This window comes from Protopterus annectens, chromosome 1.part1 (assembly GCF_019279795.1).
Source record: "Protopterus annectens isolate FY-2018-M chromosome 1.part1, PAN1.0, whole genome shotgun sequence".
NCBI classification, from domain to species: Eukaryota; Metazoa; Chordata; order Ceratodontiformes; family Protopteridae; genus Protopterus; species Protopterus annectens.
In genome coordinates, this window is record NC_056726.1 from 540,614,779 (window position 1) to 540,686,867 (window position 72,089).

Sequence of the window (72,089 nt, forward strand, 5' to 3'; positions counted from 1 at the left end):
CACTCACATTGCCAAGGTGGCCAGGAAGACCTGCTATATTGCCCACCTTAATATGAAAGGATGCACATGTAGAGCTACAGAGGTCACTGTGCCCCCATACTCTTCCCTTATCAGGCCCATACTTGACAACAATGCCCCAGTTCGGATGTACCTTACCTTACACATGCAGCAGTCAGAAAGACCCCAAATGTACCCCACCAACAGGATAAAGGGTCCAAACATTGGACATCTGCAGCCTGGCTGAAGAAACCACAGCCCAATTCAGAAGCATACTGCACAGTCAGAGGTGATGTATGCCTGATGTACAAGGCCATGTCCAATCCAGAATGAATGGACATGCTCCACTGCAGAAACCCCAAATCCAGCAGACACACCACAGTGAGATATCTGAACCTCCACACATAGATTAATAGGATGTACTGGAGGGACAGATCCATAACCCAGGGGCTCCTGACACTCTGGAACAGAATCCCAGTCCATGATAGGCTGAGCTCCACACACAAACTCAACAAGAGAAATCCGGTGAAGTGCATGGGAGATAGTAGGTTTACACTGGGGGCCATCCCTGTGTCACATCTAGGAAAGTAAACCCTACATGGGCATAATATGCACATTGCAAGGGGTGTTGAGACCCACACACAGTCTGTCCGTGCTCAAACAAGGCCAGGGCAGATAGCCTAGTATGAACCTATGATGATACAAATTGTGCAGGACACAAAGGATTATCACACAGCTGTCCTGCCTGATGGTAGGAACCATGGTGATAATCCACAGATATGCTCTGCAGCACTCTAATATCACAAACAATACACCAAACCCACACACATTGCCAACAGCCTACCGAACAGATTCCTTCCAACCTCCCCACCAGCACCTAACTGCCAAATATTTATCCCAGGAGAGTGCTGGCCCCCTGACATTGCAGATGCTGAGGTAACAGCCAGCATCCACAAAGCACAGCACACAGCATCAATGGTACCAGATGGTGTCCTGGGTTGTGTCCAACAAGTACTGTAAGAAGAATGGAACAGCAAATAGCATTACTGCGCACTATCAGTCCTACCACAGGATATGTACCCAAAGAGCAGTGTACAGCAACAGTGGTCCCACACCACAAAGGGGGTGCCTGAATGGATACTGCAAACTATCACCCCTCAACCCAGACTATCTAGGTTGGCAAAGTAATGGAGAGGATGATCATGGATCCCATGAATAATGAGATTGGGTACCTACAGACATTGGACCCTACCCAGTGTGGCTGTCATAGGGCAGATCCTGCCCCTTACACATGTCTGACTCATGTGAAACGTGCACCAAGCCCATTGATGTGGGGAATGTTGATCACACAGCCTATCTGGACCTTGCTAAACCCTTCCATACAATACCCTAGTGGGCGGTACAGATAAGCTCACCAGCCTAACTATAAACTTCTATGCAAGTAGATGGGTTGCAAACCAGCTCAATGACAGAACTGACCTGGCAGACATGCTGTACCCATGGCAGACTGCAAACCAGGTACAACTGGCATCCCACAAGGCATGGTCCTGGGACCTCTCTTGTATGCTATGTATGTCACATAGGTACAGGCCAACATGGACGGACTCTGTCTGAACAGGTTTGCAGAGGACTACAAACTGGCCACCATATCGGACCCTCCAGCTGACACAAGCAACCTACAAAAGGCACACATAGAAACACACAAGTGGTGCCACAGCCATGTCAACAAGCTAAATGCAGAATAGTGTATAGTCAACCCCTGTGGAAACACAGTACATGGCCAGAAATTACCACATAGGTGTTAACCCAGTAAGTACATCAGGAGCAATAAGAGACCTGGGGACACAAGGTGATAGATATCCTGCATGTGACAACCATGTGTCTGTAGTGGTTACAGAAACATACCATATACCCACCTAATCATGAAGGTAAGCACAGCTTGGTTAGGGTAGGTCAATGTGCCTCTCCAGTCATCCATCAGCAGCCTCACAATTGTGTACAATGGCCCTTCAGGGATGTACAGTAGCAGACACCTGTAGCAACTGGAAAGACCACACAAATACCCCACCAGGAGGATCGCAGAGCTGTAACAGATGCCATGTGTCGCCTGAGTAAAGAAACTGCAGCTCCACACAGTGCCATACTGCCTGGCTGGAGGTGAACTGTGCCTGATGTATAGAGCCATGACCAACCTGGTATCAATGGACATTTGACACCATGTAAACACTGAATGCTGGTGACCTATGCAGCTGACAGGCCTGAACCCCAGCACAGACATAAACAGGACATGCTGTACCGATTGGTCCATAACCCAGAAGCTCACTCCACTCACGACTAAACTCCCACTACAGGATATCCAGGGAGTCCCTCAGTGACTGTCATCCAGAGGAATCATGATGACTGGATGGGAGATGGTAGGTGTACCCTGGATATCACCTGTATGTCACGGGTAGACAGAGGCACAGCACACTAACCGTGACATATGTCATGACAAACTCCAGTAAATGTGTATTGAAGGACAAACACTCTCTGACTAGCATTACAAATGGACTAGGGCACATGGCCATTGTTTGTCACTGTCCACACAAGTTGTGGAATACATTAACAATGTCGGACAATCATGTACTATGCTGTCCATATCTGAACAAAATGCAACATGGTCATATCTGCACAACTGGCCCTCAACCAGTCTGGTGTGCTCACTATAAATATTACAAGCAGTGATAGGACTGAAACCGATTATACTGTCCACCACAGTGAAAGTTCTGCACCAGTACACTATACGACAATACAACTGTTTGGTCAGCAGGAAAGGATGATGACAACTGTATGCAAACTATCCCATGGTGACCCTGCAGGTACAGCATAATGCTTGTTAGGTTCAGACACAAAGCAGTTAGGCAGTAAGAACACAACCTGATGTCCAACACTCAACTGTACATGTGATATATAGATGGCGTCCACACACAAACAGAAATGTGGTGGTCCATAGATCCCAACATAAGGAAAGGTCACACTGGGCATGCTCACACACTTAGATAAATGAGACGTGGCAGTCAAGAAGCCATACAAACTGCGAACTGGGCATGCTCACACACTTAGGCCATGTCACAGTTCAGCAGTTGCACACACATATCTGGCATTTCTATGTGTTAACACAGGAACCTCCCACAATACAGACATCTGCCCAGTGCACACAGTGAAGTTACAACAGAGACATAAGTAAAGTACTGGATCCCACTCATATGCAAACATCTCCCACAGTACACACGTTGTTTATAGAGATAGGGAAGGCTATGGCAATAAAGACCCACAAACAGTATATGAGCAACAGATACTTGCATCTGACAGGTAAACATATGGCCGTAGAGTGCAATACCTGACTGTTGTCCCTAGGGAATACAGAAGGCTATCCACAGTGTATTTGGCGTCTGCCTCCACAGTACAGTAGGCCACTGTGCCTGTGCAAAGTTAATGCATAGATATGCTCTCCCCTGTACTGATGGATAGTCACAGATGTACATACCTCTTCATCCATAATGATGTCAGCACACTATGCATATGTCAGGAAAAAAAATTATACCCAGTAATGTGAATAGCGCGCTCCACTACTGCATCTCTAACAAGTGTCATAACATAGTTAGGTAGGGGTTTGAATCCTGCAAGTGCTCAGTGTGTGTGTGAATGTGTGTGGGGGAGTAGTGTGTGCAATTCCATGTGTATGAGAAATGTCCCTTTTGGCAACTATTACTACACAACACATGCTGCATATTCCACTGTCTAAACACTGATGATGTCAGCACCCTATAAGTACAGCAGGAGAAAGCAATCCCCCCAGTAATGCAAATAGCTTGCTCTGCTAATGCGTCTTTCACAAGTGTCATAACATAGTTAGGTAGGGGTTTGAATCCTGCAAGTGCCCAGTGTGTGTGTGGGGGAGTAGTTTGTGCAATTCCATGTGTATGAGAAATGTCCCTTTTGGCAACTATTACTACACAACACATGCTGCATATTCCATTGTCTAAACACTGATGATGTCAGCACCCTATAAGTACAGCAGGAGAAAACAATCCCCCCAGTAATGCAAATAGCGCGCTCTGCTAATGCGTCTCTCACAAGTGTCATAACATAGTTAGGTAGGGGTTTGAATCCTGCAAGTGCTCAGTGTGTGTGTGTGGGGGAGTAGTGTGTGCAATTCCATGTGTATGAGAAATGTCCCTTTTGGCAACTATTACTACACAACGCATGCTGCATATTCCATTGTCTAAACACTGATGATGTCAGCACCCTATAAGTACAGCAGGAGAAAGCAATCCTCCCAGTAATGCAAATAGCATGCTCTGCTACTGCGGCTCTCACAAGTGATCTAACATAGTTAGGTAAGGGGTTTTATCCTACAAATGCCATGTGTATTTTTGTCACACAGTTTGTCCATGTGTGTGGGGTGTTGTTCCCAATATTGAAAGACATACATTATATCAGTAATGTCAATGCACACATGATGTATGTGTGTGCCACCTACACATATGTGCCTGTGAACTGGAAGAGTTCCCATGTCCGAAGCCTGCCTCATGTGAATACATGGAATATGCATCAGACAACTGTATGACTGTGGTGTTCTGTGCAGGGGCTGCATGTGGTATGTGACTATACAGTGTGGGTTGTAGATGGTGTCATCCCACCAGAAAGGGATACATGATTGGTCTGGAGCATATAGTCCACATGTTGGTGATGAACAGGTGCAGCATGTTGTCACCACTTGTGGGAGTGGTAACAAGTTGTTCCATAGCAATGCAGGGAATGAATGATAAGAGCCCTTCAGATAGGGTCTTGCAGCTAGAATAATGCTCACACTGTATGTTTGGGTAGTCGCAGTACAACCATATAATGGTGTGTGTAGAGACCATCATATTCCCAGTGTTGTCAGGAAGGCCAAGTGGGTTTCCTGGGTATGGGAGTGTGGTGTGTGCCAGGCTATGAACCTGAAGGCAGTCTAACCCACTGTGTGCTGCACATGGAGAGGCTCTGATGCTTTGTGCAGTGCCACCAACCTGGGGGTGTGTGTATCTGAGGTGCCTTTGGATACATCCCCCCTGTTCTGGTTTGGTGCATGTGTAGGGGATGACAAGCATGGTATCAGGAATGACCTGGCACTGATGGTGTGCACCTGGGAGCCTTGTACCAGGAGTCTGTTACTGCACGGATATTGCTGTACCCCATGCTAAGGACAGTTTCCACTGCATGCATCTTGAGGTTTACTCTGCTGCTGTTGAGTAGCATTGCTATTAGTGTCCTATCCCGTGTGATACCTGTGTAGGTGGCTATGTAATGTCAGCCTTGCATACAAAGGCACTATGTGTGTAGCAACAGCCTCTGCCAATATACAATGGCCCATGGGTGACAGGTGCAAGCTGTCCCAAGCAAAGCAATGTGGCTTGTCCAGCATGTAATCCCACACTGACAGGCATTGGATCCGCTTTGAATGTCACTGAAAGATACGTTAATTGCAGAAACTGATGATCCTGTCTACATATTGTGGCAGCATTCTTGGTGAGGGTGAGATGCTACTCAAGGCCAGGGTCATACCAGCTTGTGCCACAAGCTCAGAGAGTCCCTCTATGTCCCCTAACATGTAGTCCAGGGAGGTGCGTCAGAGGTCATACACACTGGCACAGACAATGACTGAGTCATACTTCTACATGCCTTGGAGTGACCGGTATGCTTGTGTTATGTGGTGGATCATAGTGCCCGACGGGCAGCTCAGCGTGACCGTCACCTTGTTCAGCCTGGGAGCAGGACCTCAGTGTAAGTGATGATAGAGGTACCTCATACAACTGTAGCAGGTGTGTTGTCAAGCCATATGGCCTGTGACTGTTTGGCACACAGGCTTTGTGAGCTATGTGTTGCATGTGCTCTGCTCTGGCTTAACGTTTGCTTGCGTGTCTGCTTTGCAGGTGTCAGCTGCTCAGGCAGGATGCTATTCTGAGAGCCCAATAATGTACATGTGTGTTTCCGTGTTTGGATTGCGGTCGTGGCAGGTCTATGGGAGACTGGTACTGTATTCACTATAGTATCCCACTCCACCTGACAGGGAATGCCAGTGCTATGTTAACAGAGCTTAGCTCCAAGTTTGGCTATGTGGTTGCATCTCTCACATGTGTTGTACGTGTATGGGAAGGGGAGAGGGTTGTCTGTGTACATGAGGCAGCTGTAACATTGCCACATGACTCACAGATTCACCAACTGGACCTGAGTGTAGATCGACAGGTGACCTTTGCACATGCTACCATAGCACTGTGACTCCCATACTAAGTAACAACACATAGGGCCAAAGGGGAACAAGGTACTCAAGGTGACTATGTGAGGGTGTAGTGCTCCTGATTTGTTAGTGCTGGCATATATGAATGCTGTCTTGAGCAAATGTGAGGTAAGTCATATGCAATGTGTTACAGGCAAGCTACATGCAAACAGGACAAACAGTGACGTTCTGTCAAGTGACACATGGACATCAGTACAGTAAGCAATATAGATGTCACTAGGGATCCACAGAGGCACTGTATATCTGCACTGCAGGTGGAATCAGTGTTTCAGGAACATAACAGGCAAACATGCATACAAACAAAGCTACAGTCAGCAGGCCTGTATGTAGACTATGCTACAACAAACAAGGTGTACAACTTCCAGTAGGTAAAAGTGCATATATGCAGGCACTAAAAGCCAGTACCCAGACATTCACAGGTCAGACGGGCTGGGTCCAGCCACACCCCACACAAGTGTATAGACCACGTACCTTCGTAATGTTGAATAACTGGCCTGATACCCAAGTGCTCATACCTGTAATAATACACATGTCAAATAACAGACATTGAGCCCTCACTCAGCAGTTCCAGCCTTAGTATGATGTATGATACCTGTCCTGGCACCACTCCTTGACATGTATGGACACTCTCCCTCCTGTCATAGTTAGTTCTGTGTTTTGGTGCTGTCATGCATGGTATGAGGTGTGACCTTGTAGTGCTAGTGTGCTCTTGTGAGCCTTGAACCTGTTGTGTAGTACTGCACAGATATCAACATCCTGAAACATCTGCATTGCAGAGTCGTGTGTGGACAGCATGCAACTCGCAGTTGACATGGCCATCATTGAGTATCAATATGTACATTGTTGTATCCCCTGTGCTACCTATGTAGGTGACCATCCCTTCACAGCCTCACCACCAGTATGCAAAGATGTGCAGACAGAACACTGTGGTAATTACTATGTGTGTACAAAACAACACAATGACATTCATACTGTAACTGCATCAGACATGCTGGTATATACCCACAATGCTATCATTACACTGTACTGTTGTCAACATCATACTATTACAATATGTCTATGTACTCACCCTGTGCATCAGCACCATGTTAACCTGTTCCTGCACCAATTTTACAGATTGCAGGAGGTGGCACAGTTTCATCATATGCACAGGGTGTGTACCTGGTATGCCTGAGTCTGCCACTGATACAACCAACTGACATGTCTGTGTGTGTGTGTTGGTGAGGGACAGCAGTACAAGATGGGGCAATGTTGATGCAGTGTGTGCGTGTATGCGGTAGCCCTAGGTGTTATCACTTTGCATGTGTGTATGAATGCACACAGTCCCACCTCATGGCTGCCATATACAGGTGTTTGTGGACAGCCACAGACTGTACCTGCCAGGTCATACAGATCACTGTCTGTGGCCACGGACACGGTACTTGTGCCTGGCATGGGTGCTACGGACCGTATCAGGTACTAAGCCAGACTGGGTACTGTCATCAGAAGCAGGTGGTTGGTGACTGGAGACAGGTCCCTGTTGGGACTGTCCAGTGCCACGTGCACGTGGTCTCCTGGGGTGGTCTGATGAAAGCACAGACCCAGCATTGCTGGGGCTGCTGCTGGCACTATGTGAGTGGCCGTGGGCCTGTTGTCATCCACGACGGCTGCCAGCTGCTGCTGTTGCTGGCATACGGCCACGTCGATGCCTCAACCGTCCACCATTGCCCTGGCTCATGGACATGTAGTTGTGGAACAGATCTAATGTGTCCCCCCAACGTCTGTCAATGACCTCATTGAAGCTGTGGATGGCAGCCGCAACATCATGCATACTGTCACTCATGGCTGTGCGACATGCTCTCAGCTCCCTCAGACCCTGTCTGGTGTACCATTCTATACGTGACTGTGCCTGCATTACAGCCCGAAACATAGCTGAGGTTGAACGACCTCTGTGGGCACATCTAACAGGGGTGGTACGCCCATGGATGCTCCCACGAGAACCCATGGATGTCTGCCTGTGTGGTACCGTGTCAGGACCCTGGCCATGGCTGCTGTGTGGGGATGCATGTGCCACCGGTACCACATTACCCTGGTCAATGCCTACTGTATCCTGTCCATCACCTAGGGACATTGGTGATAAAGGATGTATTGGCGGGATGACTGTGCGCATTGATGGGGTCGACAGCTGTGTAGTGTCAATTGGCTGACCAATGACAGACCCTGGCACACCTACCTGTGCCATTACACAGATATCATCATTATCACTATCCACAGCAGCTGATTCAGGTTCCCTGCTGCACGGCACCAGAGCAGCACCAGAACCTGTGGGAGTAAGACAGGAAACACAGTTTACAATGTGTACACAATGTCACCACTGATGCACACATGCACACATGCACACATGCACACATGCACACATGGGCACATGCACACATGGGCACATGCACACATGGGCACATGCACACATGCACACATGGGCACATGCACACATGGGCACATGCACACATGCACACATGGGCACATGCACACATGGGCACATGGGCACATGCACACATGGGCACATGGGCACATGCACACATGCACATGTGGGCACATGCACACATGCGCACATGGGCACATGCACACATGCACACATGGGCACATGCACACATGCAGACATGGGCACATGCACACATGCACACATGGGCACATGCACACATGCACACATGGGCACATGCACACATGGGCACATGCACACATGGGCACATGCACACATGGGCACATGCACACATGCACACATGGGCACATGCACACATGCACACATTGGCACATGCACACACCTCAGTATATGAGATATCAACCCACAGACACAAACACACCTGCAATCAAACACATAGCACTACTGCTTCAGCCTATTATTACTATTAGTATCAAGAGTATTGAAGGTAATGGTATTACACACTCACCAGCATGGATAGGCTGCCTTGCTGTTACACCAGAGGGACCTGCAGAAAAGAGACATTTATTGTCAGTGGGCACAACTGTGCCATTGATACTGTGGGCATGATACAGTTCAGTAGTGCAACAGTTAGCTTCCACAGGTGTACTGCAGATATTGAGGATATCACTCTTGCACAATAATTACCAAGATTACAGCTACAAAACGAGGACACACCTCACACATGCATAACCTAACAGTGTACAGAATGGTCAACTATACACATGGCATGTTACCTGCATGCTCCGTGTCCTGCTGCTGTGTGGCTCCAGCCTCCATCATTACACATGTATGCTGCTGCTGTTGCTGTTGTGCTGGAGCCACAACACTTAGGAGTAGTCCCTCCAGTCTGGTGAGGGGGGGGGATGTCTAGCCACCCCACCACCTGTGGCAAGTTGCTGCCTGTGGATATCCGACGCATGCTGATGGACATTTCTAATTAAATCACTGCAGTGATGGCGTACCTGCTCATATGTCCGGTTATGTGTGCCTATGTCATTTACCCAATGGACCAGGTCTTGCCACAGTGCAGCCTTCTCTTGCTGGTTCTGGCTGGTGCGGGAAAAGAGTACAGCGAAATCCCACACCAGGCTATGGTGTATCTCCTCCTCCTCTGCAGCGGAGTAGACAGGGTTCCGCTGGTGAATCATAGCCCTGAAAAGGAGAAGGAAAATATGTCAGCAATATCTGTCAGCAAACTATGGCACACATAATACACATAATACTCGACTGCAGTGATATAACTTAAGCACCATATATAGCATCTGTCTGTCTATTGGGGGATACACATGTAAATGACCAGATATTAGTGCTCATCCGACAACTGTGCAACAGTACCTGGCACACTCCATACGACCAACTAGTATACTGCAGCAGTCAACACACTGTTTCAGGTACAATACACAACCTCACACTGGGGGTTTGTATCAAGGTACAGTATGAGGAACATTATCAGCCCATGCACTGCACACAATGCACGTTACATATTTCACTGGTAATGCACACTACTCTTACTTGCCATAACCCTACCTACACCACAGTGACATACAGGGTCACACAGCACAACATATGGCAATGTAGTATGTGTTGATCGCAATACCTCACATACCTGTCTCTGGCCTCACACCAAGGACACACACTACCATGACAGACAGACAGTCATGGTGAGCAATCACACCAGTACACAACATGCACCCAGTCACTAGCACACTCATTCCACCTCACATATTCCGTTTGCAATGTGTTCATGGGTGTGCATTGTGTCTTAGGTAGGTAGTGTGCTTTTGGCCCTGGGCCTACAGCAACATACTGTTATGCTACCCTGCCCCTTGTGACACATGTGTTATGATCGTACCTGCTCCTTACAAACAGTTACACAGGGTGACTCATATGGCATATTACCTATCTGCATAACATTCAGCAGGGGTATGTCTGACATCTACTCATGGGGAGCCTTGCTTCTTAATTCTGTGTGGTCTACTACAGGGTATGTCGTATCTGTGGGTAGGGTCCTGTACCTCCACCATGTGCTCTATACTGCAGTGACAAGGACGACAGACATAGGTAATTTGTGTTGTGGATGTTGGAGGTGTTACCATGGTTGTTAGACAACTGTCATGGGTGTGACTGAACTATGTATATCCAGCACTGGTAACCTCTATGTAGGTAGTCTGTGTGCGCTCTGTGGTGTTTGAGTGCATTGACACAGTTACTTGCATATGTCTGTGTCCTTCTCCATATCTGTAGCTGTCATGGGAGGTACATACCATGTAGGACATTGTGGGGTGTGGAGGGGTACAGTGACCTACATGTCCATAGCTGACACACCATGTCCGCTGACACATTCCATGTACAGGTGTTACAGGACTAGTGTGCCACTGTGTATATCAATGTGGAGCCTATTGTACACTTGTTGCCCCTGTTCCCCCCTGACATGCAGTGGTGGGCAGGCATGTACATATGTGGTGGTTACTGGTGTCAGTGTTTTTGAATGGGGTATAGTACTCCAGTATCCACACTGGTGTTCACTCCATGCCTTTGACACCAGGCACCTGTTGCAAGACATCTGCACACATGTGCCTCACACAGTCTATCTATATATATATATATATATATATATATATATATATATATATATATATATATATTGATATATTTATATCTGTATATAGATATATATATGTTTGTATATATGTATATAAAATATGTATATATAGATGTAGATATATACATATAGATGTGGGGAGAGAGGGGAAGAGAGTGAGAGAGAGACACACAGGGAGAGTGAGAGTGTGAGGGGGTGGGACAGAGAGAGAGAGATAGTCATATACAGACATATCTGTTGTCAGTCAGATCTATCTGTATATGTATATGTCTCTACAGATATCTATATATGTATGTGTGTATTACATATATTTGTACGTACATATTCTACCAATCTCGATGTCTGTGCAGTAAGTGAGAACCTGGTTCAAGGCTCCTGAGAGCACACCAGGGGTACCAGGCTATACCCTATATCATGATTTTTGGCCCCAGGACTCGGGACAAAACAAAAAGGGAGGGGGTGTGTCCATATTCATGAAGGACACCCACAACTCCAGGTTAGTGGCAACACATGAAGCATCACAGACCATCCAGGTGCAGATAACCATAGGCAAACCTGCTATACAACTGGTAGCATGTAACAGACCACCATCCCAATCTCAGGAACCACAGTCAGCCTTCCTGAAGACATTGGAGGATATGAATGTCCCACCACACACCATCATATTGGGAGAATTCAACTACCCTAACATACACTGGGTGCATTATTCTACCCCAAACACCCTAGCCCAAAGGTTCCCGGAATTCACTAAGTCAAATGCAATGGAACAGCTAGTCACCTCTCCCACAACAGGAGATAATATACTAGACCTGATCATCACAAACATGGGGACAATGTGCTACACACCGGAAGTATACCCCTCACTAGTCACATCTGACCACAGACTAATCCCCCTGGATATACATATCCCACCTTCCCCACAACACAAAAGACTACAGTGGGAAACCTCTCACATGCCGACTTTACACTTCTTATAACTGAGTTGGTATCCTTAATGCCCACTGGGCCAGTGGAAACCACTTCCCACAATGCAGACACCTTCACATATGCTTTCTACGGACATCTCCAAGAATGCATGGATCATGCAATCACAAATAAAACCATGACCCTCTCCACCAAGGGCAGGCATCCTGTCTGGTGGACCCCAGCATTGAACAAATTGTATAACAACAGAAGGTAGCTACTGCACAGCAGATCATAATTCCATAGAGCTACGGCATCTCTGATCAGCAGTAGTAGAAAGATATGTTTTGTCGTACAAACATGCAAGGCCAACAATGAGAGGGACATCGCTATGGACACTACAGATAACCACAAGGCCTTCTTCTGCTATGTTACACACCTGGGTGGGAACCCTCAGATATGTTCACAGTTAGTTCACAGTGACAAACGCTACACTGAACACACAGATAATGCCAACATTCTGGCAGACAGGTTCAGTGCAGATTTCTCCCCTCCCTCACCCACACATGAGGAATTACTTATCCCAGCTGACTGTAACCTCCCTGTTATCTCAGATGTCCAGCTGGGAACCACCCTCATCAAAGCTGTAAACACAGCGTCAATGGGACCTGACGGTATTGCAGGTTGCATGCTACGTGAACTCCAAGAGGAGCTACACATGCACATTGAATGCTATTCAACTGTAGCCCTACTACAGCATATGTACCTGGACACTGGCATATAGCAACAGTAGTCCCACTCCACAAAGGAGGTACCTCTACAGACCCTGGTAACTACCGCCCCATAAGTTTAACCAGCCTGGTCTGCAACGCTATGGAAAGGATCATTATGGAACTCATACACAGAGACATTGGGGACTTAGACACCTGATCCCACCCGGTTTGGCTTTGTAGAGGGCAGATCCTGCCTTATGAACCTGGTTGACCTTTTCAAATCAGTCACTAGAGCCATTGACGAGGGCACAGCGGTCCATACAGCCTACCCGGACTTGCCTACGGCTTTCGACACAATACCGCACTCTGGCATCATAGACATGGTCAACAGCTGAAGTGTAAATCCATATGTCACAAGATGGGTTGCAAACCGGCTAATGGATAGAAACCCTACAGTCAAACTCACTGGTGCCATGTCAGACTCAGAGCCAGTCACAAGTGGTGTCCCACAGGGCTCTGTCCTGGGACCGCTCATGTTCGGCATATAATTCTCAGATGTGGAAGCAGACATGGGAGGGCAGTGGCTGACAATGTTCAAAGATGACTGCATACTAGGCGCCATAGTCGATACACCAGCTAACACATACATCCTACTGACAGGCCTCATGGACACCGACAACTGGTGCCGGAGTCATGGCCTTAAACTGCATGCTACGTAATGTATACTCATACCCTTTTGGACGGACAAAGTACCCACATATTATCACATAGACAGTAACCCACTGAGTACAGACAAAGTAATCGGAGACCTGGTGACACTGATCGATGCTGACCTCTCATTTGACACCCACGTTGCCAAAGTGGTTGGCTAGACTTCCTACCTTGCCCACCTTATCATGAAGGGATTCACATCCAGATCAAAAGGGGTCATTGTACCCCTATACTCCTCCCTTATCAGGCCCATGACTGTGTAATATGCCCCATTTGGTATGTACCTAACCTGACACTTGCAACAGCTAGGGGGACCCAATAAGTACATCACCAGGAGGATCAAGGGTCTCCAACAACTTTCATATGCTGCCAGACTAACGTAACTCATGCTCTATTCCATAGCATACTGCCTACGTAGGGGTGATCTGTGCCTGATGTAGTAGGCCATGTCCAATCAGGTATTGATGGACATGTTCCACCTCATACAATCCAAATCCATCAGAACCACAACAGCTACGGATTTAAACCTCAGCACACATATGAATAGGACATACTGTAGGGACAGATCCATCACTAAGAGGCTTCCCATACTGTGGAACAGGATCCCAGTTCATGTTAGGCAGAGACCCTCACTGACACTCTTCATGTGCATTCTTGATAAGTGGATGGGAGATCATAGGTTTACAGCAGGGGTCATCTCTGCGTCACTACTAGACAGAGGCACAGTAAACTAATGCTATTATGTAGGGGGGTCTTCACTGTGTCACTACTATACAGAGGTGCAAGTTTATAAATCTATTCTATACACTGTCTGCAGATAGCCTAGTACTAAACTATGACACTGTGAAACTATATATGTCTAAGTATTTCTACATCCCTCTCTATCTATGTATACACATATGCATATTATATATATATATATATATATATATATATATATATATATGTATATATATATATACATACATATCTCGATATACATACGTATACACATGTTTTATATATATATATATATACTCCTTTTTAGTTCCACATATGTATACACACAGTACCGTACTGCTGAACATCCATTACTGTACAACCTACTTGTACATTGCACTACAACCTACATTGCTATGTGCACATAGCTACCGCCACATACATATGTATGTGGAGCCTTCAGTGACAGTTGCAGTATGTCCCCGGCCCTATGCACATCTTCATATACATAGATACAGACCAATAACACATCTGGAGGGTTCACAGTATGTAGAGTATTATAGTAGTACTTTACATTACCTGTGTTTGTTGCAGCTGTTTGCGTAGGCTTGCAGTTACTTGGCCTGCTGTCAGCCTCTTTGTTTTGTTGTTACAGGTTTTTTTTTTTTTCTTTCTTTCTTTCTCTCTCTCTCTCTCTCTCTCTCTCTCTCTCTCTCTCTCTCTCCCTCCAGCGGGTGCAATGAAAGTATTGCATGTGTGGACTGGGAGTACAGGATGCTTTTGTAGGTATCTGCACATGTCCATGTGATGGCCTCTGCACCAATTGTTAGCCAGCATTTACTAATTGCATGCAGCCTGTTTTGTAGTGATTGCAGTTCTCACTGTGATTACAGGACTGTGCTATAAAAAGGCCTGTTAGGTAGGCGTAGCCCTTTCAGATTATCAGGGTGGGGACCATGCTGGTTTGCTGTGGGCACTGTTCTGTGAGTGTAAGGGTTGGTATGTCTCTCATATTTCAGGCTGTGTTGTAGACACTGCAATGCATGTTGTTCTGTAAGCTGAGTATTCCTTCCTCCAGTGTCCTCTTCTCCGTGTGTATGTAAACTGACACCTACGACTAGTAATACTGTGTATATGGGTGTGTGTGCTTTCCTGTGGGGATTGTGGTGTAACTGGTATATAGCAGTGGCTCTTGCAATCTGTTGCTATGGCTTCAATATTTGGCCTTTACATTCATTCGGTGTATGCCTGCTAGGTGTCTTTCCTGTAATGTGTTGCTATGGCTTTCCTATTTTCCATTTACATTCACAGCTTGTAATGCTTGCTAAATCTGTTTGGGCTGCAATTCCCTATGTGTTTGTTGTGGTAGGGTGTTACTGTATGCAGTGTGGTCTGGCCATGGTGTGGGCCTTGACACTTACAAGGGTATTTGATCATGCTGCTGAGCAGGCCTCAGATACTCTCCGGAGCATCTTTTATCAGCCTCATGGAATGGTACATAGCAGTGGGTTACTCCAATGACATATTCTGATATTCTGCAGTTGTGACTGTGGGTTATTTCAAGCATATGTATTAGTACACCATTTGTGACGTGCAGGTGGTGCATACCTTCAGTCAGTCATAGTTACCATTGCGTGTGTAGTTACACCTTTCTGCCTACTGTTAGTACATTTGACAGGGTGTCAGTGGGGCACAGTTGACATTTGTTTTCACATTAGGGACATCCCTGTAACTCAGTCACAGTTGCTATGTCTAATCTCTTAACTATTCAACTATGGCAGTGTTTATCCTGCTCTGAGTATGTGTGTGGCTTGCCAAATGCTACTGTGACATTATTACCTAGTAGCTACCAACTAGCATGACTGTTTCTCAGCATACAGTACTATTTTACAAATCCACTAGATTTGACAGTAAATATACATGACATGCTTTGTGTACTAGACTTGCTATATTCCCTTTACATTAATTCCTACTATTTTATGATATATTTCTTTCAGCACAATGTTCTTGTATAGCAGTCATGGCTTAGTGGTAAGTCATGCAGACTAGTGTTTCCAAGGTCCTGGGTTTGAGACTGAGGGAGGTATTTTATTTTGCTGCTGAGAAAACTACAGGCCTTGTCATTCAGAGTGACTAAGGCACTTTTAAGCAGTTGTAAGCGGGTTAGCGCTGGTTTGCGCGGAGCTCATGCATGCGCACTGCCGCTTAGCTTCACGCACACATGCTTAGCTAAGCGCACAGAAGCGCACTCCCGCTTACTACTGCTTAAAAGTGCTTACTCTTGTGCACACCCGCGCTATTTTCTTTTAAAGAAAAGAAAATGGGGAGATAAGAAAGTGGTGAAAAAGGGGGCACAAAGAGGGTAGGACAGTAGGAAAACAAGCTCGGGTTTTGCAGGAGGGATGTAGGAAAGGCCCATAGCTGCCCATTTCTTCGTCAGAAACAGCTGTGCATATGTTTGTAATTTGGTGTGAAATTTGAAACCTTCCACGCCTGAGAGAGGTGTGAGGACAACAATAATATTTGTTGTACAATCAATTGTAATTGCCAGTTTACATGTCCAGCAGACATGTGTGCAAAATGGGCAGCTATGTATGGGGCGTAATTTTTTTGTGGGTACAGAGTGCCCTTTTTTTTTTTCAGGTGAGAGTGGTATGTCAGGTACAGGAAGTCGGTATAGCTGGGGAGGTAGGTAGGGGAGGTTAACAGACAAGGCAAACAAGACGCATACAGGGGTGGTGTATGACACATGTGGGGGGTTACACAATTGACGGGGACGGATGTTTGGATATCTCGAGCCCATGAGCCCACAGATGGCAACAGTGGAACTGAGATCCCCACCCATGGGCAGTTGCCACTGTGCCTTCACTGCCCAGGACGGGGCTGTGCTGGGGGCTGTGTAGGCTGGGCAGCAGGCACGCCCGTGAGTTGTGCCACACGTGATTCAAGCTGGCGTAGGGGCCCCAGCACAGCGTGCCAGATCTCCCTACGCACCACAGTCCGGACACTACGGAGGGTGAGTGGATGTTCTCCTCCGGCCACGCTTGCAGAGGTGGGATGAGCCCCATCCCCTGCAGCGCTTCCACCCGCAGGTGGCACAGGGCCACCAGAGGAGGGTCCGGCCTGGGCACTACTGCCAGGTGCACTCGCCAGCTGAGGAGGGAGAGGTGGGTCCGCTGGAACCCGCCTTCCCTGTCATCCTATGTTTTGCATTATTTTATGACAGTTTGGGTTAGTAACATACAATACCATTCACAATTAGTTGTAACAGCATGCATTAGTATTCCCATTAACCAAACACCCATAAATTCAAGCCATTGAACAGCAAGCATAACACATGCATAATTTGAACAACAATACACAATCCAACAACATGCAGGGTTGATTGATGGCAACAGGCCATCAGGTTTGGATGTATGAACAGGGCACATGCATCAACATACATGCAAATATGTATGAACCAACAGGACAAATGTCCAGGGGTGTTAATTGTGAATGCACATACCCATTTCACATGGAATGGATTATTTGTGGTTATAGGGTAGGGTGAAGAAATATTTCATTAACAACTTCAAATACCTATACATATGCTGTACATTTCTACTAGCTGCAGATATATACACACTACAGGTCTGACTACAGTTTCCTATGTGACAACTTATTCAGGTTGGTGATAGGAATGTTACTGCTACATCAATATACATTTCATATTTATTCATACACATTCATATCTGGCTCTGTTCAGCTACATCATCCTGCTACATTTGCTTTATATGGCTATAGACAACTGTGGATGCTTGGTATTTCATACAACCATACTATCTGCATATTGCAAACTGAGAGCAACATATCCAGATTTTGGGACACACATTCCAGCTTCAGTACTTTTTTCAACACATGTTGCTGTTTGGTTCTGCCTGTCACATTCATTTCATTCTGTACTGACTGCAGTATACCTTATTCAGGAGTTATTACTACTTTATTGGTGGATTCATACCTCTTTCTCACACTCTCTCACTTGTTTTATTTTTACAATTCAGGATGGTACTTAATTCTAGGCTTTATTGACATGTTTTACTTTTAGTTATAACAATCCTTTCCAACAGTCTCACTTGTGTCATGTTTCAGAATTTAAACAGGGATATATTTCACACGTGTTTTACTCAGCTTCTGTAGCTGTACTTTTCAGCCTGCTGCAGGTTATGTACTATTATATTACAGGTGGGACATCTTTATTTCAGACTTGTTTCATTTTTATTTTTGGATTACAGGCTGCATCACACTTTTGTAATCAAACAATACTTGCAAATTCTCTTACACTGCTACTTGCACATTTTATTAATAAGTGACTACACTGCACTATTTTGCAAGCTGTCATACTTATATTTTTTTACAGTTACAGGGAGAGAATTACTGACCTGCCTGGTGGTGCAACCGCACCAGCCTATTGGCATAGGCTCGACGGTTCACAGAACGGACACCTGCAGCTGCAATATAAATGAAGTAATATTGGAATACACATCTCCATAATATCAGCTAGGTTACTTTCTTACATAAATAATTACATGTAACTTACTCAGTAGTGGGGCGTTGGGCATTTGCCGGGCCTCCTGGATCCAACGGTTCAGTTGGTCCTGCTTCTGTCTCTTCAGGTCCGCATGGTGGTGACGGACCTGTTCACCAGTCCTTGGTATTCCTGTGGCACTGGTGAGATCATGTGCCAACCGGTCCCACGCCTCAGCCCTATATGCTCCCCACAGGACCTGGGCCTGCATGAGTTGGGCCTCATGATCATGGACGAGGAGCCAGACCATATATTTGGACTCCTCAATGCCCCACCTCTGTGCTCGGAAGCAACTACCCTCTCCTACACCTGCCATCCTGACTGCAAGTCGGTTCCACAATCGGTTATGCTGTGTATTCCCACCTATGGGGCTTATATATACCGTTTTTCCCACACTTATCTGTGATTGGCCATTTTGGAATTGTATCAGCTTCACAAAACCTGCTTTGTCATGCTCCTCTTTCCATTCATTCCTATATATATGCTATTACTGCATTTCTAAGAGCAACTGTCATGGCTTAGTGGTTCAGTACTTTGACTATGGTGTATGGTATCCTGAGTTTGAGCCTGGCCATTGCTTTTTATATTTTATGACTGTCTACACAGGCTAGGAGGTGTGTCTGTGTATAGGCAGTTTTGATACAGCTTGCTCAACGTTGCCTGCCGGTTAGCTTGTTGGCGCGGTGCGCAGCTCCGCGCAAACGGGTCACGCTGGTTTATGCATCGTTTGGCTGTCAGCACGCATATTACGCTCAGCTCAGCTATGGGCACACAGTTTCAGCGTGTTAGAACACTGCTCAACCCCGGGCACTCATTTTACACCTGTTAAACCACTGCTCACCTACGGGCACTCATTTTACACCTGTTAAAACACTGCTCCCCTACGGGCAGATAGACTCAACTTGTTAGAGTGTAGCTCAGCTATAGGCACATCTGACATTTTTTTTATTTTTTATTATCTCACATTTCTTCAAAATACATGGCCCATTTCATTACATTTTACATAAAATATAATTTTATATATGTACATATATGTCAGGGAATTGTTTTGTGCTTATTTCACTAAAAATAAAAATTGATGTTGTGGGGGCTCGAACCATGGCTGCCTCCTCTTCAGCCAACGTCTCTACCACTACGCTATTGCTTCTTGGCTTACTTTGCATATTTAGTTTTTATATGCTTTACCACTGACTGCTAACTGTGGCTAAGCGCCGGGCAAGCCCGCGCAAACGAGCACACTCACGGGCAAACATCTTTACAACTTATAAAAAAATATATAAGATGTTCATTTATACATTTTATTTTCATAGTCTGTGGGGGCATGTGTTGTGTTGTGTTTATTCACATTTACACGGGCTCTGTCGTGGGGGTTTATTTTCGGGACTTTTACTCTTCTGGGGGCATGTCCGTTTTCAGGGCTCGCCCTACGGACATGACCCCTACTGTCTTACACGGACCGTGTTAACCTTAGGTGTGATTCAGCATGCCCTCATGCATATGCATGGCATGCTGACGTCACACCGTTTAACTGCAGCCTCCATGTAAGCCTTGCAACTCTTACACGGAGGCTTCATGAATCATTCCATTGACTCTTTAGGCCTGTATGGCCCCAGTCCATTTCTTTCTGAAGATATATTTTCTTGTTTTTTTAACATTTAAGAAAAGAAGGAAAGGAATCTTCTAAAGATTCAAAAGTAAAGTTGAAGTCAAAGTAAACTTTATTGTCATTCAGACTCCACAACAAATGCAACTGAAATAACATATGTTACTCGATGCTCTGTATGGAAACATCTAACATATAAAACAATTCACATTAGTACATTTAGACATTCCTGCTACATAATATGTACTGTTTTACATATCAACAGACATTTACTTAAGCTAAAGACACACAATATTTATTGCACAGAATTCCACAGCTACTTCTTATTGCACAGGATTCTGTTGGCACTAGTCTAAGGAAACACAATATTTATTGCACAAAAATTTCACAGCTGTTACTTTTTGCACAGGATGCTGTTTTAGCATCAGCAGAAATTACACAGAAATAAGATTGTACTCTGTAAGATTAATTGCACAATGTATTTAAGGCCTTTTAAGGTTATTTCATGCAAATATGCCTCTCATTTGTCGTATTACCTACTGTTAAAAAATACACATGCAAGGCCAGAGAGAGCCCAATAAATCTAGCTCAACAACTTAAAACATAATCATATGTCATCTGAAGAAGTTTTATTACAAAATAAAATGAAAGTGCTAATATTACGTTTTAAGTTGTTGAACTGGATTTGTCAGAATCTCTGTGGCCTTGCATGTGTTTTTTATCAGGTTGTCTTCTGCTTTGGTTTGGTATATTACCTACTGTCCCTGATGTCAAGCAAGATGTAAGCTGCTATTGGAGTTCAGTATCCTGAAGTATCTATTCTCTCTGAAAGGAAGATTCTTAATCTTACTGGAAACAAAATATAGGATTTAATACTGCATTTTAAGGACTTTACCAGTGGTAAGTATGCCTCCTGTTTTGCCATTACTTTTTGTGAAAAGTCCTAATCACATCTGATGACATAATTACCAATTTTCAGAGGGTTATTTGTCTAAGCAGTTCTAATAACAAGTTGTTTGTCCAGATGTGAAATGAATTTGACAATTACAGACCTGGGATGGATTCCTTCTTCAACTGGAGGTTTTATAAGAGATCTATAAGCTTTATCTATACCATATGAGAAGGTATTCTGAAGGGATCCAGCTGGCGAGGAAATTAACCCTGCTTTTCCTTCCATTTTCTCAGTCATACCAAAAATACTTACATTATTTCTTCTTTTCCATTATCCAGTAACAAGTTATTTTCTTTTAACAAATATTCAGTGTGTTTTTCCTGCATGGCCAGTCTTCTCTCAATGGCATTTAAATTTGTTTCTTTGCTATGTGAGCATTTTGTTGTTGGATTGTAGCATTCAGACGTTCAAGCTGTTTACTATCATGAGCTTGGATATAGTCGGACGTTTTATCCAGTTGTCTATTTTTTTTTTAAACTGACATCTATCAAGTGCTCTGTTGCTATATATAGTCTGATATTACTTTTTTACTTATTAATTTTTGACTAATAAAATTTGTCTGAGACATAATAGACATTTCCTTAACTTCTAGCACTGCCTAGATCAAATTTGATAACAAAAATCCTGTCAAAAACACTCAAATAGTACAGACCAACTAATATCTGCTGCATTCAGACCATCATCTTCCTAAGTTACTCAACAGTCAATAATCTCCCATTGTCCCAAAGGATTCTACAAATTCTAGAACTGATTCCACAGAGATTCCAGGACTAGGACTTTCCCTATAACAAAGATAAATGGTCAGAAAATAACTTTAAGCCTCAGTCTTATTCCTTCTCTTGTGAAACAGAGTCACATCTGCCTTTGTGCAATCCGCACAATTGCTGATTTATTGATTATATTAGTTTATTTAGATGTGCTACTGTTTCTTCTCTTAGTTTTCTAAGAATTCTAAGCTTAGTTCAACCAGGCCTGATTGCATTGTGCAGCTTTATTATTCGGAGTTCTTTAAGGATTTGTTCTTCTGTGAAAAGACTGGAATTAGTCCTCCTATTCTTGGGTACAGCTACTGGCTAGACTTGATAAATTCTCTTTTTTTCTCATGGGAACATCAAGCAGAAATATACAGGTAGCAGCCCTGATTGTTCAGTCTTTTTCTGCTGTTCCCATTCTGTTTTTTGGGAAGGTCTTCTTTATATTGTGAGCTTGGATGTTAGGACAGTAGTAATTTCCTGAGAATCTGATTCCTATAAATTCCTTTTGTATAAAAATTGAAGCCTTCCAACTCTCTTAATCCCTGTCTACTGAAAGTAATAAAAATGCTTCAGTCTAAATGACTATAACAGTTACAAAATAAATAAATATACATAAACAAGCATTTGTTAGTTCTGAATGTTTTATTGCACTGATCCAAACATGGGAATATGATAGGGACCTTGTGACATAGCAACAGTGTGTCCACCTATACCACAAGTGGCTTGCATTTGATGAACTATAGAAATCTCAAGTAGTCTTGGGGAGGGTGAGACCTGATAGTGAGGTCAGATGCATGGAGTGTGAGCAGAAGATGTCACAGCATTGCTCTATATGCGAGACCGGGGGCAAACAGATGCACAGGAGAAAATGCACAGAAGCCACACATATACTGAATTCATTATTAGTATTACATATGTGTAATCTTAATGTCATTGTTACATGTGGGATTGGTCTGGGCTGACATCTGGCTGTTACAGTGATAGGCTGGGAAAGAAAAAATACTTCAACATAAAGTTATCTTTGGATGCAAGCTACACATAACCAGGGAGTCAGTTATGATCTTCTTAGTCATCCATTCATCCGTCATAGTGGACAAGGAGAACAGATTCTTGGCTATCCCTGGCCAGTTTGATTTCAAGTCAATGATCTCTCAAACAGACAGTCTTGACCTTCTCCAAATTGCTTCTCTGTTGATTTATGACAATGGTGTCATAGTGAAAAAACATAAATTAATTCTGAAAATGACATCTGTCACATCCATGATATGAACAAATACCAACTTGCGAAAAAATACAAGGTTAACAAGACTGAGTGATTCTCATAACATTGATGATCATCAGCTTTTTTCCTAGATATTTAAAATTCTAAAATTTAAAAATTTAAAATTTTTAGCAGTTGGCATTGTCACCTCACAACAAGAGGTTCTCTGGTTCGATTCTCGGCTGGGGTGCCTTCTGTGCGGAGACCACATGTCTTCCCTGCAATCACATGGGTTTCTTCTTGGTGCTCCAGTTTCCTCCCACATTCCAAATACATGCAGTAAGTGGATTGGACACTCTAAATTGGTAGGTATGAGTGAGTGTGCAAGTGAGTGGTAAAAATGAATTATCGCAGCAGGGCTAGCCCCCCAGCAGTGTAAACCTTGACTTGAGATGATTGTCATTGTTGAAGTGACATCCCAACCCCATGTGCAAAATGGGGAAAAGGGGTTGAAGATGGATGGAGGGATGGATGGATTTAAAATTCTACTCTTTTGAAGCCCGCTTAGTGAATAAAGATCTAAAAATCATATACAATAGTCACATCCCATTTTTATCTGATAAAGGAGCATTTTTCTTGCAATTAAAAATGAGACCCGTTACATTTTTATGTAGTCGGAAAAAATTTGAAAAATCCTGAAAAACTATGAAAGACTACATTCACTAATTTAAATAAAACCATATAATCTTGTCATTTATAAATGTTTTTTCCCCCCAAAGAATGTTCAAATCTATTCACTTGATTACCCCCACATGATAACCAGTGCCTTGCTTTATCATTGTGCAATTCTGGCTGACGGATTATTTCAAAGTCAAGATGTGAAATCTTGTTTCAAGTTACGGAAGCACTGCGGCAGTAGCATACTTTTTATGGAGTAGGACCTGTAGATGATTCTACACCCAAAATAATGAAACCTAGCAATGTTAGGCGCAATGATTTGTTAGACAAAAATCAGATTGGTTACAATGGGAATTACCCTAATTTAGACCAGACATTAATTTATTTGTTTGTTTCATTATTTCACATTTTGTAACTGGGAATGGGAAAGTCCATCTGGGTAGTGAAGTCCATTTTCAGTGGATGCCTGGGGAGAAAAGCTCCAACATAAACTATACAGTGTGAGGTAAAGTAACAATAATAAGTAGAATGTGAAATGAAAAAAATAGCATGTTACATGGAAATTGAATTGTAAAAAGGAAAATAAACAACCCCCCCCCCCAGGATTCAGTAAATGTAAATCCTGTGTCCGAATAGTGGCTCAGCCTGAACATGGAGTTTTGAGCATGTGCGATTCAGTAAACCAGGCTGGGGGCGTGCACGAGCCTGGCTGCACTATTCTGGCACGGACACCACTAAATAATGCTAATTACCTCATTTGCTGGTGAAAACCATGCAAATGAGGTAAATTAGTGATTCAGTAAGGAGGAAGGCATCTGTGCCAGAAGAGTGTCCACTGCAGAAATGTATTCAGCTACTAGCCAAATACATTAATGCAAAAATCAAAACGGAGGCATGACAGCTCAAAGTAAAGCATGTATTATAATCCTTAGGTATGCCACTGACCAAAAATATGGCCATTGGCATGGGAAAGTGTTGCAAAATTATAAAAATAAAAGTTTATTTTTTTGGCCGATTTCGGCCGTTTAAGCATAGGGCAGTGGCACGCAAGCAGGATTGTGCCAAAAATGAAAAAAAGTGAAGTAATTTTAAGTGAAATCTGCATTTTGCCATTATAGTCTATGGCATGCAGAATCAAAACAATAAGAGATAACACAGGTTGCTAAGGAGCAAGGCTATGGTGTAGAGGTAGGGACTAATGCAGTGGGGTATGCAAATGGGCAAATTTTACTGAATCACTAAATGGGAGACCATTCTTTGGCTGCACCTAATTGTGTAGGAGCTATAATTCTGCAGTGTAAGTAGGAGGAGCAGCTGATATGAAAAGGGGATGTGTCATGCTTGGTGTAAACATATTGGAGCTCCATGGCTCCCAGTTGAGCCTAGAAAAGCACAGCTAAGCAAAGGGGTGTGTCCGGGGCTGTATTGACATATTCCATGAAATGAAGAGCATGTTCATGTCCAGGGGAGGGCCATTTCTACTGCAAGGTTTTACTTTAGCTAAACAGGTTTGTGCGGTGAGCACTGGGTGTAAAACAAAAAAAAAAACAGAAATAGCAGGATCATTTACATTTGGGCATCGGGTTTGCGTGGTGCACCTCGGGGCTTAAAATGGGTAGAAATGGGAAGGGGAAAAAATAGCAGAATAAAAGCAATCAAGTACAAATAAAATAGCAAGCAGGTGGAATGTATTAGCCAGCCAATCAAACAGGCAGCATCCGCAGCACTAAAGTATAAACTGTGCAAACACCTTTCGGTCTGTTTTTTTCCCACAAACACTGCACCATTGGTGTACACATGCGAGGGAATTTTAATGAAAAAAATGTTAGGGGCTGCCATTGCTTTGTTCCATCAGTATGTGCTACAGGCTGAGAGCGGTGAGGAGGATAATGCTGACAACCACCCCAGACTGAGGAGGAGGAGAAGAGTGTTCAGACCCAGGGTAACCAACCAGGGGCTATATGATCTGGAGATAGTAGAGTGCTACAGGTTGGACAGAGACATACTTCAGCAAATCATCGAGCTGTGTTGGTCTCAACTCAGACCCAGAGCCAACAGAGAGGAACCCATCCCAGTGGATACCAAGGTATGTGTAGCCTTAAGAATACTAGCGACAGGTACTTTCCAAAGACCTACTGGGGACATGACGGGGGTCCTCACAGGCATCTGCATCTAGGGTACTCCACCAGTTCCTGCATGCCATGCTACCACATGCTGGTGAGAACATTTACTTCCCAACACCCAAGAGGAGAGGACCAGCAATATGCATCTTTTCCACCATGTAGCAGACTACACGGAGGTACTGGGTGCAATAGAGTGCATACACATCTACACCAAAGTACCACCTAGTGAATAGGGTAGGGTCTACGCAAACTGCAAGGGCTTTCCCTCCATCAACTGCCAGGTCATGTGCAATGCCCAGGGCATTATCATGAATGTGTGTGTTGGCAGCCCTGGAAGCTATCACAACTCTCACATCTGCCATTCATCACAGCTGTACCAGGCATTTGCCAGTGGGGACACCCCATATGACCATCTGGTGGGGGATGCTGGCTATGCACTGGAGCCGAGGATGATGACACCCATCAGAAATGCACATACACCCAATCAAGAATGCCATAATTAAGCACACGCACAAACCAGATCATTATAGAGTGTGTATTTGGGACGCTCAAGTCACGGTTCCGCTGTCTTGACATATCTGGTGGAACCTTGCAGTACTCTCCAGCCACATGTGCACACTCCTGCAGAAACAGCTGCAGCAGGAACAGCATGGGGAAGGGCCACACAGCCCCCCACCATTGCCAAGGTCCCTACAGACACAGATGGACTCAGAGAAGGAACCCCGAGAGCCAGCCCCTGTAGGCAGATGGAGACATACCCAGTATGCCCTGGCATTGGCAAAGAGGCACTGCATAGCACACACAATGACACTGTAGGGACCGAGGGACTGACACCTCTCTCCAACTCACACACACAGTAAAATGGATGGCACACACATCACGCAACATGTAACTTACCATGTATAGGCAGTGTGCTGAGTTCATAAGACATAGGCAGCCCTCAACCACCATCCTGGGACTGACACCTCTCTCCAACTCACACACAGTAAAATGGGTGGCATACATAACACGCTACATGTAACTTATCATGTATAGGCAGTGTACTGAGTTCATAAGACATAGGCAGCCCTCAAGCACCATCCTCACAACTGCCGCAGGCACAAGGTAAGTCAGTCTTTTTAACAATAAATTAATGGATTAGTATGTTCTGGTAGCATAGCTATGGTATTGCTGCATGCATGCAAGGGAATGGGGTGATCTACTGGGATAGCAGCAGACAACTGACAGCCATGTGGGACACCAGGAAATGTTTGCCTAATACTGACCTCCCCACACTATGCAGTAGTACCAAAGGTAACAAAACCCACTGCAGTATATGTGGGGGGGCAACTAACTGATGGTCATAGGTCACATGCATGGATGTCAGTGTGGGAGTCTCATACTCATCCCTCAGCTTCACCCAGCAAGTCAGCTGTAGAAAACCATTAATAAATGTCTGGCAAAGGCCCACAAATGGCAACAATGATGAAATACCCCCTACAGACTTTACACGGTAATAGTACAGCAGGTGTTGCAGTTGCAGTAAGGCTCTGAAAGGTAAGAAGTCTGAAACTCAAAATATGCCATTACAAGCTGACCTGTGGTCTTTAGTGATATGCCACTAGTCTCCAAGACAGGGCACAATACTATGCTAAATGGAACCAAAATGTAAAGCAAATATCAGCACAGTCTGTGCAAATGTGTACAGTTGACAGGTGTGCCCCCCAACAGACACACACATATTCCCATAGAACTGCAGTAACATGTATGTTTGTAGGGAAATAGCAGCAGAGCACAGATTGCCAGGCCTGTCCCAATCTACATGATAACTTGTTGCATGTCCACAATATGCAGGGGTCAATGAGCTATGTATATGTGTGGTTAATAGTGCCAGGATGTGGCCAGCACTTACTACCGGCTGCTGTGTCATAGTGGCCTAGGTACAGTGCTATGGTTAACAAGGTCATGTTCCAAGAACTGCAGTGCCAATTAATCTGCATGTCAGCCACACCTATGGTAGGAGTTGTACAGACTGTCCAGATGGCAATATCTGTTACTGCAGGAAAGCTGGACAGGTCTTGGACAGGGGGCCACACTTATGGACAGTACACAGCTTGGAGTAACCTACACAGTGCCTATCATACCTCTCAACTGTACAGACCTATTATAGAATGTCCAGAGGTTAGCATCACAGTTGTGGTCTGTATATCATGAAATAGTGGTTGTCTGGCAATTCACTGGCAAATCACGTAAGACTAAGGTAAGAAAATAATGACAGATTGTAGTGTCAGACTTCATACGCTATAGAAAAAATGCATGCTAATGCAAAACCTGTTATTGAAACACCTTTCTAGGTTTGTAAGGCCAATACTTAAAAGGGTCCCTATATTTAGGCCTCTGTCCCCCAATTACTTATGGCTTTGTCCAGATGTCTGGCTCTCAAAAGTTGAGAGGTATGGTGCCTGACAATCAGTAGGTAGCTGAAGGTCATTGTACTGCCAGTGTATAAAAGGCTGCCACCTTTCTGTGTCAGCACTGACAACATGTCACTGGCCAACAGCCATGCCCCTGGAATGACACAGGTTGACACAGAAGGCGAACAAGTATGCCTCGTATATCTGTTCTGCTTGTCCTAACATTGCATTTGCCTGCCAACTATCTGCAAAACAAGAAAGGGTTCATGTCAAAACAGCAATGGCAGACAGTGGGGAAGCAGGCGTCATACCCATAAGAGCAAACAAGCAATTACCAAACCAGTCTCTCAACTGTCCATGTTTGGCAGAACATTATTAACACCCTGTCCCCATATGTGGGCCTTTGTCTGATTGTCATATTTGGGCCTGTCCAGATGTCAGTTTGTGATGGTATGACAGCTAGGCCCACATGTAGCCTCATAAGAACATATTGCAACACAAACCATCTAAGAACCACAGCAAATGGAGTGGTGCAATGATGGAAAACCTGCTAAATAGGTACACTTAGAGTTGTGAAGTCCACAAGCTTGTGTATGATGTAATGGCATGTACCCCGCCCACATCAGAATTAAAAATACATAGCAGCTACTGTGGTCAAAGCCTGTGACTGGACTACAGAAGGACAAAGAGACACACATAAGGGGAAGAGGAACCACTGGCCAGACAAATGGAGAATGTGCACACCAGAACAGATTATACAGTAACATAGGTGTCATGCAGTGTAAGGAGTCAGTAAACATCACCTGCAGATACACAGCACACACCCATGTGTGTGGAGGTCAGCAACAAAACCCAAACAATGGACACCTCAGAGACAAATACACATGAGAACTCCACAAACCTACATACCACAGACCATGTAGACTCCACACACCAGGATCTTGCAAACACTAAGGCCTTACCCCAAACCCCAAACACCTACGCTATACATATAGGATAACAGCACTGTCCCTCTACCCTGTTCCATACAGACTCTGCTGAGGTGACCCCTGTCTGGCATATAAAGCAATCCAGACCCTGCCTTGATGGGACTGCTGCAAATCTGGAACTCAAGGCCCACTCCATCAACCTGTAGGGGCAGCATTAACCTGAGATGTGATATCAGTACAGCTTGTTGTTGTGACAGATGTGTACCACCAACTCCCCCATCTGTGGAATACACTCCCTGTGAATAGCAAGCCAAGTGCCTCAATACCCCTAGTGATGTGCTCCCTGTATAAGTGCACGTGAAACCCAGAATACAGTCCTGTGATCCCATCTGTATCCCTGCTGGACAGGTACTCTGCATTCTGACATATCTTAATATGGGCTACACTCTCATCTGCATGGGTTATAAGGGCTTCAGGGCTAATACCCTACTAACGGCATAACAAACTACCAACCTATACACAATTGTCTGTCAGTGGTTCACAACTTTACTCTGTATTGTTCTGCCACTGACATACCTGGAAGTCACAGTGCTATGTGGAATATACTACAAATATAATGGACATTTCTGCACAGCAGAATGCAGTCTGTACCAACACCCATACCTCCCAACCTCTGACATTAAGACATCTGGACAGGGCCATACATAAAAGTGGGACAAAGGCACAATGATAGGCACATATGTTGTAAATATTGCCCTTACATACTGAGGAAGTTGGTAGGATAAGGGATTTTGCATTATCAGGAAGTGTCTGAAGGTTATGAATTCTGAAACACTAATGTCTGACATTAGTTTGTAACATCAGTCTTCAAGTATATGCAACTAACTTGACATACAAACACAAGTTTATGTAGACCAGGTGAAACATTTAGGCAAACACCTGGCAATTTGCCACAAAATGTACATTTCAGAGGTATGGCCACACCAGGATATGACTTTTCAGGAAAGCAGAATACCACACAAGCAGGAGATCCCCACTCAGTATATCACCAAGTTGCTGGACTGTTTACACAGCTTCATTAGTCAACCGGCTGTAGCCAAACCTCTCAACTGGCCTTTTTGGGCAAGAATGTCCATAGTCGGGCTCATAATATTGGTCTGTGCATCATACATCTTGTAGTCCTCTGGTAAAGCACTGTGATGATCTGAGGATGTCTTTCACTAGGTAATGACACAATACAATGCAGTCAGTGCAGTGTCAGACTTCAGATATGTCAGAAAATATCTGCTAAAACAAACCCAGTAACCCTAGGAAAATCCTGTTTATTTTTGAGAGATATGGCTGTAGCACACAAAACCCAGGATCAGAGTATATCTATCTCTGGAATGGAGTCCCACTCTCACTATAGAAGGTCACACTGGGCATGCTCCTACACTTAGAGAATCACAGGCCATGTTGGAACCCACATTGGACTATATAACTGTATTGTGTACATATATGTCTTTGCATACAGACAACTATGTACACCTTAAATGTCCCTACATACACCCATCAGGCAGGATTTCCTTCAGCTAGCTGTAAGTGGCCCATATGTGATATATCTGCATCTGTTGTGTGTGATACACAGACATATATATGGCCAACAGATAATAATATGTCAAGCACACACACACGCACATAGATGTGGGGAAGAGAGAGACAGACAGTGATAGAGAGAGAGACACAGGGGGACACACACATGGATACCCTGAATGGCATAAAGTGATGTCCTGCTGTGGACAGTGGCATACCGGTCATAACCAGTCGCATGTGCCAGCATGAAGGCAAGCTCCATTGTGTAATAGTACTGAAGTGGGGGGTTTAATATCACATCACCTGCATGTGTGTGCGTGTGTGTGTCTGTAGGTCTAAGTATTAGGAGGCTGTTTCTACTCAGTACATTTCCCATTGCCCTATGGCACAAGATCTGCTGCTGTCATTCACTGTAGAAGTACCATTGTACACCTGTCAGCCCTATAAGCTCTGTAGCATGTTTGATAATGGCATAATTCTGTAGTACAAATAACTGGATAGGTTGGGGGGTTAATCTCAGTTCTGGCAAATGTGAGAGCATGTGTGTGTGTTTATTTATTTGTTTGTTTGTAGGTGAAACAGTTTTAGGCCATTCCCACACAGTACACTTCCCAGTGCACAAACTTTAGCAGTCCTGCTGATGTCATTCAACTTATAAGCACCTTTGTGCAGTTGTCAGCACTGTAAGCTCTGTAGTTCATGCAATAACTGTGTAACACTATAGCACAAATAACTAGATAGGCAGAGGTTCTATTCTCAGGTATGGCAAATGTAGGTCTGAGTGTGTGAATGTGTGTTTGTAGGTGAAACAGTTTTAGACCATTCCCACACAGTACACTTCCCAGTGCCCCAATTTAGCAGTCCTGCTGATGTCATTCCCCTTAGAAGTACCTTTGCACAGCCCCAGCCCTATAAGCTCCATGGTGCATGCAATAACTATGCAACAGTATAGTACAAATAAGTAGATAGGCAAGGATTCTGTTCTCAGGTCTGGTAAATGTCAGTGTGTGTTTGTGTGTGTGTGTGTGTGTGTGTGTGTGTGTGTGTGTGTGTGTGTGTGTGTGTGTCTATGTTTGTTTGTAGGTGAAACAGTTTTAGTTCATTCCCACACAGTACACTTCCCAGTGCTCCACTTTAGCAGTCCTGCTGATGTCATTCCCCTTAGAAGTACCTTTGCACAGCCACAGCCCTATAAGCTCCGTGGCATGTGCAATAACTATGCAGCAGTATAGTACAAATAAGTAGATAGGCAGGGGTTCTATTCCCAGTTCTGGTAAATATATGTAAGTGTGTGTTTGTAGGCTGAAGTATTTTGAGGACTTTCCCACCCACAGCACTTACCAGTGCCCAACCTTAGCAGTCCTGCAGATGTCATTCACCTTAGAAGTACCTTTGGGCACTTATCAGCCCTGTAAGGTCTATAGCGCATGCAATAACTGTGTAACAATATAGTACAAATAACTAGATAGGCATGGGTTCTATCCTCAGGTTTGGTAAATGTGTGTGTGTGTGTGTGTGTGTGTGTGTGTGTGTGTGTGTGTGTGTGTGTGTGTGTGTGTGTGTGTGTGTGTGTGTGTGTGTGTGTGTGTGTGTGTGTGTGTGTTTGTGTGTGTGTGCATAAAAGTGTATGCACAAGAGTTTGTATGTTTGTAGGCTAAAGTATTTTGAGGGCTCTCCCACCCACAACACTTCCCAGTGCCCTACTTTAGCAGTCCTGCTGATGCCATTGCCCTTATAAGTATCTTTGGACAGCACTCATAGGTTCTTAGGTTCATAAGTTGGTACTAGGCTATCAGCCCTAGGACCTATACAACCCTAGCCATAACAATTCCCTGGCTATTGCTTCCCACAATATTTACTTCCCTGGACCCCTGTCTAGTAAAGTGACTGATATCATCCCCGGGGTGAATTTCCTATCTCCCATCCAATCGTAAAGGTTCCTTTTGAAGAAGGCCAAAGAGGTGCTTTGCTTGAAATGTATGGGCAGTCTATTCCAGAGTCTGGGGAGTTTCTGGGTCAGGAACCTATCCCTCCAGCATGTTTTGTTCATTGTGATGAAAAGATTTAGATCCCTGGAGTGTGTGGCTCTGAGGGATTGGGATTTCTTTAAGTGCAGCATGTCCAACAGCTCTGAGTTTGACATGGCCTTGTATGTTAAGCAGAGATCGCCTCTGAGTAGACGATATGCGACAGAGTATAGCTGGAGTTTTTTCAGATGGTCAGCATAGGGCATCTGCTTTAGGCCTATGATTCTTTTAGTGAGGTATTTCTGGGGCCTTTCCAGTTGTTGCAGATGTCTTGAGAGGTACATGCCAAACAGGGCATTGTATTCTATAATGGGTCTAATGAGGAATGAGTACAGTAGGACAATGACCTCCTTTTTTCTGGATGAAAAGCCCTTAGTGATGAGGTGTGCCACATAGAAGAATTTCCTGACTGTTGTGGTGATATGGTTATTGAAGGTGAGGCCACTGTCCACCTGTGTCCCTAAGTCTCTTATCATACTCTCGGTGTTTAGTGTACTGCCACCTATGTGGTAATTCACGGGTACATGTTTTTTTCCCAAAGGGGATAACTACACATTTCTTAGCATTGAGCTTGACCCCATGGCTCTGGCACCAAACATCTGTTTCTGTAAGGCCCTTTTGTAGAATATCCACATCATTTGGGGATTCAATAATGGCTCCCAGTTTGCAGTCATCAACAAACTTTGTTAGCCAGAGTTCCTTAGTGTTGGCCTGTACTTCAGAGAAGTAGATGCCAAACAAGAGTGGTCCCAAGACTGAACCCTGAGGTACTCCACTTTTCACTTGTCTGGAGCTGGATTTGGAGTCGTCTACTTTTAAAGTGTGGGTTCTGTCAGTAAGCCAGTTGGCAACCCATCATGTGATGTAGGGATTAATAATCAGCTTAGTAAGTTTATCTATGATTCCAGAGTGAGGGATGGTGTCGAAGGCCTTGGCAAGGTCCAGATAGGATGTGCGGACCAGCTTACCATTGTCCAGAGCTCTGGAGACTGATTTGAAGAAGTCAATCAGGTTCAGGAGACAAGATCAGCCCTTCACGAACCAAACTGGGTGGAGTCCAGTGTTTGAAGGTTGCCAATGTCTTTGTTTATAAGTTCCACGATAATACGTTCCATGGCCTTGCAGATCAGGCTCATCAGACTGATGGGGTGGTAGTTCCAAAGATCCAAGGTGGATCCCCCTTGTGGATAACTGTAGCTGTGCACCACTCAGTGGGCACGAAGACTGAGGTGAGGCTATGATTAAACATGACACTTAGATGAGGTGGTAGTTCATTTGTAGTTCATGTAGTACACAGCCTGTTATGTTGTCTGGTCCCATGGATGCCGTATTCTTAGCTTTGGAGAGTGTGTTTTTTATCTGTGTGGCCATTTATTACTGCAATTTGGCAATCTTTAGGTATTGAGATGGCCCCTTTAGGCGGGGTGAAGTTGGAAATGAATAGATCTGCCAGGATATTGGCAATATCCTTGGGATCAGTATATTTAATCCCATTCTCTTGTAGCTCAGAGCATATCTGAGCATTGCCATTTAGATTCTTGACATAGATATAGAATGCCCCATAAGCTACATGGCATGTGTAATAACTAACAGTATAGTACAGATAACTAGATAGGCAGGGTTTTTACACTCATTTGTGCCAAATGTGTGTAAAGGTGTTTGTAAATGTGTATGTCTGTAGGGTAATGTATTTAATGCTCTTCCCACCCAGTACATTTCCCATTGCCATACTTTACAAGGGCTCTTGATGTAATCACCTTAGACATACTTTGTGACACTGTGAAATCCTATAAGCTCCATGTTTTATGTAATAACTGTGTAAAACTGTAGTGCACATAACTAGATAGGTAGGGGTTCTAAACTCAATGCTGGCTACTGTGATGTTGTGTGTGTGTGTGTGTGTGTGTGTGTGTGTGTGTGTGTGTGTGTGTGTGTGTGTGTGTGTGTATGTGTGAATCACATCATCCCTGTGTGTGTTTGGGTGAGAATAATATCCTCTGGGGGTGTGGGATACACCATTTTGAGGCATGTACCACCCAGTACATGTCCCATTGCCCTACTTTACAAGGCCTGCTGATGTCATTCACCTTAGCTGTACATGTATACACGTGTCAGCCCTCTGAGCTCTGTGGCATGTGCAATAACTGTGTAATAATATAGTGGAAATGCTCAGGTAGGGGTTTTAATTACAATACTGACAACTATAGTAATGTGTGTGAAGCATATCTTCTGTGGCTGTTGTGTGTGTAGGTTCGTAGGTTCATAGGTAGGTACTAGGCTATCGGCCCTGGGGCCTATACAAGCCCAGCCAAAAAGGTACCCTGGCTTTTGCCACCCAAGAAAATTATTTTCCTGTGCCACTGTCGAGCAGAGCCACAGAGGTGATCCCCGGGGTGACTTTCCTATTTCCCATCTAATCATCAAGATTTTTCTTGAAGAGTGCTAATGAGAAGCTTTGTTTGATATATATAGATAGTTTATTCCAGAGTATGGGAAGTCTTTGGGACAGGAATCTATCCCTCCAGCATGTTCTGTTTATTATGGTGACAAGGTTTATGTCCCTACAGCGTGTATCTCGGAGGGATTGGGATTTCTTTAAGTGGAGCATGTCCAACATCTCTGGGTTTGACATAGCTTTGTATGTTAGGCAGAGATCATCTCTGAGTAGGCAATATGTGATGGAGTAAAGCTGGAATTTTTTGAGATGATCTACGTAGGGCATCTGTTTGAGGCCAGTCATCCTCTTTGTGAGGTATTTCTGTGGCCTTTCCAGTTGTTGTAGATGACTTGTGAGGTACATACCAAAAGGGGCATTGTACTCTATAATGGGTCTAATGAGTGATGAGTAGAGGGGAACAATGACCTCTTTTTTTCTGGATGAGAAACCTTTTGTGATGAGGTGTGCCATGTAGAAGGATTTCCTGACTACTGTGGTGATGTGATTATCAAAGGAGAGACTACTGTCCACCTGTGTACCAAGGTCTCTTATCACACTTTCGGTGTTAAGTATACTACCACCTATGTTGTAGTTCATGGGTACAGAGTTTTTACCAATGGGGATGACAATGCACTTTTTGGCATTGAGCTTGAGGCCATGGCTTTGACACCAGGCATCTGTCTCAGTGAGGCCCTTTTGTAGAATGTCCACATCGTTAGGAGTTTCGATTATGGCTCCTAGTTTGCAGTCATCTGCGAACTTCATTAGCCAAGGACCTTCTGTGTTAGCCTGTACTTCAGAGAAGTAGATACCAAACAGGAGAGGACTCAGGACTGAACCCTGTGTTACTCCACTTCTCACTGGTCTGAAGTCGGATTTGGAGTCTGCTACTTTCATAGTGTGGGTTCTGTCAGTGAGTCAGTTGGCAACCCATCTTGTGACATAGGGATTTATACCTAGTTTAGTGAGTTTATCTATAATTCCAGAGTGGGGGATGGTGTTGAAAGCCTTGGCAAGATCTAGATAGGCTGTGTGAACCACCTTACCCTTGTCTACAGCTTTGGTGACTGCTTCAAAGAAGTCTATCAGGTTTAGGATACATGATCTGACTTTTACAAACCAGAACTGGGTGAGGTCCAGAGTTTGGAGATTACCAATGTCTTTGTTTATAAGTTCCATGATGATACATTACATGGCCTTGCAGACCAGGCTCGTCAGGCTAATGGGGTGGTAGTTCCCAGGGTCTGTGGTGGCTTCCCCCTTGTGGAGTGGGATAGCCGTCGCTGTGTGCCATTCAGCAGGCACAAAGCCTGACGTGAGGCTATGATTGAATATGGTACTTAGGTGGGGTGCCAGTTCATTCTGTAGTTCACGTAGAACGCAGCCTGGGATGTAGTCTGGTCCCATAGATGCTGTGTTCTTGGCTTTGGAGAGTGCGTTTTTTACCTGTGCAGCCATGATTACAGGAACTTTGCATTCTTCCAGTATAGAGATAGGCTCTTTAGGGGGTGAGAGAGGGGGTAAAGTTAGCACTAAACCTATCTGCCAGGATGTTGGCAGTATCAATTGGGTCTGTATATTTAGTGCCATTGTGCTGTAACTCAGAGCAAATCTGAGTGTTGAGATTGAGATTCTTAACATAGCTATGGAATACTTTGTGGTTGTCTTTAGAATCAGTGGCGATTTTGTTTTTGTAACTAGCTTTGGAGGATTTTATCAGGGATCATAGCTTCTTACTGAGGCTGACCAGGGTGCTCCTCCACTCATGGGATTTTGCTCTCTTTTGCAACAGTTTTGTCCTTCTGTTGTACAGTTTGTTTATGGCAGGGGACCACCAGATTGGCTTCCTTTTTTTGGAGGATAGCGTCTTGTTTCTGTTTGCGATAGCATGATCCATGCACTCATGTAAGTGCTTATAAAGTGCAATTGTGTAGGATTCCGTAGTCATAACTGTATTGTCCATCTGCATGGGTGTCATGAAGTTCATCACTTCTGTCTTAAGAAGCATGAAGTTGGCTTTGGAGAATTTTTTTACCATGTTAATGGGGATGGGGGCAAGATGTGGATATCCAGGGTAATTAGCTTATGGTCGGATTGGACCAATAAGGTGTTGACTTCAGTTGTGGAACACTGGTCACTCATGTTGGTAATGACTAGATCTAGGATATTGTTGCCCCTGGTGGGGGTGTGGATAAGTTGATCCAGGGCATTAGAGTTTACGAATTCCAGAAAGCGTTGAGAGAAGGCGTTGGTACATGAGTAGTTTTCCCAGTTAATGGTGGTATAGTTGAAATCGCCCATTATTAGGGTGTTTGGTTGAACCCTAATATTTTCCAGTACATCAATAAAAGAGGAGTGGGAATCCTGAGGCATGGTGGGTGATCTGTAGCAAGCTACAATTTGGATTGCAGTTTTGCCCAGAGTTAGTTGCACTTGGATAACCTCGGCTGCATTATGCTGAGCAACTAGCCTGGAGGTGAGGATATCCTTAATGAATATGAACACACCATTGCCTTTGGTGTTCCCGTCCAGGTCACATGGCTGAAAAGTGTGGTATGAGTTACAGCCTGGTAGTGCAGGGGTGCTCTCTGGAGCCTTGAACCAGGTCTCAGTCACTGCACAGATATCAATGTTCTCCATTTTAAGGAGTGCCTCTAGTGAGTGCATTTTGAGATTTTGACTTCTAGCATTGAGTAGCATTACCCTCAGTTTTTGCTTGCCTGTTCCTGTTATGGTGGTGAATTTGTCATATGAACCTTGCCTAAAAAAGGCACTATAGGGGTGGCAAGAACCTTAGCCAGTATCCGGAATCCCAGGGGTGACAGGTGCAGGCCATCTCTGACAAAGCATCGTGATCTGTCGACCAACTCATCCCAGGCAGACAGATACTGGATCCCTTTAGAATGGCACCAGAAGCTTAGCCAATTGTTGAAGTCAATCATTTTGTCCTTGTACTGCGGCATCATTCTGGGTGATGGCAGAATGCTACTCAGGGATAAGGTCATACCTGCCTGGGCTTCAAGATCGGAGAGCTCTTCCATGTCTCTTTTCATGTAGTCCAGGGAGGTACGTCTCAGGTCGTTAACACCAACATGGACAATGACAGAGTCATATTTGTACTTGTTGTGGAGTGACCTGAGTGCGTTGGTTATGTGGCGGATCCTGGCACCCGACAGGCAGCTGACAGTAACCTTTTCCTTGTTTAGCCTGGTGAGTGGGACATTAGTGTGCCTGACTATAGAGTCACCTATGACTAGTGTGTTGGGTACATTGTTTTGCCTTATTGGCTATCGTTGCGTGGCACACTGTGTCTGTGGGCTATGTAATTTGAGTTGTGTTGGGGGATGGAGGTTGCTTGTGTTTCTGCTTTGGAGGTCTGTGTTGCTTAAACAGATTATTATTGAGAGCCTCCGTGAATGTTTTTGTGTTACTATGTGTGGATTTTGGTAGTGTAGATTTAGTGAGACTAGGTGATGAGTGTGGTGTGGTGCAAGTGTTTACCTTCTCCTCTTGACTGTCAAGTTCAGTCTTGATTGGAGAGAGCTTTACCTCCAGTTTGGCCAGATAAGTGCATTTCTCACTAGTTGTAGTGCTGGGTGGTAGGAGGATAGGGTTGTCTGTGTACATGAGGCAATTTCTACATTCCCCCAAGCTGCCCAGATTCATCAGATAGACAGGAGAGAACACTGGGAGCTGACCCTTGGACATGCCTGAATAAAAAAATATTTTCCTCTAGATAAGTGAGGAAAGTGAGTACAAGAGCTGTTTTTCTCTAAGCAAGTGAGGAAAGTAAGTACCAAAACTGTTTTCCTCTAGGTAATGAGGAAGGTTGAGTGCAGTAGTAATTAATAGGTTATTTAGTGCTCACAAGTTCTGAACAAGTGCTGATCACGAATAAGCAAATTCAAGTGCTAAAACTAAGAATCTGTATGTGGACTAAACTAGTTACAGGAAAGGGGGGAAACAAGTGCAAATGTGGGCTTTTAAATCAGAAGGTTGAGAGAGATGGAAAAACTGCCCAAACAGCCAATAACTACAATTTCTGGGCCAGAACCACTCCTTATGTGGTAGATAGCTTCGACCATTTTAAGGCCTATTGATGCCCTACCCATTACATTATTTTAAAGACTATGTTAATGGCATCTGCCTCACATGCACCATGTAACACTATACCAGTCATCTGTACAGATGTACATGGGATATCCACATGTTTGCAACCTATATGTGGTCAGTGTCCTTTGACAATAAGCATATCTGTAATATCATTGTCAAATGTCACAGTTACCATACTGACACATATGCCCACAGCAGACACCGTAACTGACTGACACATCATGCTGATACAAAGTCTGTCACGCTATCACTTGTGCAGGTGTGTAGGAGCAGTAGACGAGACCATTTGCTATGTCTGGTGGGTTATCCCACCATCCATGAAGGCATTCACAAGACTACCTGTTGTAAGGGGTTGTGCGTTATGTCCCAGGCATATAATCTATGTGGAGCATGTCATGTGTACGCAGCAGTATAGTACATACAATTGGATTTGTAGGGTTACTAATATGTCTATAGGCAACTGTGTATGTGTTTCTGTATGCACAGCCCCTGTGGCTGTCTTCAGTGTATGTATGTGATAGTTATACCATTTTGTGTGCCTCTTTCACCCTGTGAACTCCCCCATTTCCAACCTACTGTCAGCCCATACAGATGTCATCCATGGTACAAGCACAGTTATACAGTTTCTAACACCAAACCACCATGGCACAATGGTTGTATCACTGTGTACTGTACATTAATAGATGGGTAGGTCTTCTACTCTGATAAGTGTCACCTCCATATGCATGTGTGTCTCAATGCATGTCCCCAAGCAGTGGTGTGTGTGTGTGTGTGTCTGTGTGTGTGTGTGTGTGTGTGTGTGTGTGTGTGTCAGATGGGTGTAACATGTTAAGGGCCTCTGAACCCACCATTGGCAATCCTAACAGCCCCTGCAATTGTCACCCACTTCAATAGCAGTGGCAAACATTGCCACACTACAGTACTGCTGTGCTCTCTGTGTTATGTAGCTTGTGCTATCATTCATAAGACTGTGCAGGTAGGGGCTGTGCTCATCCCTTCATTAGCTGCCCCATGTACAGGACTATGACTCTGTGTGCACTACCGGCACAAGAGGCCAGACATGCATATGGATAGTAGACACACTTACTGGTGATTGTCAGGTTAGGCCAACACAGGCTGACCTGTGTCAGAAATAAATACCCCAAACATGTCATTCACAGTACCAGGTATACCCTCATCAACTGCATGATGGTTGAGTGGATGTGACAGAAATGGCAGGGCCAACAGGTGCTAGTAGCTGAATCTGTTGCAGTTAAAGTAATGGCTAAGCTTTTAACCTAGTGCCAGTACTCAAGTAACCCCCACTAAATGTGTAAGCCTGCAGTCCTACAAAACACCCAGGTGACATGTATGAAGGCTAGGTGGCTATGTCAAGGGTATGCATGCAAGGTCACACTGTCTGCCACAATTGCCCCTCACACACTGTTGCATAAAAACACATCTGGTAAACATGTACATATACAGCTGTACCTTGGCTATGAAAAGGTCACTGTGTTTCCACTCCACCTTACTCATCATTGATACTGGCAGGCCCACAGCCTGCAGACACACAGACACCTGGAACACAACCAGAATGCAGTACGTGACACTACAGTCAGTCAGCAGTACTAACAGCAATAGTGCATCATGGCTAACAAGGTACATACACCTCGATGTGTACCCATAACTACTGCCAGCAGACAGCACCTTACACAGCATGACATTGCTACACTATACTATAGTCACCCTGGGCATCAGACCCATAAGAGCATGTCTGTGCATCAATGGTATGGATAACAGGGTTGTGGCACAAGTATCATCACATGCACAGGGTGTGATGTTGGAATGCCAGAGGGCTAAGCTGGGCCATATGGCTGACATCATGTTTGTGTGTCTGGAGGGGTGATATTTAACTGGGCTGTGCAGAGGAGCTGTGCATGTCTGGTGGTGACTGGTCTGTGATAGGGATGTGTGAGTGTTTGTCTGCACACCATCAAGTGATGTGGATGCCCAACAAAGGCCTTTACTGGACAGCCATTGACCACACTGAGTACAGTGAGATCATATTCTGAGTCTAGTGTTCACTCTACTTAATACAGAGAGAAGATTTGAGAAGGCCAACCCACTTAGGTTCTTCCTTCCTCTCTCCTTGCACTTTACTAACAAAAAATTGCACTTTATTCATCTGCTTTTACTGTATTTGTGTTTCCTCCTACTTTATTTTGCTTTTGCTTCTTCATAAAGCTATTCAATTTTATTTATTCTGCTGCATTTATTACTGCTTGGTAGTAGCCTGATTAAGCTGTAACTGTTATTCTAAGTCTTTTGGTTTCAGCACTTGGGCTTCATACTAGTTGTTTTACATTAAGAAGGTTTGTGGTCTGCACTGTTGTGGCAGAACAGGTAGCTTACATTCTTCTAAACTGGGAATTGCTGACTGAAGGCTCAGTGTCTGCTATTCTAAAAGTGTATTAGTTCTGGTTTATGCACTTGGGCTTCAGGCCAGTTATTCTACATTAAGAAGGTTTGTAGTCTGCACTCTTGTGGGAGGAGAGTCTGGATTCTGCCGTTCCGAGCTGGGAGTTTCTGGTCACAGGCTTATTGTGCCTGCTTATTTGAACTGTTTCTTTCTGAAATTGGTGCACCTTGTTGCTGTAGCATAGACCAGATTCAGACCTGCTGAATCTAGCTTTGTTTGTATAACTTGAGCACTGATCCAGGCCATCTTTTTTTAGAGAAGGTTCCCCTGCACCCTAGTGGCAGGAGTGTGCAGTTAAAACTTGTCTGATTGAAGACTTCTGGAACAGGGCTCGGTTTTGAGCTTTTTTCTGGTTAATTGGGTAACTTGTTTAAATCAGTTAGTTTGTTTTCTATTGTTTTATATATATATATATATATATATATATATATATATATATATATATATATATATATATATTGCACTTTATTCATCTGCTTTTACTGTATTTGTGTTTCTTCCTACTTTATTAATAGGGGAATTGACTACAACTCTGATCTGAGATGTATAACAATAAGTTTTCTGTGCATTTAAAGTGTTTTTTTGATTGTATCTGCTTTATTTTCTGAAAAAAAATATATATAAATAAATAAATAAATATATATATATATATATATATATATATATATATATATATATATATATATATATACTTGTTTCCTGCCTTTCTAAGCTAGTATAGCCCAGTTTTCAGATTAGTGCTGAATTCAGGGCTGTGTTACAAGTCTCTGTGTTTGCCCATACCTTACTTGGATAGAAGGAAGTTTCTCTGTTCACCTGTGAGAGAGGGGAGCTTTGAGCAGCCTATCTGTCCCTGGAGGTGGTATCAGCCCAGAAATTGGTAGTTTATTGGCCATTTTGGGCTAATTTCTATCTCTTTCATTTCTCTGCTATAAAAACCGCATTTGCCCAGTTTTGAGCGCTGGGCAGCACCGGCTAGCTAGGGCATAACTACTCCCGGCACCACAAAGTCTCCTCTTCAATTTTTCCCTTGGAACTAGACAAACTTTCAACTTAAGCACTCAAACCATTCATTTCTCAACCCGACACTTGCTCAAAACTCATAGCAAGCATTTATAAACCCTAGCACTAGGCCCCCTATACTGTACAGAAGGACAAGGCTCTCTAGTCGACCTTACCAGCCAATCAGTAAAACAGTTCACTGTACCTATCCAGACATGTCCAACAGGCAGTTTTAGGTGTACTCTCCAGTCCAACTGGTGAATCTGGGCATTTTGAGGCAATGTTGCAACTGCTTCATGTACACAGACAACTCTATCCTCCTACCATCAAACACTAATAAATGCAAGAGATGCAATTATACAGCCAAACTTGAGGCTAAGATCTCTCAACCCAAGACTGGATCAGACAGTCAAGAGGAGAAGGGAAATACTTGCATCACACCACCAGTCTCACATAGGCCCATTAAACCAGCATTGGCAAAAAACACACATAAATACATGAAAGCATACTCGGAGGCTCTTAATAAAAATCTGCAAAAACAACAGAGACCTCCAAACCAGACATCCAAGCAACCTCCACCTCCCAACACAAACCATGAAACACATACTACACAAAACCAGTGTGACACAATCACAGCCCTTATGGCAAAATAACATACCCAACACACTAGTAATAGGTGACTCTATAGTCAGACACAGTGACATCCCACTCACTAGGCTGAACAAGGAGAAGTTTACTGTTAGCTGCCTGTCAGGTGCCAGGATCTGCCACATAAGACAAACACTCAGGTCACTCCAGAACAAGTACAAATATGACTCTGTCATTGTCCATGTTGGTGTGAATGACCTGAGCCATACCTCACTGGACTACATGAAAAGAGACATGGAAGAGCTCTCTGATCACGTAGCCCAGGCCAGTATGTCCCTTACCCTGAGTAGCATCCTGCCCTCACCAAGAATGATACCATGGTATAAAGAAAAAATTATCAATTTCAACAATTGGCTAAGTTTCTGGTGTCATACAAAGGGGATCCAGTGTCTGTCTGCCTGAGATGACATGCTCGACAAGTAACGCTGCTTCGCTAGAGATGGCTTGCACCTCTCACCCTTAGGCTTTCGAATACTGGCCAAGGCACTTGCCACCCCCATAGTGCCTTTTTTAGGCAAGGCTCAAAAGACAAACCAACCACCGTAAATAGCACAAGTAACAAAAAACTGAGGGTAATGCTACTCAATGCCAGAAATCTAAACCTCAAAATGCATGCACTCAAGGCACTCCTCAGTATGGAGAAAATCGATATATGTGCAGTAACAGAAACCCGGTTTAAGGCTCCAGAGAGCACCCCAGCACTACCAGGCTACAACTCATACCATACATTTTGGCCACAGAATCCAGACCGAAATACAAACGTTTCCATATTTATCAAGGATACCCACACCTCCAGGTTAGTGGCACAGCACGATGCTTCAAATATCATCCACATGCAACTAACAATGGGCAAAACTGCAATTCAAATTGTAGCTTGCTACAAATCACCCACCATGTCCCACGACCCCCATTCCACATTTCTGGAAACACTGGGAAACATAAAGGTCCTAACAAACACCCAAATATTGGGTGATTTCAATTACCCAAACATTAACTGGGAGTACTACTCAAGTACTAACTCCCTTGCCCAACATTTCCTAGAATTTATAAACTCAAACACCCTGGATCAACTGGTCAACACTCCCACCAGAGGAGACAACATATTGGACCTGGTCATCACAAACATGGGCAACCGGTGTTCCACACCTGAGGTCAACCCCTCGCTGGTTAGATCTGACCATAAACAAATCACTCTGGATATCCACATTCCGCCCCCACCCCAGGTCAAGGAAACCACCATGAAAAACTTTTCAAAAGCAAACTTCACATTACTTAAGATCAAGGTGGAAAGTTTCAAAGCCCCCATGCTAAAGGATAATGCTGTCCAAGCTGCAAAATCCTTTACTAATACATTCTATGGGCACCTACAAGAATGCATGGATTGTGCTATCCCAAGCAAAACCAAGACTCACTCCTTCAAGTAAAGGAAACCAGTCTGGTGCACCCCTGCCATAAACAAGCTATACAATAGAAGGAGGAAACTAGCTCAGAAAAGAGTAAAATCCCAAGAAGGGAAGACATCCCTGATCAGTATCAGCAAGAAACTACAATCTCTCATAAAATCATCCAAGGCTAGCTTTGAAAAAAATTGCCAAGGACTCCAAAGATAACCACAAGGCATTCTTTAGCTATGTCAAGACTCTAAGTGGCAATGCTCAGATCTGCTCAGAGTTAGTGCAGAATGACACAAAATACACTGAAACAACCAATATTGCCAACATCCTGGCAGACAGGTTCAGTGCAAACTTCACCCCCCACTCACCACCATAAGGGCCCATAACCATACCAGAAGAATGTAGACCCCCTGAAATCACAGACACTCAGGTTAAAACAGCCCTCTCCAAAGCGAAAAACACAGAATCAATGGGACCGGACGGTGTCCCAGGCTGCATCCTACATGAGCTCAAAGACAAACTAACCCCTCAACTAAACACACTGTTCAATCTTAGCCTCTCCACAGGCTATGTACCCATAGAATGGCGCACAGCAATGGTTATTCTGCTCCACAAAGGTGGAGCCACAAAAGACCCTGGGAACTATTGCCCTATAAGCCTAACTAGCTAGGTCTGCAAGGCTATTTAGTGCATCATCATGGAACTCATTAACAGAGACATCGGAAACCTCCAAACACTGCACCCTACCCAGTTTGGCTTTATTAAGGGCAGATCATGCCTCCTAAAGCTGGTGGACCTCTTTGAGACAGTTACCAATGCTATAGATGAGGGAAAGGTGGTACACACAGCCTACCTAGACCTCACAAAGGCCTTCGACACCATGCCCCATTCTAGTATTATAGACAAGCTCACCAGCCTGAACATAAACCCCTACATCACAAGATGGGTTGCCAACTGGCTCATGGACAGAACCCACATGGTGAGAGTTGCAGGAGCTAGATCCGACTCTAAACCGGTTACAAGTGGTGTTCCCCAGAGCTCAGTCCTAGGACCCCTCCTGTTTGGCACATACTTCTCAGAGGTACAGGCAAGCACAGGAAGACTATGGCTGACCAAGTTCACAGATGACTGCAAACTAGGGGCTATAATTGACTCTCTGGTGGACACAGACATCATCCAAAAGGGTCTCACTGAGATGGATACCTGGTGTCAAAATCATGGCCTCAATCTAAATGCCAGAATATGCATAGTCATCCCCTTTGGAAAAAACAAAGTACCCACAAACTACCACATAGGTGGTAGTCCCCTAAATATGGAAGATGTAATAAGGGATCTGAGGATCCAAGTAGATAGTAATCTCTCCTTTGATAATCACATTGCCAAAGTGGTTAGAAAATCCTTCTATGTGGCCCACCTAATCACAAAAGGGGTTTGGATCCAGATCAAAAGAGGTCATTGTGCCCCTCTACTCATCACTCATCAGACCCATCATAGAGTACAACGCGCCATTTGGGATGTACCTTACAAGACACCTGCAACAGCTGGAAAAAACACAGAAGTACCTCACCAAGAGGATTACTGGCCTTAAACAGATACCCTATGCAGCTTGACTGAAGAAACTCCAGCTGTACTCGGTTGCATACCGCCTACTCAGAGGTGATCTCTGCCTGACATACAAGGCCATGTCCAACCCAGAATTGATGGACATGCTCCACCTAAATAAAACCATATCCCCTTGAGCCACGTGCTCTAGGGATCTAAACCTCACCACAACAATAAATAATATGTGTTGGAGGGATAAATTCCTGTCCCAGAGACATCCCATGCTTTGGAACATGATTCCAATCTACATTAGGCAGAGCTCCTCGCTAAAACTCTTCAAGAGAAATCTTGACAAGTGGATGGGAAACAGAAAGTTTACTCCAGGGATCACTTCAGTGGCTCTGCTGGACAGAGGCACAGGGAACTAATCTAAAGGGGTGGCAAAAGCCAACACATTCTGGCTAGGCTTATAAATGCCTTTGGGCAGATAGCCTAGTACCTACCTATGAACCTATACATGGCAGGCTGTATGGTTTACTGTCTCCCGGTATGGATGCAGCAACTGGTTCTGCCAGGAGTATCACTGGAACCGCCAGGCCCAAGGACAGATGCAGTACTACTCCCTGATGATTACTGCTGTCTGCTGGATCCACATCCCTGATGGGACTGGCCAGGACAACATGCCTATGACCTGCTCCAGTGTTGTGTGGACAGCACCCTCCCTTGGGTAGTGCTGTTGGCACTGCCACTACAGGACTGTGAATGTGCAGGGCTACATGGGCTCACAGCTGATCATGTTGCTGACCTACGTCCACCCAACCGATGCCCTACTCCCACCACAAGCTCAAGCACGGATATTGCATGGTCAAGCAGTGACAATGTATCACCCCACTGTCTAGCAACAACATCGGAACGATGACGTATGGCATCACAAATGCTGTGGAGGTCATCACGCATGGCAGGGAGTACTGCAATCATGACCCTGAGCACCTGTCTCATGCTGCAGTTGGTACACACATGTGCCTCCATGATGGACTGTAACATGCATCTGGTGACATGTGCTGTGGCAATTGCAACAGGGTTTTGATGGGCAGCAATCCTCTGTCAAGCACTCCTGTTCATCTGCCTGTGTGTGACCTCACCTGCTCCCTGCCTATGACTGGTGTCTACACTCACACTCGCCATACCCAACACACTAGCCTGTTCCATGCCATCACCCTTAACCTGTCCATCATCCATGGGACTGGGTATGTGTGGGCATACTGACTGTGTGTGGGGACATGGTGGTTGAAAGTGGGATACTAAACAATGACATGGATTCAGGCACCAACAACACCACCTGTGCCTCACTATGACCACCATCCTCATGGGAATCCGCTAAGACACTGACATCAGGTTGTGAGGGGGAGGGACACCAACCCCTGTGTTCAGCTGCAAGGTCAAGACAACAAATGCAAATTAATACCCTGCAGCATTATGTTTGCTGATAGATACACACACACACACACACACACACACTCACACACACACACACACACACACACACACAATCCTGGTACAGTCTGGCTCAGCTGTGACACCTATGGGCCCTTCATGGCAGACCTTATGCTAGTTCTGCCTGCCACAATCCATCCCTTCTACTGCTACTGTAAGGCCCACAACAAGGGGTGACAAATCCTACTGTGTGATGGGCCTAGTAGCAGAATGGTAATTGTGGCCAAGACCAAGGCTATTGTAGTGTGCATCACAATGTTACCAAGTGCATACGCACGTACTGTAAGAGCTGACTTACTGCTATACAGACCACAGATAATGACAAGGTGTAATGATATGTGATGATAAGTGATGATGGGACAAGACTATACACCATCACTGCAGTACCTACACAGTTCAGACTCACAGGGATTCATTCCGGACAACATGGCAGGACAGTCTGCAATACATACAGGAAACATGTAAAGTACATAGGTACATAGCCTCATAAGATGATACCAGGCTATTGGCCCTGATGCCCTCATAAACCTGGCCCAGACCTTTGCCAAGTCCCTTCCAAGCCAGCACCTGTTCACCTGTCCAGCTGGTACACCCGCGGGATCCCAGGGGTGTCTCATCTGTTTCCCATGCAGTTGTCCAGCTTCTTCTTTTCTTCAAGAGGGCTATACACATACTCTGCTAGATATGGGGAGGGAGTGTATTTTACAGACAGTGTATTGCATGGAATCCTACACTATCCCGCCAACAAGTACTATACATGTCACAGACCAGGTGAGGGCCCTGCTTGCGTGATGCATGAGTGGGGTTTGTCTTCCATATATGCAGAAATGCCATCAATGCCAGTTTAAAAATGGCTTTGTATGCCAGACACAGGTCACCTATGATCAGTTTGTATGACACTGAGTACAGGAACAGGGCTTTCAGCCTACCTGTATTGGATAGGTGTTCAAGACCCTGGACTTTCCTGGTGTGGAACCACTGTGGTCTCTGCAACTGATGCATTTGCTTGGCATGGTGCATGCCAAAGGAGCCATTGTACTTGGTAATGTGCCTGGCAAGGGTGGAGTACAGGGATATTGTAGCCTCCTGGTACCTGGATGACATACCCATATTTGTGAGTTGGGCCATGTAGATGGCCTTCCGTGCAGTGGTGCCCACATGGTGGGAAACTGTCAGGTAGCTACCGACCTTGGTGCACAAGTTGCCTCACACCTGATTGCATGCTCAGTACATTATTACTGTCATAATTAGTGTGGATGACATCTTTCACAGCAGGGAGAATGATGCCTCTCCTGGCATTCAGTCTGTGGAAACGCTTCTTGCACCAGTCATTAGGTGGGTGAGGACCTCTTGGGGGATGCTCACATCAGTAAGGGAATGTAAGACAGTGGCCAGCTTGCAAGCATCTGCACACTTCGTCAGCCACAGACCACTGCTTCTGACCTGTACCTCAGATATGTATATCTCAAACAGTTGAGGCCCCCAGACTGTTCCTTGAGGTACACCACTTTGGAAGACTCTACTACTAGAGGCGGGTTGCACTACTTTGATCAAGTGGGTGCTATCATTGGGCCAGTTAGCTACCCATCTGGTAACATACAGGTTGATGCCTAGCTGTGTAGGTGTATGTATCCTGGCTGTCTGGGGATTATTGTCAGAGAATTGGGCTAGGTGAAGGTAGGCATTGGTCACCATCTTCCCCTCATCCTTGTGTTTGTTGACCACTTCAGAGAGGTCGACTTGGTTTATCAGGCCTGATCTCCCTTTGACAATACCATGCTGTGTGGGCTCAGCCATTTTGATGTTGCCAATGTCCCTGTTCATAATGTCCTTAATATTGCTTTCCATCCCCTTGCAGAGCAGGCTAGTTAGACTGATGTGCATATGATTGGCTGGGTTGGTGGATTTCTCTGCCTTTGTATATAGGGATGACAGTGGCTGTCCTCTGTGTAGATAGGATGCCAGCGGTACTTAGGCTTTTACTGACTACAGTGCAGAATGGATCTGAGAGCCCATGCCTGTGTTATCAGGCCTATGGAGACTTCTGTGTGTTGCCTTTGAGAGGGCATTATGGACCTATTTCCTGGTGATGAGGAGAGGGGGGCAGGTGCTGTGCATGCACATGTGTATCGATGGGGGGACAGTGGGGTGATGTTTACACTTCACTTGTCTGCAGCCGGTTGCCTATATCTATGTCATATGTGTATGTGGTGTTGTTGACCACCACTAAAGAGCAGATTTGTGTTTTGCCTCTGGGATTGCAGATACATGAGTCGAAGGCCTAGTGGGTGGCTTTGGTGGGTGTGTCCAATTTGCACTCAAACATAGCCTTAGGGTAATTTACCTGTGACCTTATTTGCTTGTGCAGATCCAGGTGACATTGCTTCCAATAAGGCAATTGTTCCTTTTTGGCCCTGTCCAGTGATTATTTCCACCTATTATGGCATTTGTGTATTGCTGCTGTCCACCATGGATGTTTACCCTACCTTGAAGAAGATGATGTTGTCTTGTCAGGTATTGCTGAGTCCATACAGCTATGTAGGTGCCCACATAGTATTGTGGTGTGGGCCTGGACACTACTGCTACTTCCAACTGATGGGACATTGGCTGTGAAGCCACTTCTACCTGCCCTGAGGAGATGTGTAGTCGTCTGCGTAAAGTTAATTTTGTTTGACCCTGACAAGGGGAGGGGGGGGCAGGACAGATGGTGACCTGAACAGTGATGGCTATGTGGTCAGATCTTACCAAGGAGAATGACAGTGTAGGAGTGCCACAGTGGCTACTCATGTTTGTTAGGACCAGGTACAATATATTTCCACCTGTCTTAGGAGTGTTGACCAGCTGATCCACTGCATTGCCATTGACAAAGCCGAGGAATCTCTGTGCATTCATGTTCAGGTGGCATAGGTCATGCACACTATGGTTGGGTAGTTGAAGTCACCCAGGAGCAGGATAGATGATTCCAGCAAGTCCCAACAGGTGTGTTGGAGTGTCCATAGTCATGGTTGGATGCCTGTATGAGCTATGATTTGAGTAGGTGTTTTGGCAACTGTTAACTGAGCTCGGGATATCTCCCATGTGTCATACTGTTTGGCCAGCCTGGATGTGTGTATGTGTATGATAATGTCCAACACTCCACCTCCTGTGGCACTGCAGCCCTCCATTTGGAGTCTGAATGTATGATGGGATGAGTAATGTAACCTGGTAAGATTAGTGTGTTCTCCACAGCAACAAAGCAGGTGTCAGTGACTGCACAAATGTCAGCATCCTACAGGACAAGGTACACTTGCATTGCTATTGGGTGTCATGCTAAGACACCTAGTTCCTGTTAGAGTGAGACATCTGCACAAAGGCACACAGCACTGGTGGGCAAAGGCCAGAAAATAGTGTCACTTTATGAATCCAGCTGAAACAGACTTAGTTGCCAGCAAAGACAGTGTCGCATTCACAGGTCTACTCTGCTTGCTAGATTAACAGGGTTTGTCTGGACATGCATTTTCTGCATGACCTGATGTCTGACAGTGATATATCTCTGACATACCTCTCAACTGTCCAGATGTCCACAAACTGCCCAGAGGTTTGCCTGTTATGTGTGGTCTGTTCCTCAGACAACTTCTGTTTTTGTGACATCAGTAGGATAATGTGAGGAATGTAGTCAGTAAATGCTGACATCCATTAGTGTTTCAGACATCATATCCTTCAGGGATGTTATGTTACAACAAACCCTGTAGCACCAGTGGCTGTTTCAGTTTGTAACACCATTATGTGAGATATGTCCCTCTTTCCACATCCCTGTCTTCCAAGTATGTCATGCTTTGTCCAGATATCTTGCAGTAAGAGGTTCAGAGGTATGGTATATCATTATTTAATGACTGCACTCCTGGTATCATCCCAGTAACTTAACAGACTCCTGGAAGTGGTATGCGGCAGTGGCCATAAATATGGTCCCACACCCTGGACATCCTATGGAAATCTGTACAGTAGAGAGTTGCGTATGTCTGGCCTTTGTTAACAGACTGCCAAGACAGTGCAGCAGTGTTGTGTGTAAATGTTTGTTGGGGTGAGTAGGGAGAGTAGCAGATGTCAGTGTCATACATCCTTTACTATCTGACTGTGCATGCTACCACAGTTGCTGGTGGTCTATCAGGTGCATATGTTTGTAGAGGCAGAAAGGGAAATGTCCTGTAACACCTCAGGATTCCCGGTAGACTGTGATTTGAGCCAGTAAATGTCAGTGTAGTGTGGTACTGGCAATCAGGATATGTTTGTTCAAATAGTCTTGTACTCTAGAGTTCATTTGGGGTACTGCTATGCTGCTGTGACTGTGGTGAAATTGGTTGTGGGTGGACATTTTTGCACCAATATCTGCTTTTCCCTACAGTTCCATCCCTGTAGTGCAGGATGTATTTGGAAATACATACAGAGCTGATTTGGGGTAGTGTCGGGTTGTTCTTACTGTTGTTCAGAAAGTGCTGGGCAAAATGGTTTGCAGCTCTGTGTTGTTTCTTTTCTGTTACATGACTGCAGTCATACCTCTCCACTGTCTAGATGTTTACACACTGTCCAGATGCGTGGCTCATATGTTTGGTCTGTTCCCCATAACAGTTGTGGGTTTCTGACAATTCATTGGGATGATGCGAGCATTGACATCAGTATGTAATGACATTCATTTGTGTTTCAGACTTGAAATCTATTAGGATTTATATGTTAAATCAAACCATGTTACCCTAGTAGACTTCTACGTGTATAACAGCCATATTTCATAGATGTCGCTATTGTGCGCCCGTCATCCCCCCACTTTGTCAGGTGTTTTGCAGATGTCTTGCAGTTATAGGTTGGTTATCTATCTATATATATATATATATATATATATATATATATATATATATATATATATATACATATTTGTATTTATATATACATATATACGTATATCACAGTACCACAGATATATATTTTTCCCTTATGTTAAATGACTGTAGTGCATGATATGTTTGTAAAAACATTACAAATTCCTACAACTCAGATGGTGTAGAGGCACATTGCTGTGACTGTAATGCACAGGGCCCTGGATGCGAGACTTGGAAGTGAGGACTTTTTTCCATTAATGTTAAATGACCAGACTGCATGATATGTTTGTAAAAGCATTACAAATTCCCATAGCTCAGATGGTGTAGTGGTACTTTGTTGTGATAGTAGTGTACAGCATCCTGGATTTGAGATTTGGCAGGGCTGATTATTTTGTTGCTAGGCAGAACAAGGGCTGATGGCGACAGAGTGATTAAGTCAGTTGTAAGCAGGTTTGTGTGGTTTTATGTGAAGGTAAGTGATGTTGACAAATGGTTAAGTCCTCTTAGCTTCAATTAGCGGCGCTTACATTCGAACTAATTTTAATTAAAGAAAAGAAAAAAGGGTGATAGGAAAGTGTTGAAATAGGGCAAGTAGGGGGTAAAACATAAGGAAAACCAGCTAAGGATGTGCAGGATGGGTATAGGAAAGGACCATAGCTCTACATTTCTTCTGCAGCAACAGCTGTGAATGATGTGTAGAATTTGGAATTTACAGCCTCACACCCCACAAGAGGGGTGTTGGTGACAGACATGTGGAGAATAATCTGTGGGTACATTGATTAATTTCACTGTACATGGGGGCAAAATGTAGAGCTATGTATGGCACAATGATTTTTTTGTGGGACAGATACCCTTTTTTATTGGGTAAGAGTGGGATGTTGGGGAAGGGCTGTAGGTATGTTTGAGGAGGTAGGTTGGGTAGGATAGGTAGCATTTGCAGACAGACAAGACAGCAGACAGGGGTGGTATATGACACATGAGGGGGGTAAACACCTTGGATGGGGAGGGTGGTTGGGAATCAGAGGCCCATGAGCCCCAATGGATACAGTGGGACTGAGGTCCCCACCCATTGGCAATCACCACTACACATTCATGGCCCTGAAGGTGGCTGTGCTGGGGGCTGGACAAGAGGGGCAGCCTGCCCTCAAGGTGCTCCAGCTGGCTCTCTATCGGGTGCAGCTGCCCACCCAAACGTGCTATGGTGTTGTGTTTTTGCAAGATATACTGGTTAGTCATGAACAACACATTTCAAAATTAGTTATAACAGCATGTGTGGGTGTTCCCATTAACCCAAACCAACAGATCTGAAACTGTTGCATAGCAAACAGAACACATGCATGAATGGAACAACAGTAAGCATTTTATCACTATGCAAGTTACTTTGACGGCAACAGGCCTCCAATAATGGTATTTGAACAAGGTATGTTAACATGCAACCAATGAAATATATGAACAATAATAGAACACGTCCCAACAACAGGTTTTGAGAACAACATACCCGTAGTATATGAATAATAATTATTGATGCAGATGATGAATGGGGGAGATAATAAAATGTCCATTAACAGCTGTAGCAGCTTCTAATTTTCACAACAATACTGCTCAATACTGTACAGGTCTGCCCTCACTTTACATCTACCTATGGCCCATAGCTTCTGTGTCACATACATATCTGTTAGACTGTCAACCTGTAATGGTATGGGGCAGACTGGGTACACTGTGGCTACTTTACTGGAAGGGGCTTGTACATGTCAAGGTTAAATACTTGACAAAGAATGGGTACCCTGCACTGATGTTGTGTGAGTCTGCTACTGACACAGTTCACCTGTCTTTCTATCTGTGTCCAAGGTGACTGGTAGTAGTGACCATTAGCCATGACAGCAGAACACTTGAGAGACATGTATGAGGGAGTGGGCATGATGTATGTACCTATCCTTGTCATTTGCAGGCATATGAGGTTAGACAGTGGAACAGTTGTACAGGGTGTATTAGTATACCCTTCATACAGCTACTACACACATTACTTTACCTGTAAGATCTGTGGAGAAAATATATGTTAACACTGTCTCTACAAATATTCAGTTTCTGATGTGTATATATGCACAGATCTCTGTAAAACTCACTGGATTTGAACTATATCTGGGTGTGCTAAAATGAACCCCATGAGCCCCAATGGATACAGTGGGACTGAGGTCCCCACCCATTGGCAATCACCACTACACATTCATGGCCCTGAAGGTGGCTGTGCTGGGGGCTGGACAAGAGGGGCAGCCTTCCCTCAAGGTGCTCCAGCTGGCTCTCTATCGAAGCAAAAAACAGCAACTTCCCAGTAGCTATTTTCCATCACACTGAGCTACTGGGAAGTTGCTGTTTTTTGCTTGACTGATTTCAGACTAATACTCTCTGAGCTGGATAGTCTGACCTTATAATCCTGAAATTCATGCATGGCAGATAGTTATTGTACTGTGTATTACTCCTTTGAAATAATACAATCTGGAAAGTAAAGGTTAACACAAGAATGCAATGCATACTAGCTGTTTCGCAGAACAGACTCAGTTATTTCATGCTGTCAATGCCATATTCGCTGTAAAGAACCTGTACACATTCTATTTCTACAACATACTAGAGTAAACACAACAGTTTGTTGTATATTTTTATTACAGTGAAATGACACTTTTATTAATGGACATCCTATGGATAAGTATTAGTGTGACAAACATGCTTTATTCATTAGACACAGTAAACAGTATACCTACTGGCAGAAAACAATGTACTCCTTCTACTTTATGGCACTATATATTGCATGTTAGATCTGTACTCACCAGCCTGTCAGCACATCCTTATCAGTCTGTCTGCATGGGCCTCAATGTTCATAGCACTCTCTGCTGCAGCTGTAGGGGTGAGAAACAAACATTATGCATACCTGTCTATCACATGCTCAGGCTAGAATATGGAACAGCTATATCTAGGATACTTACAAACTGCTGGAGCATGCTAGTCCTGAGCATCTTGGATCCATTGGGCCAAGAGCTCTCCCTTCCTATGCTTTAGGTCAGCATAATGATGCCGTAACTGCTCACCAGTTCAGGGGATTCCAGTGACACTGGTGAAGTCATGTGCCAGATGGTCCCAGGCCTCTGCTTTGTACTGAGAGCTTTGGTACTGGCCCTGCAGCAGTCTTTCATTATGGTGTTCTGCGAGGAGTCCAGCCATGACCCTGGACTCCAGGATGCCCCAGCACTGAGCCCAAAAGCGCACTCCCTCTCCAATGCCAGACATGTTCCTGCAGAGATCAAACTAAACAGGTTATGGCTGTATTCCTGCCTGCATGGTTTAATAAGGCCATATTCCCACCCTTTGCTATCATTGGACCATTTCAGAAATGCTGAGCACAGCTTATCAACATGCAAAGCCACTAAGCTGGGTTTTGCTGAGCATTGCTTACTAGTGTGCATATCAATTTTAGCTGAGCTGACTGCTGATTAGCATTCACATTTAAGCAATGCTTACACCAGCTAAGCATTTTTGCGCACCGCTAACCACTGCTCACTTTTCATTTTAAAAAACTATCAGAATAATGACTTAATTAATCGCTACTGACATATTAGTAAATGTATATGACTTACTTTACATGACATCTGTCTATGTGTTTTCATTACATTACCATGGGGTGTGACTATACTGTAAGGGACACTTGTGTATAGATAGGTGATTTCACATGTTATATGCACTCACACTTACATTTTAGACCAACTACCCTGGATGACAAATATCAATTACTACATAATTTAGAATTAAATTAGTAATTTTAACACTGCTTTCCCATGTAAAAAATAAAATGCCTGTTTTTGCACTCAAACCATGAACACCTGCATGCAAAGCCAGGACTCTAACCACTCTCAGCGTAAGGATTTCAGCTGTATATTTTTATTGATCTCCTATAGGATGTTTCAGCAATGGTGGGCAGAGGGTCATAACATGCACACCTGCTCAGCTATGCTTAAACATATCTTATAATGGAAAAAAAAAATAAATTCATAAACCCACTTTATTTACATGTATCCATACTCCTTGTCAGTCACAGTACGGGAAATTGTAAAGAGACACACAGGGACAGATTTTAATTATTGCTCTTACAAACTTAGGAAGTGTGATTGTGGTTTTCTAGCAGATCATTAGCAAATCACTTGGGGTTTAAGTCAGAACATACTGACAGACATTTAGGTTTCAGACTTCATACCATTCAGGAAATCCATGCTAATGCAAACCTTTTATTTTATCAGCTTTCTGGGTTTGTCAGTGGAATATTTAAAATGTGTCCCTAATTTTATGTCTTTCTCTCCCATTATTTATGGCTTTGTATAGCTTTCTTGCTCTAGAAGGGTGCGAAGTATGTGAGGCAGGCATCCGGGCATTCTGCAGAAACCTGTACAGTTGATGGCTATGGCCATATGGCACTTTCAGATGGCAGACATTTGTGTTGCATTCTTCATAACCTTCAGGAAGTCTGTGCTATTGCAAACCTTTTATTCTATCAGCTTTCCTGATTTGTCAGTGCAATATTTAAAAAGTGTCCCTATTTTTATGCCTTTCACCCCTCACTATTTATGGGTGGAGGAGGTTGGCATAATGGTTAAGGTGCTTACCTTAGAAGCACAAGGGATAATTGGCTAGGCTTAAAATGGCATAGTACTAAGCTATGAACCTATGAACCTATGGCTTTGTACATGTTTCTTGCTCTAGGAGGGTGAGAAGTATGTGAGGCAGGCATCTGGGCATTCTTCAGAAACCTGTACAGTTGATGGCTATGCCCGTATGGCACTTTCATATGGCAGATATTTGTGTTGCAGTCTTTATACCCTTCAGGGAGTCTGTGCTACTGCAAACCTTTTATTCTATCAGCTTTCTGGGTTTGTCATTGCAGTATTTAACAAATGTCCCTATTTTTATGCCTTTCTTCCCCCATTATTTATGGTGTTGTACAGCTTTCTTGCTCTAGGAGGGTGAGAAGTATATGAGGCAGGCGTCTGGGCATTCTGCGGAAACCTGTACAGTTGACGCCTATGGCCGTATGGCACTTTTACAATCCAGGGGGTGTGTGACAGAACCTGTCACACACCCCCTGCATTGTTTCTTGCTCCTTAGCTATTTCAGTGTCCGCAGACACTGAAATACTCATTTTATATTTCATTTCAGAGTCTGCGGACACTAACATACTTTTAAAAAGTGCTGTATGGCACCTTCTGAGTGCAGGGGGCATGTTAGATGTGTGTGCACTGCTTAGACATGCCTCCTGCACTCAGTGTCCGAATAGCCATAACAGTAGCGTGCATTTATGAATATGCAAGGCATGCTACTGCTATGGATGTGCTTGCATGAGTACAGTCCTCTCCGTGTTGGAATAACGCTATTCCAACATGGAGTTTACTGAATCCTGGGGAACATTTGCACATGGGAGTGCATAGAAGCATAATTAATAGAATACTTTTTTCTTCTCGTAGTGGCAAAGTAAAAAGTTTAAATTGTAGCATTTATATACACTAGCCATTAAATGTATAGAATAATCATAGTAATTATATGGGAGATTAAAGCAATTGTTCAATGTTATAGTATAGTTGAAAGATAATAGGAGGGTGAATTATTAGTTGGGGTAGTAGTAAAAGTTTAGGTATGGAAAATAAGGAATTGAAAGGAGGAAGGTAGAGGGGTGGGAGTAGGATCTGGTGTAGTGGAAAAGTTATGAATATGAAGAGGGGGAGGTTGTTAATGGAGCAGAGGGAGAGATAAGGGGTGGCATAGAAGAAGGGCTGAAAGGATGAGTATAAAAGATCAGGTATTAAAAAAAGCACCTGATCTTGGAATATGGGTTGCAAATAGATGGGTAAAATACCTGACTTGGAATGTGGGCTGCAAATAGATAGGTAGCATTTTCCTTAACTAGGATTTAGTTTGATCTAATCAGTAGCAGTGTGTGGGGGCAGGTAGATGCTGCTGTAAAATTCACTTTTACTGTCATGTTTATACTGTTTGCCATGAATAGGCTGGTTTAAAATCAAACAATATGTATATTTTCCACACCTACTTCTAAGCGTATAAAAGGTGATATGTTTAACATTGTTAAAATATTTCTGATTTTTTTTGTTAGTGAGGATCGCTTGTCTGTGATGAATAAAGGCTTGTTGCTTTGGAACACTACCTGGGTTTCCTGATTTTAGGAAATTATTGTGACTGAGCTCAACAATGAAGTTTTAAGACCACTAGTTTCTCTTTTTTTTCATTTTTCATTTGTATGAATTAGTATTTAAAGAAGTGTGCACTAGGTAGTTCATTTTTCAGATCCTTTGTCCCAGGCAATACGTAAAATGGTGCTCCTGTCTTCTGCATACATTGTCACCAGCAAAGTGGTACTAGTCTGTTTGCTGGCAGCAGCAGGACACCGAAAATCTGGACTGAATGTCTTTATCAAAGCGTTAGAAACTGATAAATTATGTATTGAATGGAAAATGCAGGACAACGTACTGCCTTTGAATCAGCTTAAAAAACTGAATTATTACTTCTCCTGCACTACCGGTCTGTAAGCCTTGAATGACAGGTAGTAGTTTCTTCTAATCTTGTATCAAGACTTTTAATAAATGCATATAAGAGTATTTGGAAGCACAATTTTTGGATCTTTTGTTTCACCCTGCCATGACAGCTTGGTTTGTGGCAACCTTCTCAGGATCACTGACAAATATGGCAAACATTATTTATGATGATATTGTTCTGTCTTATCTGCACCCAGGTAGCTTTACTAAGATGACATTTTCCACAATAGACCTCAGTAAGAAGTAATTGACTCGGTCCGTCACACCTAGTGTGGTCTACCTAAAGCAGAAATTGACAGAAATGAACTCTTTAATGCTGCACAACAGTTAACCCTACAATGTCGTGTGGATGTTTTCAAGCAGAATTTTTTGTGCACTTATCTCATGAGCAATGTTTTTATATGCAATAAAGAATAAATAGCCCTTCAGAATGACTATCACACATTTAAAAATGAAAATCAACCATTATCACTATTTATTTATCAACATTCCATGTATTGTATCAGAAGAAATATGCCCTTAGAATATTTGAGTGCTGGTACTCAACAGAAAAAAAATCTTAAAATGCAAAGAGATTCAAAAGATGTCAGACTTTCCCAACCTTGTCACAATACTGAGTTGCCTTCAGGGATGTTAGTAATAAGCACACTAGGTCACTGTTCTGTTCTCCTTCTGCTAATCTAGCTGCCCACTGCCACAAACCATATGTTGTTGTTTTCCCAAAGTGCATTATTTTGTACTTCCTGTAATGGATACCCAGCTTGCAGCTGCAGTTTTTCAGTCACTGTTCTATTAATCTAAATTTCCATTCCTGTTGTTTATGTAATGGTGACTTTCTGTCCTTGTGCAGTTTTCATTATGATCAGAATGTTATGCTGGGATGCACTAGACCACTAAATACCAGTAAAGCATAATGCTGTTAATGGATGGAGACTCCAGGTGGAATAGAAAGAGTGCTAATGACAGTGGGGAAATGTGTAAACCAATGGAGAATACAGATAGTTGTGAGGGACTAGGTGTTACATTGTGACATCATTAAGAGAGCTAATAGAGACTATGGATAGTGCATGGGTAACTGGAGAGATTGGCTGGAATAAAAAGAGAAGGAAACTAATAAGACAGGAAGCACCAAAAGAATCAGTGGACAGTCAAGGGGTGGCTGAGGGCAGTAGGCCACATGGAAATGGCAATGGTTGCTATATCAAGAGACAGCATTTGGGTAAAATAACGTCCCATAAATGGCTCATGATGGCAGCAGTATTGAATGTTTGTATCAGGTTCTTTGTGGGGGAGGGTGCAGAGTGCTTTGCTTAGGAATATATATATCTTTTGTAATGCTGACTTTTCTGGTTGCTAATATACTGTTTGTCCCATAGTCTGCCATCTAGACTATGTAAATTACATTTGAGAATGTGCAATGCACTTCTACACCTGGTATACCTTAACACTGCCTTGCTGATTTAATCCTCTGTAAAGAAATACATTCATTGTGAGAGTGATGAAATTTCTTTGTGTTATTTTTCCTTACTAACATAGCTAGATAATTGGCTAACATAGATAATTTAAATCTTAAATGATCAAATGGCTTAACGTTTTCTATACCCACTGTCAGAGTGCAGATAATTGCTCCTCTTCCTCTTCAACAGTTAACTCTCTTAACGTTCCTGGAGATACAGTAAGTGCGTAACTACTGATTTTGTACTGATAGAAATAACGAAATAGATGTTTATCTATGTATCATATTTGTCATTAACCTCTTACTTTACATTTCCTTCAACATACTGAAGAATACCCAATAACTGTACTTAGTCATTAATATTGTCTGTCTCGCCTTTCCTACATAACCTTCTTACTTTCATATTTGGCTAATCATCTATTGGCTCTGCATACAAACAGGCATTACCTATGGTTATTCAACTCTGACGTAAAAATATGTGACCGAATGTTGGGACTACACTAAAATACAGCAAGCAACAACTAATAAGAAGTGAACTGATCTATTCACACTCTTTAGGTAGTGGAGAAGAGGCAGCTGATGTCGAATGATATTACCATTTCTCCCTATACTGCTGTTTTATAGGCTGCTTCATGCACTCCAGAATGTACAAAGTCCTAGCGTCGCATACCTCTCAACCTCTTAGAGCAAAAAATATGGACAAAGCTTAAAATGATAGGGGCACAAATAGGGAAAGATTTTAAATATTGCTCTTACAAACTTAGAAAGTTGATAGAATAATAGGTTTTGCATTAGCATGAATTTTCTGAACGATGTGGAGTCTTAAACTCAAATGTTTTTCATTATTTAATGACTTCAATCCTCAGCTATTTGCCAGAAAAGCACAGATTTTTGGAGGAACACACCAAAAATATGAGGCAAAAATCTGGACATTCTGTGAAAATCTGTACAGTTGAGAGGTATACTAGAGTGTCTGTGTCCAAGCCCCTGCCCCCCCCCCCCAATTTCAGTTTCTGTCTTATAATATGTAACTGAGCCTGTGGTCAGTTTAACTGTGATTGATGATGGTTGATACATTAGGGACAGCCTGGGAATGTATGTCCTTTATCAGTATCACGAGCACAGGTTATCCATACTCATCTCCATTTTCTTCCTGGATCTGAATGTACCCAAGTGTACTGCTACAACAGTGGCAGAGGTGCTATCCAACACTTATATATAAGATACAAATTTCCCTGATCTTCTGTCCACAGCTGTAATTATAGCAAGACTGCTCTGTTCAGTTGCTGAATGACAAAATCCTATGAAAATGCTCTTCTACCTACATCTCGAATATTGAATCAGTTATACGGTGACAGAACACACCTGCTAACTTAATATAACATATTAGGCATAGGCAGTAGGATGACTTGGTTGTAAATATTTATTTTTTCAAAACTAGAATTCACAAAACAAAAACTAAGGAATGGTGATGCTGCTTTGTATTCTGTGGGCCCAACGCTTAGTGTTTGTTTTCATTCCCTCAGCTACTCCATCCTGTTTGCTGTCCCCTGTAAGTAGATTGAGCAACCATTGTATTGAATATCATCTGGGACTGAAAATAACAAACATACAAATAAAAAAAGGAACTGAAAGGAATATACTGCACTATTTGTTATAAAAATTTTCAGTGGTCCTAACAATATTTAACTAGATATACAACGTTATACAAAGTTATGTACCACCAGCAATTATATCTATGTAATATACTTAATGGGGACTGTATATTCCATTTCTTCAACCTGTAGCTCACAGATCCTATTGATTCATGTCAGATTCTTTTGTTTCTGTCATACACCGCAACTATATAATTTGCCATTTAAGTGTCTTGCAGTATGCTGAAGAAACTGATGCACCAATTATTATTTAATAAAATAACTTGTACCATATTCCTCAAAATACCCAGTATACTGTTTTATGAGTTCTGCATTGATCCTATATCTGGTAGTCAGTTTATAGTTCTAAAGATTACCAAAACAATTTTATTCAGACTTCTTGTGGTACGTTAGGGACTTAAGCTGTATTCATAAATGTATGTCTGTCAGATATATGGTCTGGGTGCACAGAAGTCTTTGAATTACATTTCTGTAATTTAAGTTCATAGGTTCACATGTTCAGTTGTCAAGCTTAATGGCCCACTGGTCTTCAAGAAGCATGAAAGCTGTAATCATTTTTGAAGGAATGCAATGACTGACTGACTTTTGATGGTAAGGGGAAGCTTGTTCCATAATCTTGGAAGGTGTTGTGTAAGTTATATGACATTTTTTCAATTATTTATATTTATTTTAGTATTAGGTTCCACAAACCGATCTTATCTCCTACAACAGGGCATTCCAGGCCTATACTTTCAAACATAACCAGATCAGACATTGCCTTACATGTCATATAAAGACTACCTCTGTATAACCTATAGGAAAGAGAACATAATGATAAATGTCCTGTGCCCCCCCCCCCACTAAACAATATACCAATGCCACTCTTCTGAATTTATTGGCAGATATATTGACATATGAATCAAACTTAATTTACTTGAATAATTAACCATCAAATATCTCAGTCTTTATTCCAGTGTGTGACTACAGCTATTTCTGCCACAAGCTGTCGTCTTTTAAATGATTTCCATCATAATTATAATTCTGTCACATATCTACCAGTTTGGTTAATCTATCAATTAATTATGAATATGGATCACCATCAAATTAATCCTATCACTAACCAGTTATCATCTAATTATTTCTAAGGGCTGGTGAACTTAGTGCCTTCCTCAGTAATGTGGTCCAAGGAAGGATATGTAGTCTCCAAAATGATGTAATTAATTTCCATGTGGTATCCCCCTATGATGCATCATCATTAATTCACTATTTGTCCATAATTTCTCCATTGCACCATATCAGTTTCATATTTCACAATTTTGCCTTCTTCCTTGGGAGACCATAGCACCCTTCCTGGGTAACTGAGTTGCTCTTATTATAAAACCATCACACTTGTTTCCTATCCGTCACCCTGGGAGGCTGCAGGAGCCTTCTCAGTAATATTTACCCTTCACATTTAAGGATACATCAGATCACCCATAGCAACATAGACTGCTCCCTACATCATACCCAAAACTTTTTTTGCTTATTTTATCCAACCGTATTCCCTGGAAGAAGTGTGCACCAAATGACAGACAAATCTCATCAGCTAGCTCATTAGACTAAACGTATATACCCCATACTATGTATGACACATGACATGGAGACTAGATCCATTGATGTTAAAAAAAAACACAACTGCATGCCAGACTAAAGGAAGTGGAAAAGTCATGTTTAAAACTAGTGCAGGAATACAGATGGACAATAAAAGGACACTAGTTTTTGTTGCATTATTACGCACATTAGGATCATAGGATCATAGAAAGTTACTAGGCTAATAGCCCAAGAGTCCTTACAAGCCTAGCCAAATTTATCTTTGTTACCATGATCAGCACCAATTGCCCCTGTCCAACAGGAATGCAGGTGGAACCCCTGGGGTGAATTTACTTACCCATCCAATTTTCCAGATTGCATTTGAAGAGGGCCAGTGAGGTGCTCTGTTTGATGTGAAGTGGGATTCTATTCCAAAAACATGGTGACTTCTGGGACACAAATCTGTCCCTCCAGCAGGTTCTAGTGATGTTACATACTAGGTTTAGGTCCTTAGATCAAGTAACACATGTGCCATTTGACATCCGGATGTGCAGTATTTCCAATAAAGCAGAGTCAGAGATCACCTTATATGCAAGGCAGAGATCACCTCTGAGTAGTCTGTATGAAACAGAATAAGGTGACAGTGATTTCAGCTGATCCAGATAAGATAGCTGCTGAAGACCTTGAATTTTCCTTGTGAGGAGCCTTTGTAGTCTCTCCAATTGCTGCAGGTGCTTTGAAAGGTACATACTAAAAGGGGTGTTGTACTCAATAACTGCCGAATGAGTGAAGAGTACAGGAAGGTGATAACTTCTCCTTTTCTCGAGGCAATGCCCTTACTTATGAGATGAGCCTATATAGAATGCCCTTCTTACCATTGTCAAAGGCAAGGTTGCTGTCAACCTGTGTGCCCAGATCTCTCAGCACTTAGTGCATACTTTGGTTATTGCCATTGATGTGGCAATTTGGAGGAACATCGCTCTTACTGAAAGGGATGATAATACATTTTTTGCATTGAATTTGAGGCCATGACTTTGGCACCAATCATTTGTTTGCATAAGACCTTCTTGAAGGATGTTCACATTGTTTGGAGATTCTATGAATGCACCAAGTTTGCAGTCATCACCAAACTTTGTCAGCCACAGTCCCTTGGTTTTATCTTGTACTTTGGGAAAATAGATTACAAACAGTAGAGGTCCCAAGACTGATCCCTGTGGAACACCACTGGTTACAGGTCTGGTGTTAGAGGTGGATTCCCCTATTTTGACTGTATGGGTTCTATCAGTGAGCCAGTTTGCAACCCACCTTATGATATAAGGGCTGATATCTATCTGGGAGAGTTTGTCAATGATGCCTGAGTGAAGGATAATGTCAAATGCCTTGGATAGGCTGTATTTACAGATTTCCCCTGTCCAGGGCCCTGGTGACTGTCTTGAGGAAGTCCACCAGGTTTAACAGGCATGATCTCCCCTTGATAAATCCAAACTGGGTAGGATCTAGTGTTTGGAGATTACCTATACCTTTGTTGATAAGGTTCATGATGGTCCTCTCCATGGCCTTACAGATAAGACTAGTCAGGCTAATAGGTCTGTAGTTCCCTGGGTACATAGAAACACTACCTTTGTGCAAAGGGATAACAGTGGCTGTTCTCCATTCAGCTGAGACAAAGCCGATGCATAGACTGTGATTGAAAAGAGTACACAATGGTGATGCTAATTCTTGTTTGAGCCCATGTAGGATGCAGCCTGGGATACTATCAGGTCCCACTGATGCTGTGTTTTTTGCCTTAGAAAGGGCGTTTATGACCTACTCTTTAGAGATACAAGGTAGGAGACAGGTGGTAGGGATGCTGATTAACATGTAAGTAAAGAAAGAGTTAGAAAGATGAACAAGGAACTGAAATCCTTATCTGGAAAACTGTCAAAGAAAGTTACAGGGGGTTAGCACCAAAAACCTGATATAGTAAGGCATCTTAAAAATTGAAATAAGCCATATTGAAGCAGAACATGAGCAGGCAGCATGATGCTATGAAATTAACCAATATTGCTTTATTTGTCAAAGAATAAAAGGTAAATGAGTGTGCTTTGCCTGTAGGCACATTTTAGATCTGTACAGACATTTTCAGTAGATCCAACAAGGTATTTGGAGGATTAAAATCTCCTTATTCACATCAGAAGCTAGCCTAAAAAAGAAAGGCAGGTGGACAAAACACAGGTTTGCACTAACCAAAGTAGGTTTTACCTTATTTAATACTTGGTTTATTTTGCAGTGTTCCTTCAACAGTGGTGAATATATATTATTTATTATTTATTTGTTAATTTATACTTGATGACTAGATAGGTGGGCCGGCCTTAGGACCCTTTGAGACGCACCTTAGGCCAAAGTCAAAAGTTTTCTATTATGAATATAAAAAAGTAGCATGTATTAAAATGCAGATTTACACTTGGAAATAGAATATCTAAACTAGAAAGAAGCACTGTCAAAGCAATTAAAATCATAAATATAGTAGCATGCATGATTACAATAGATCACTAATATAAGAAATGGCAAAATTACAAAAATCAACATAAAACAAAATGTCAGCATAAATAAAATTATAATCAGTATTGTGATCTTTACTTCATCAGAGTCTACATATTCATAAATCATCAGGGTCTGCTTATTAATTTCCATTCAAGTGTTTGTCAGTACGCTGTATAATCACAAACACCTTGCGGACTAGATGCAGTAAGTTTGCTCCCCAGTTGACATACTGTCAGGGAGTTTGTGTTTACAAAATCCAGGAATCTCTGTGCCTGCACGTTTAGTGTCACATATGGTTCCCAGTTAATAGTGGAGTAATTAAAGTCTCCCATGAATATGGTATTGGGTTAGATAGTGAGTGTTTCCAGTAAGCTTAAATATGTGTTATGGGTTTCCTGGGTCAGAGTGGATGACCTTTAGTTTGCAAGGAAGTGGTATGGGATTTTGCATATGGTGATTTGAATGTGGCAAAGTTCAAGTGTGTCATGCTATTTAACCAGCTTTGTGGTATATTTATTTCTGATGTAAATAAAGACACTTCCACCTTTAGCCCCTGTCTCTGTGGTAGCTGGTCTAAATGTGTGTAAGATATTATAGCCTTGTATTGCCTGAGCCCTATGCTCAGCTTTACACCATGTCTCAGTGACTGCACAGACAAAACTCATACAGCTTGGATGTGGATCATTCATCCATGAGGACTTTGCTGTGACTGACTTCTAGAAAGCCAATGAGCACTTATAATAATTAAACATAAATATATATCCCCAGCTGACTACAGGAACCTCTTTAACACTGTGACTGGTGAATATGTGTCAGCCCTCAAATCAGACAAAGCACATAGCATGTGTGACTTCACAGGCATGTCCCACTAATTTACACATTCACCATGTAACAGAACAGTAGCACCATTCAATGTTTTGTAGCTGTAAGCAGGGACATTTTATGCTCTTCAATTGCATTCATCATTCATAAACCTTCTCTTAGTACAGCATAGTTCTCCTGTCTTGGCCTAAGGTAGTATCTTGCCTCCAGTATAAATTATTTTGGGATCAGGCCCACTTTTTAAGTTCTCACCATTGATATACTACAATTTAAAGTGCGCTTTGGATCTTAAAAGTAAAAGCACAAAGCACTCATCATGAGGATATAAAATAATGGTGGTAGGTGTCTGATACCAGTACATGTTTGCATTATTAAGAAGTAATTGTACGACCATTTAATTTTAATAACAAATTGATAGTCTTTTCATAATTTGATACCAGCCTTAGTTTAAATACTTCACCTTAGAAAATGGGCAAAATATTAAAACAATACAGCAGTGGAGAATAAGCGTTCACCAACAGGGTATTAATTTATGAGGAGAGCCTTAAAGACAGAAGTCCACAGCTTCATGACAATGTATTAAACCACCATGAAGTAAGGGCAAAAGCATGGCCATTGTCTTTTTCATTCTTACTAAAATAGCTTTGAAACTCATATGAATCTTATGAAACCTCTAAAATAATAACAAATTGAACTAAACAAAGTACTGCAGCAGCAGTTACACGGACTTATTTGCCATGCATGTCTGTTGTGTTTAGCTATTATGGGAACATGAACTAAAGAAATTAACTGCAGTACCAGCAGCAGTTGCATGGATCAGTTATTCCCCTACTCTCTGCTAGCTGCAGTTAGCAAGCATGGAGAAAAAAATAAATAAAACATAACTAATACAAGTAACTGCAGCAGCGCCTGTCACAAAGGATTTGTTTGTATGTATGTGAGTTGCAATGTTTTGCCCTGTTTGTATCCAATGTTATTACTGTCATTTATGTATTCATTCATTAGATCACAATGTGATATCTGCAGTGTACACATTCAAGAAAATGGCTGTAATTGTAGTGAAGAAAAAACAACCACATGCAGGAGCCAGGAAACTGCAAACTTTTATGTCTTCTGGTACCTCGGCTACACAAGCCTTCACAGGAATAAATTCATGACAACAAGCAGCATGTTTTATAACAACAACAATTAAACAATCAATTAGAAAATTACAAATTTAAAGCAACATGACATTTTCCAAGGTAACATATTATAAAGTGAGATTCATTTCCAAATTTAAACCCCTAGGGGCAAGTGTGCCAAAATTCAGTATAAACCTACTTTCTAAACTAAGAAGCCTCTGAGAGAAATTACCATAGCTCTTACCATCGGGTTTAGCTAATACACAAAAGAAAGAGATTCACTTACTCCATTATGAATAGTATTAAAGTGCTCAGAAATGGGACTACCCAACCTACAATTCCTCACATCTCCAATATGCTCAAGAATACGTATTTTTATTTTACGTTTCGTCTGACCAATATATCATTTACAAGGCATACATCCACAACCCACAATGTAAACTACCCCACAAGACAAACAATCAAATCTATCTGTAGCTACATATTTAACCCCATTGATAGCTCACCTGTAACAAAGTTTTCTTCCTTTTCACAAGTGTTAAAAAATGTTGTGGATAATTTATGGCCTATTGTTTGCTTCATTGATGAAGTAGGCCATTTATTTCCAAAGAGGGTCACCTTTTCTTATGGAAGATACCCTAATCGTAAAGAATTGTTGAGTTTGAAGTATAACACTGGATGTATGGTTAAAAATGTTGGTATGTTTAAGTGTGGTAAATGTAAAGTTTGTTCAAGGGTAAAAAACTTATCAGGTGAGCTTATCAATGGGGTTAAATATGTAGCTACTGATAGATTTGATTGTTTGTCTTGTGGGGTAGTTTACATTGTGGGTTGTGGATGTATGCCTTGTAAATGGTATATTCGTCAAACGAAATGTAAAATAAAAATAGGTATTCTTGAGCATATTGGAGATGTGAGGAATTGTAGGTTGGGTAGTCCCATTTCTGAGCACTTTAATACTATTCATAATGGAGTAAGTGAATCTCTTTTCTTTTGTGTATTAGCTAAACCCGATGGTAAGAGCTATGATAATTTCTCTCAGAAGCTTCTTAGTTTAGAAAGTAGGTTTATACTGAATTTTGGCACACTTGCCCCTAGGGGTTTAAATTTGGAAATTAATCTCACTTTATAATATGTTACCTTGGAAAATGTCATGTTGCTTTAAATTTGTAATTTTCTAATTGATTGTTTAATTGTTGTTGTTATAAAATATGCTGCTTGTTGTCATGAATTTATTCCTGTGAAGGCTTGTGTAGCCGAGGTATCAGAAGACATTAACGTTTGCAGTTTCCTGGCTCCTGCATGTGGTTGTTTTTCTTCTTTTTTATGTTTTTTGTATATGTAATTGTAGTGAGCAAGTGTGTGTGTGTGTGTGTGTGTGTGTGTGTGTGTGTGTGTGTGTGTGTGTGTGTGTGTGTGTGTGTGCGTGTGTGTGTGTGTGTTTGTGTGTGTGTGTGTGTAGATATTATTAAATACTTGCATAAGTTATATTTGAGACTTTAAACACTTCCTTCAAGAATTATATATCTTACAACAACTTTGAATCATTAGACAGAGGAACTATTTTATATCAAAATATTTTTAAAAGGATGTATATCAGTAGCTCTGGCAACAGTACACCAAACACTGATGCAAAAAAACTGAAAACATTAAATCCAAAGAATATTATCATACTCAACAATCCCATACAAAGAAGCAGGAAAAACACCAAAGACAGTGTTTTTGCAGGAGACCAGCTACTTATATATACTAACTCCAAGCCATGCAATAGTGAACAAAAGGAGAAATTCCCTTACTCCACTGACTTTATATACTGAATTTTGGCACACTTGCCCCTAGGGGTTTAAATTTGGAAATTAATCTCACTTTATAATATGTTACCTTGGAAAATGTCATGTTGCTTTAAATTTGTAATTTTCTAATTGATTGTTTAATTGTTGTTGTTATAAAATATGCTGCTTGTTGTCATGAATTTATTCCTGTGAAGGCTTGTGTAGCCGAGGTATCAGAAGACATTAACGTTTGCAGTTTCCTGGCTCCTGCATGTGGTTGTTTTTCTTCTTTTTTATGTTTTTTGTATATGTAATTGTAGTGAGCAAGTGTGTGTGTGTGTGTGTGTGTGTGTGTGTGTGTGTGTGTGTGTGTGTGTGTGTGTGTGTGTTTGTGTGTGTGTGTGTGTGTAGATATTATTAAATACTTGCATAAGTTATATTTGAGACTTAAAACACTTCCTTCAAGAATTATATATCTTACAACAACTTTGAATCATTAGACAGAGGAACTATTTTATATCAAAATATTTTTAAAAGGATGTATATCAGTAGCTCTGGCAACAGTACACCAAACACTGATGCAAAAAAACTGAAAACATTAAATCCAAAGAATATTATCATACTCAACAATCCCATACAAAGAAGCAGGAAAAACACCAAAGACAGTGTTTTTGCAGGAGACCAGCTACTTATATATACTAACTCCAAGCCATGCAATAGTGAACAAAAGAAGAAATTCCCTTACTCCACTGACTTCTGATCTTGGCAAAAACCACATGCCACATGGAAAAAGTCAGTACAAGTGTCCATTCACTTACACTGATGAAGCACATCAACCTGCAATTAGTCAATCACTTTGTAGCATTCAGTCAAAAAATTCTATCTAATGCTGTAGAGTATATTTCAACTAAAATAGGATCACTGTAACATGTAGAATCCTTAAAATATGCATATACTAATAAACCCTGTTCAGTCTCAGCGTCTCCACAGGATATGTGCCCATAGAATGGCGCACGGCAGTGGTGGTCCCACTACACAAGGGTGGGGCCACAACTGACCCTGGGAACTACCGACCAGTAAGCCTGACCAGTCTGATCTGTAAGGCTATGGAGTGAATCATTATGGAACTCATAAATGGAGAGATTGGGAACCTCCAGTTGCTGGACCCCACACAGTTCGGCTTCATCAAGGGCAGATCATGCCTCCTGAACCTGGTGGATTTCTTTGAGTCAGTTACTCAGGCTATAGATAAGGGAAAGGAGGTACACACGGCTTACCTTGACCTTGCTAAAGCATTTGACACCATTCCCCATTCAGGTATTATTGATAAGCTCACCAGCCCGGGCATAAACCCTTATGTCACAAGATGGATCACAAACTGGCTCTCAGACAGATCCCATAAAGTAAGAGTAGCGGGATCTATGTCCGAATCCAGACCAGTAATGAGTGGTGTGCCTCAGGGCTCTGTCCT